The sequence below is a fragment of the Camellia sinensis genome, chromosome 13 (genome assembly GCF_055761805.1).
Source record: "Camellia sinensis isolate YWXY chromosome 13, ASM5576180v1, whole genome shotgun sequence".
NCBI classification, from domain to species: Eukaryota; Viridiplantae; Streptophyta; class Magnoliopsida; order Ericales; family Theaceae; genus Camellia; species Camellia sinensis.
In genome coordinates this window covers 31,847,469-31,919,557 of record NC_138973.1, presented here as the reverse complement: position 1 = coordinate 31,919,557, position 72,089 = coordinate 31,847,469, and the positions used below count along the sequence as shown (strand labels likewise).

Here is a 72,089-nt window from a genome sequence, read left to right as displayed (position 1 = left end):
TTGATAAGAATAAAGTTTACCGTCCTCTGAAAAATCAAGAACTTAATAGATAACTCCTCTTCTAGTTCTTCTCTAGAAGCGACCTTAAAACTCTTACAATGCTGCTTCATTGTTGTCAATAACGGAACCAAAGCAATACTTGGATCCACACCTTCACTGTAGTTTGTGGCCAAAAAGAATTCTACCACATAAACGTTGTCTTCAATATAACTACTCCGCAAGCAAATTGCAAAAGAACGTGCAAGTCCATGTTCGCGTGCGTAGTGTGCCATAGGGTACTCAGTTATGCTAAATTGAGTAACATCTTTGCAGAAGACCAAATTTTGGGACGAAATTGCTCTCCCAACAACCCCCTGCCCTTTTCGTGGGTGCTGTAAAGCACATGTAGCAAAAAAATCAGGCATGTCCCTTTCTAAAACAGGTTCTATATTTTCTTAACACAACATTGCAAAGCCTACATGAGGACCAAGTTTGAGCCAAAGGTAGATGATGAGTGCTATACACCACGTCTAGCATCTTCTTGATTTCTTCAAGAGTTTCATCCTTGACCAGATAATAGTTAACGAATATATATTTGTTAGCCCAGAGTTGTTACAATATCTATTGAACAAAACAATACAAGATTTGACATTTGAATTATAGTTTGCTACTTACTTTCTCATCATACAAATGTTCACATTTTGATCCAGTCAGACCTCGAATCTCCAGGGGACAAAAATGATACAATTGAAGTATCTATGATACAATTGAAGTATCTTGATAGATTTAAATTGAAAGATATTTGCAAGAATAAAATATTATCACTTATAAGTTAATTTTTATGACTATAGCCTTTTACATTATTAGCTAAAAATAATTAAAATAAATTATAAATTTATTCAGCACAACTTTTGATAATTTGTGGAAAAAAATTGAATATGTTTGATTAAATAAACTGTCACATTACTTTTTTTTTCTAGTAATTAAGACAAGAAATGAGACTCTTTTCGTTAAACTTATTGAAGGGTTTCAATTAAAAAGAACTATAAATTATGAAGAACTTTTTTTCTTTTTTGGGGTCAAATAAACTGAATAAATCCAATAAGTTATAATTTAAAATTACAACCAAATATTATTAGTCAACCTGTTTTAGGTAAATAAGTTGATTTATAAATAATAATACCCAAACATTGTATACAGTAAATGAAAAATCAGCATAGTTGAGTTGAGGCTATTAAACTGACCAACTTAGGTTGCACCAGGGTATTGTATAATTGTCCAAAATCAGCTTCGTTGTTTTGGACAGGTGCACCTTACCTTGGCATGGAGTATTTCAATTGGTCCAACACTTAGAGCAGAAATTTGTATTGCCTAGTAAATGGGATACTATAAACAATTAGGTAAATTCTACTCACCTCCCTTGAGAGGTGAAAAAATAAATAGTAATTCTTATATTTTTGTTATAATTACATCAATTTTTCTTACATTAATGATAAGATTAATTGAGCTAACAGTAAGACATATTTTTTGTTGGCCCATGTGCATCCTAATGAAATTATCAATTTCTCTCACGAGAGATCAGTATAATTTACTCAAATGATTAATGTCAATGATATGATATTACAATAAAAAGCTCAATACATGCATAAGAATTGTTGTCGAACTCCATGTTAAATGATTTACACAATGAAATTAATGAAAGGGTAAGATTAGAGAACCATTAAAAAGATTGGCCAATAAAATGGAACCGACTAGTAAAATTATTTGAGCTCCATCAACAAAAGAAACAAGAAAAAGAAAAAGAAACCATCATTGAAAATTAAAATTAAAAATCATCGGATAGGCATAAAATATAAATAAATAAACAAAAGTAAAGAAGAGAACGTAAAAATGGGACTGATTATTCCAATTCGGGAGTTAGGGGACAAACCTCTCAGTATAATGGAAAATCCCCAAATTTGTATTTATTTCAGTTGTCGACACGATCTCAAATACACCAATACAACACCGCCTAGAAAGTTCAAACAATGGTACAACCAGAGATGACTTAATATTGCAACTGATAGCATGATCGCGTTGCAGATACTCATTGCAGGAGTAATACTGCACATTTGGAGTAGACTCCTGTTGTTGATGGCGGAACACACGGCCAACGAGGCCAAGATGTTCCTCACTCACTCCATCCACATCAAATTCAAAATCCAAAGACATCAACCTATACGAACAAAGTCCTTCATGGGTTATGTTGTCAAAACCAAAAGGTTGGTGTCGAGTTGTAAGTAAACGCTTGCCCCCAATTTCTACGACTTTCCAAAACTGTATAAGAAGTCGGGTACCCTGGCAGAGATATACTATAAATTTAAAGTAGGATTTTATCTTATCCATTAAATCTGGAATAGGAGGAGCAATCAGGGTTCCATTGATTGTCTCTGTACGATTTTGCAAATTTCCAAGCCCAAAAAAAAAAAAAAAAAAAAAAGACAAAGTAAGAATAAGGTAAGCCACATCAAGAAAAGAAAGTGGGAATCTACTAAATCTAAATATATAAAAAAATTGTTAACATACCAACTACTTTGCACAGGTTAGAAATGCGAATGCCATACATTACCGTTTTGTTTTGGGTCACCTATTTGATATTTTCCCTATGTTTTAACACTGACCACCGGAGTTGGGATTTTCTCAGAGATAAAACTAACAAAAATTAAATTAATTTTTTTAACCAAAAACAAAAGAAAAGAAAATTAATATGTGTGTTTCGTTTGAGTTTTTTAGATTACGTTTTTTAAAAAAATAAGATTTTTGTTTTTCGTATTTTTTTTTGTTTTTAATAAATATTTTTAAAATTTTAAACATGTTTTTAGTTTTTTTAGATGCACAATAGTAAAAAATTTAAGAAAAATATTTTAAAAAATTAAAAAATACGAAAAATATATTGAATTTTTATATATTTTTTTATATTTTTGATATTTAGTGAATTTTTAAAAGATTTTTTTCATAAAAATTATACTTTTATTACACAAGCAATATGGGCTTCGAGTGCTGCAATTGTCACGAATAAGGGCAAGATTGCATTCAGACAATTCCTAGATAGACAATCCATTAATAGTATTTATTTCAGTTGTCGACACCATCTCAAATACACCAATACAGCACCGCCTAGAAAGTTCAAACAATGGTACAGCCACAGATGACTTAATATTGCAACTGATAGCACGATCGCGCTGCTCATTCTCATTGCAGGAGTAATACTGCACATATGGATTAGACTCCTGCTGTTGATGGCGGAACACACGGCCAAGGAGGCCAAGATGTTCCTCACTCACTCCATCCACTTCAAATTCAAAATCCAAAGACACCAACCTATACGAACAAAGTCCTTTATGGATTATGTTGTCAAAACCAAAAGGTTGGTGTCGAGTTGTAAGTAAACGCTTGCCCCCAATTTCTATGACTTTCCAAAACTGTATAAGAAGTCAGGTACTCTGGCAGAGATGTACTATAAATTTAAAGTAGGATTTTATCTTATCCATTAAATCTGGAATAGGAGGAGCAATCAGGGTTCCATTGATTGTCTCTGTACGATTTTACAAATTTCCAAGCCCAACAAAAAAAAATAAAAAAAATAAAAGGCAAAGTAAGAATAAGGTAAGCCACAACAAGAAAAGAAAGTGGGAATCTACTAAATCTAAATATATACAAAAATTGTTAACATACCTACTACTTAAGCACAGGTTAGAAAAGCGAATGCCATACATTACCGTTTTGTTTTGGGTCACCTATTTGATATTTTCCCTATGTTTTAACACTGACCACCGGAGTTGGGATTTTCTCAGAGATAAAACTCACAAAAATTAAATTAATTTTTTTAACCAAAAAAAGAAAAAGAAAAAGAAAAAGAAAATTAATATGTGTGTTTGGTTTGAGTTTTTTTAATTAAGTTTTTTGAAAAATAAGTTTTTTGTTTTTCATTTTTTTTTTTTTTGTTTTTAATGAATATTTTTAAAATTTTAAGCATTTTTTTAGTTTTTTAGACGCACATTAGTTAAATGTATTTAAAAAGTAAAAAATTTAAGAAAAAATATTTTAAAAAATTAATAAATATCTAAAAATACGTAAAATATATTAAATTTTTATATACTTTTTTATTATTAGTATTTAGTGAATTTTTAAAAGATTTTTTTCATAAAAATTAGGGCAAATTACAAACACCCCTCGAGGTTTGGTAAAACTACAGACTCCCCTGAGGTTTGAGAAATTACAAATTGCCCCTGAGGGTCAAATTTTCATAACAAATTAGGAAAAATTAGGGGAGAATCTGTATGAAAATAAAAACTTCAGGGGGCAATTTTTTATGAAAATATAAACCTCAGCGGGCGGGATGTAATTTCTCAAATCTCAGGCGAATCTGTATTTTCACCAAACTTCGAGGGTGTTTGTAATTTGCCCTAAAAATTATACTTTTATGTGTATTTAGGTTAGTTTTGTTTAAAAATTAAAAAAATACTTAAAATATTAAAAAAATTCAATAAAAACAAAAAAAAAAAAAAATACAAAAAAAAATAAGAAAGTATAATTTTTTAAAAAATGTTTTTGGAAAACAAAAAAACAAGCAAATGAATAGTAGTGTCTTAATAAGACACTGGTTAAATAGAGAATAACTGACCCAGCAAAAAGAAAAAAAAAGAGAGAGAATAATTGGAGTGGAAGCCCACCAGTAAGTAATAGGAACATATGGTATGAGATGAGAGAAAAAACTAACCAGAGAAGGGAGGCGGAGGAGGACGTTCGTGAGGGTCGTCTTCTCCACTCCAAAAAACCCAGCCAGAGTAAAGGCTTCCGCGCTGCCATAGCAGTTGGTTGTTCTTTACATATGATTTGAAATCGGGAGGAAAGTCAGGGATCATATCGTCAAATCGATTATCTACGTCTTTTTTTTTTTTTTTTTTTTATACTCTCTCTCTCTTTCCCAGCACCAGCAATAAAACAATAATGATAGAGACCACTAATTTTGGAGCTCTAAAAAGACCACTAATGACATGGTACTCAATAAAAAAAGAAAAAAAATACAATACCAAGTCAAAACATCAAATCATTCATGGTAGAGCCCACTGCCACATCATTAGTGATAGCACTAATTAGTGCTCTTACTCATTTTCCGCAATAAAATATAAGGAGAAGGAAACTGCACAGAGAAGTAAGTGATTCAAGAGGTACACATGGTCCAATCTAAAAAAAAAAAACTTTGCCTGGTCAAACAATAAATAAAAGGAAAATTATGTTCGAGATATATACCATATGTATTTTTTATTATGATTTTTGTATTTTTTTATTATGATTTATTGTATTATTAATTATGACATATTGTGATTTTAATTATGATATTATTTTTGCATTATAATCTTAAAATTATTTAATTATACCTCATTGGTATGTGATTATAACTTAATTTTTTTTTTTTTAATTATGACTCTTATAGTATTAAGTTATACCATTTATAATAATAAAAAATTCACAAATAACATAACTTACCTATGGTGCCATAGCAATACCTCTTATTTTTTTTTCTTTTTTTTAAAGTAAAGGTATATATATCACAATCTTTCCCAAATTGGACATATTCTTTTTAAAATTACACAAACTAAATAGAGAGTAATATTACACATACTACTAAGGTTAATTTGGGAATTGAACATTTTAATTAAAAAGTTATTAAAAAAATTAAAAAAAAATTATATAAAAAAATCAAAAATTCATTTCTATTCTCTATACTTTTTAAACGTTTTTTTTTCACAAAAATTAAAAAATTAATCTCAAACATAAAAATAATCATAATCATGAATTGTACTAGTTATTCCATGTTACATGTGGTGCCGCTTTGCTAGAATTTGTTTATGAAAATGTGTGTACCCACCTATTTGTATATTTACATGCTTGGTTCATCGACATTTTCAAGACCAGTTAGTAGCCAGCTTCAAATATGTCCTCCCACCTCCATTTTATCAATTTTTGTAGAACCCCTCCCCCCCCCCCCAAAAAAAAAAAAAAAAAAAAAAAAAATCAAAATATACATGACAAGTTCAGCAACAAATGGTTTTATCAATGGAAAATAAATCTCTCTCTCTCTCTCTATATATATATGTATACTAGCGGGTCACATACGCGATACGTATGTAATTGAGATAAATAAATATAAAAATAAATAATAAAAAAATTAATACCATAATATATATGTTGTTTAAATAGTAAAAGTATTCTTAATGAAACCCAAAATTTTTAGTTCAAATCTTATTCACGCCTTTAAATAATATTCTTTTATTTTAAGATAGAAAAATTTGCCACATGATAGAAGAAGCCACCACACTTTTGGATATTAAATCAGTGCTCACATATATAATAGTATAAATAGATAGATATATATGTACATGTGTGTATACTAGAAAGGTAGCCCATTTGTGTGTGAGCTTCGCTAACTTTTGTTGGAATTTTTTTTTGAATATTATGTGTGCTTTATTAAGTAGAAGAAATGTTAAATAAGAAAAAATATTTTAGCCTCTAGGTCTGGTGGAGGGAAGTTACATTGTAAGTTGATTTAAAATGTAAGAGTTTGATTGTCATTAAATAAATACTACAACAAAATTGAATTTTTACGACTTTCAATGCATGCCGTATAAACTCTTTCACGGCATGCACACAAATACCGTTATATAACATGCCGTAAAAAGTTGAACGTTATTTACAACGTACAGGTAAAGTTATAAAAAATAATGAATTAAATATTAACGACATACTTTGTATTTCGTATATAATTTTTTACAACATTTTTGTCATGCCATAAATCATCATACTTTCCATGACATAATTTTGCATGCCGTAGAAAGTTATTTTTAATATATTTATTGCATACGTTATATGCCGTATATAATATTTTACGACATTTTCTTACATGTCATAAATCATTATTTTTCACGACATAATTTTGTATGCTGTAAAATGTCATTTTTAATATATTTATGACATACTTTGTATGCTGTATATAATCTTTTACGACATTTTCTTACATGTCATAAATTATTACACTTTTTATGATATAATTTTATATGCCGCAAAAGGTTATAACTGAATAATTTTCATGAATAAGATAATAACTGAGAATAAAGAAAACAAAAGCAAATTGAACCTACTCTTAAACCCCATCTGAACTTGTTTTGATCCATCACAGTCCTTCCTAAACAAAGAAAATGAATATTAAAGACAATGACAAACAATTTGAGAAATGAATAATGGAGAAATGAATGGACCAAATAGTATTTGATATATACATTTACAATATTATAGTATAACGTTTTCTTGAGATTGACCCGTGTTTTACATCAACAAACTAACAAGCAGCCAACCAACCATTCCACAAAAATGATTATAAAAGAAAGGACAATATTTCAGCTATACTTTATATCGTAATCCATGCAAATTCTATTTACAATGAAGTTAATGTGAATGAGATATAAAAAATAAATAAAAAATGAAGTTGAGTGAAGAAAAATTAGTTTAACTTTTCGATCTTGGTGCCTATAAATAGAAAAAACCTCAACATCCCTGTGACACAAGCAATATGGGCTTTGAGTCATGCAATTGTCACGAATAAGGGCAAGATTGCATTCAGACAATTACTAGATAGACAATCCATTAAGTTGCAAGGAGATAAGATATGCCACCGATTGAAGGCTTAAAGGAAGTTTGCTAGACCACGACACATCAAGTAGTTAATTTAAAATATTGGGGTAAGAAACGGCTTGTAAAAGATCGATGGTGCTTCCAAAGATAATGTAGGAACAAGTTGAAAAGAAAGTAGAATGGAAAATGTTATCCTGTCCTAGCTAGCTCTAATATTTTCATTGAACCAACAATGAGAAATTTCAATCACCGCCATGAATTATGGAACCAGGTTAATTCAATTCAAATGTCATTGACAAACTGGCTTGGAACATTAAGCCAAACAATATCACCTAGACACCTGCTCAAGTCATTTCGTGCAAACAGGAAGAAATATGGCTCTCTAATAAGTGGGTACCCAAACAGAGGAGAAACCCTCATCTTCAATACATAAATGTACTAGTGGTTAATTCCCATCTAATAGTGATAGAGAACACAGTGGTGTTTTGTGCCTTGCAGTTTATTTCTCAAATCCTGTTCTCTCTTTCGTTGCACAATCCTTCCCTTATCATCATCAAGTTTCACAAAAACTTAAGCAAATCTCTAAAAAATCTACTCTAAAATGAAACATCATACAAGACAGCAAAAAGTAATAAGACCTGAAAGATATCACAGAACAATGCCAAGAAGCAAGATTGTCTTCTGTATTGAACATGAGAAATGTTGGAAGAACTGTAATTAACAAAACCCAATTGTGCTAGCTGGCAAGGCTCTGTATACATTCTCCGAAAAATGTTGGAAGAACTGTAATTAACAAAACAAATGACTAAGCACTCCAGCAAATGAAGTTTGTCATGTAAGCAAGAGGTTATATTTCCTTGCCTTAATGAGCTTATTGGTAGACGCAGACTTTATGGTTAGGGTCTCTAAACCAGGAAAAATCCAAACCAAGCCATCCACAATTGTTGAACAAGTGGTTGATAATGCACTTATTATCTCTAACTTCAAATGCTTCAGAGCAGGTAGTGGGGGGAGCAAGTTTTCACTCAATTCTCCAGGAAAAATTATGGCCTTCAAAAAGTCACATAACAAGAAAATTATAACTAATAAAAAACATATACAATATGACCCCAGAATAAAAATAAAAACAAAAAACAAATTATTCTTGCAGATTTAATATATGATATTTTTGAAACAATTCGTCACCTTGAATGGTCTTTTGGTTTGAAACGAGAAGACCCAAATATAATTGTATATGTTATAAAGAACAAAAAAAAAGAAAAGAAAAGAAAGAAGATATAGAGAGTATTTTTATAGAGAAGTTAAACAGAACAATGTAACATTTTTTAAATAAATAAAAAATTCACAAGTAGAATTTTTGAACAAAAAATCCATCCAGATTGACGTTACTGAGCTTATTTTAGAACTTGAACCACAATTTGTGATGGCTTAATTTAAAGTTTAAGCCACAATGATTAGTATTTTAGTTTGAAAGAAAAATAATTATAAGTTGTGTTTGAATTATAAATTTAGGTAAAAATTTTAAAAATAAAAGAAAATAAGTAAGCATAATGTGAATGAAATATAAGTTTAAATTTTTTTTCTCCATTTTTTTTCCTTCTTTTTGTAAATTCTTACACAAATCTATGTTCCAAATACAATTATGATCTAAACACATCGTAAAAATCACATAATTCTATATGTGAATTCTTTATATCATTGCTCTTATGGAAATTAAGGACTGTACACTTTACTTCCCAAATTATTGTGGGAGTTGATTTATTTTGAAATGAATGGCCCTAATTAAACCATATCATTAATTCTCCATAATTTGTGTTTGTATAGTCTTACCAAAAAACATAGAATGGACGAAAAAGTCTACATGGACTATCAGTAGCGGAGTCAGAAATTCAAGGCAGAAGGGGCACATATTACACATCATTGAAAAGAAGAGAAAAAATCCACAATATAAGGGAAATGGTGTAAATATGAAAAACTCAGGGGGCATGTGACCTCCTTGGCCTCAAGGACTTGAGGTTTGGAATTGAAACCTCAACCTGTTGCAAGTCTTTACAGAACTCAACACACAAGTACTCAATCAATGGGCAGCTTTTGAATTAGTTTCTTGAAAACATTGTTTCTGATCTTGGATTCACTCGGAGTCAGTTTTTTTAAACAAGGTAGGTTTATAGAACAACTGGGTTGGATGTTACAGTACTCCAAATACATTACAGTAATTGATTGAGCAACAATCACTGTATTGTCAACACAAGCGTTAAATTCAGTTAAATTCGGTTAAAGCATTAAAGTCTATCACAACAGTTAAGTTCAGATCATCCGATCGACATCACAAGCGTAAACATAATGTCAATCTTCAGCAAGGAATATCAAATTCAACATCAATTCATTCCACTAAACCACCGCAAAATCATAGAAATCTCGAATTGCAAGCAAAAATCAGCATGTAAGAACCAGAAAGCAAGAGCCAGAAAGGGAGAGAAGGTACCGTGAAAACGTTCTTCGAAGTAGACTTTGACTGAAGCGATCGCAAAGAGGACCTTTTTGTTCAATCCCAAAACGAGCAATCACAGAAGTGAAACACATTCAATAAGGGCATGAAAACCCTAGAAATCAAAATCAAAGAGAGATGAGAGAGGAGAATCGGAACACATAAATTCAAGGCTTAGAATCGAATTAATCGAATAGATATGCAAACACCGAATTAATCGAATCGTGGAAGGGGCTTAGAATCAGAATTGAACTCCAAGCTCAGAGTGGCAGCGGCTGGTGGTGGTCGATGGTGGTGCTCGTGTGCTCGTGTGAATGCAAAATCTGTGTCACTTTCATCTCAAATGCAAAGAATGTATGAAGATCTATCAGGGGATTTGAAGGTTTGGTTCGTTTCCTAGGGTTTTGGAGGTGGAGGAGGAGGAGGAGGAGTGAAGGAGAGAGAGGGTTGGGTTTTATTGGCGAGTCCGTAATCCGATTTGAATACAGCGACTAAAACATAACACTGAACCCACGCACCCAGGGTCTCTCTCTCTCTCTCAAGTAACGAAGAATCCCCAGTAATATTCCCTTCTATACTTTTTTTTTTTTTTTAATAAAATTAATTAAAAAAATAAAATTATTAATTGTTATAATAATAAAATTACTTGAATTATTATTTAAACTAAAATTTTGATATTATTAAAAACTGTTAATTAATTTTTTAATTTATTAATAAAATAGATAATTTGTTATAAAATTTTAAACATCAGGGAGTGAGATTTCTAGAATTATAGAGACAATTCATACTTTGATTTAATTTTTTTTGTCTAAATTTTTGTTAATTTTAACTGTGTATATCTTAGAAAATTGACAAGTGTTCCAAAATAATCAATTTTAATATTTAATTTGGACATAATGACCAAATTGAAACTAAACTCAAATTGTAGGGATCAAATTGTTCACTTTAAAACTATAGGAATTAAATTAAAATTTAGATCAAATTATAGAGATGAAAAGTGTAATTAACCCAAATAAATATAAATGTATATAAAAAGTTTCTCCCATAATTTTAAGTCATGCAATTTTTATTCAATTGAAGGGTTGGATTACAAATTCAATAATAGAAAATGTGATCATTTAAAGATTAATGTTAAGTTAATCAAAATTTTTATTTAATATTTAATATTTTACTCCCTACTCACATAGTGTGTGGAACTTACAAGATGTGACACTATGTGAATAGAGAGTAAATATTAAGTAAAAAAAAAAATTACTCTATAAATGATTTTTTACGTTGTCCTCAATTAGAAAACTTTAAAGTGAGAAACTTGGTTGGAAATTGTTAGTTTTTTTTTTTTTTAAATTTAAAAAAAATATCAGAGTGAAATTTTTTTTAGTAGAAGTTTTCACAACATGCTAATGTATGCCGTGTAAATGTATAATATTTTAAAACATAAAATGTATGTCGTTTTAAATGGAAATATTTGTATGCCGTGAAAATATATTTTTTTTACGGCATACTTTTGTAGTCATAAAAAAATCGGATTAAAATTTTTTTTGGTAGAAGGTTTTACGGCATGCTAATGTATGCCGTGTAAAGTTAAAATAGTTATAACATGAAATGTTTGTCGTCTTAACTGCAAATATTTTATAACATATTTTTGTAAACCATCAAAATATACATTTTTTATGGCATACTTTTGTATGCCATAAATATATGAATTAATGACTTACTTGGTGTGTATGTTGTTATTGAAAAAGTATTAACGGCTTGAAAAAAAAAATGTTGTAGATGTACTAACTACAACATGCATTCGATGCATTATACAAAAAGATTTAAGTATAAATTTATAAATTATTTTGGTATTAAAAAAATCTAGATTATAACTAGAATTTCTAGTTTATTGGAAATAAAAATAAAAATTTCTCATATCTACTAAAAATTTATAAATGTTTAAGAACATCTAGAATTTTGTTTTTCTTATTTATAATTAAAATATAATTTCTCTAGAGAATGAGATGGTTTGGGACAAAAACATGTATAGATCTAAAATGAGAGGGAGTATGCGTAAGTTTTTAAATAATTTTTTTTACTTTTTAAATTCAAATAATTTTAATATACTGAGAAGGAAAATATTTTTTAATTTTCTAAAAAAATCACTAAATTCAAAAATATATATATAATTTAATATTGTTGTCTTAAGTGCAAATATACATTTTTTACGGCATACTTTTGTATGTCATAAAAAAATCGAATTGAATTTTTTTTTTTAAAGAAGTTTTCACGACATTCATTAGCATGTCATGTAAAGTTATCATATTTTATAACATGAAATGTATGTCGTCTTAAGTGTAAATATTTTACGACATATTTTTATAAGTCGTGAAAACATATTTTTTTTACGGCATACTTTTGTCATAAATATATGAATTAACGACTTACATGGTATATATGCTGTTATTGACAAAACATTAACGGCTTGCACAAAAAAAAAATGTCGTAGAATGTACTAACTACGACATGCATTTAATGCATGCCATAAACATAATGTTGTAAATAGTTAGTTTTGTTGTAGTGAAAAGTGAAGGGATTAAAGTAAAATTATTTATAAAATCATAAAAAAAAAGAAGCAATCAGAAATTTATACAATTTTAGATATAAAATGTAGATTTAATCTTCATATTGTGGGATCACTCCATGAATGCATTTTAGTCTTAGATTTTAAAGCCTAGATAATTTTGTTTTGAGTACGTAGAGCTACTGTTTTGTGAGAATGTAAGAGTGCTAAACGTAATTTAGACTACACTGAATTCTAATGACTAGAGTAAAATTTAGTCATTTGTAGTTGTAGCCATTTGCGAGAATGTAAGAGTGCTAAACGTAATTTAGACTACACTGAATTCTAATGACTAGAATAAAATTTAGTCATTTGTAGTTGTAGCCATTTGCAAACATCACTTGTGCTGCATTTGCATATTGAATTTTTGGGATGATTTGTACAGAAAAAAGAGGAGGAAAGAGATTTGTGAAAAAAAAAATTTAACTTTCATTTCTTTTACTTTTTCTTTTTCCCCAAATTTAAGATTAAAACAATACCATGCATTAGGATTAAGAATTTTTTACATTCTAACTGACAAATTTGAATCATATTATACAATCAATTAAGTAAACAACACACAATACATAAAATTCATACAAACTTGTAACAAACATACAAGATACGAACCTTGAATTGTCTTTTAAATGTAAACTAGAGAATTCCACATGCAACTAAAATGATAGATGGATGTTAAGTAAGGATTTAAGATGGGCAATTAGAAATTGGTTGAATTGGCATTGTGACTGTATTCCTCCCTTGTGATATCGAATTGCAAATGTAATTTTGCAAGTCCTCATTGCAAGCTATTAAAATCCAGTCATTGTCCTTGTCTTGATACTTGAAGTTCTATAGGTTTAGCCTCTTTGCCAAAAGCTGTTGAAACTTTACCATTCTCCGACAACACAGGGAGTTGAAATTTAATAAAATAATCTCCAGATTTTGCCTTTATGGTCACAATACTTGTGTCTTGCACTGTTGTAAAATGCAGCTTTGTGCAAGAAGCAGTAGCCATGTCTTGCATATGAGGTGGATTAGAAATTGAAGGCAGACTAGATTCTAGGATTTGTTCCTGAACAACACCTTGGACAAGTTTATTCGAAAGCAATTGGTTATCCGTACTTCTCTTGTGAGGTGACCACTAGGTGATTTTATATTCCCTGCAAGCACGCTTCACTGTAGATCGGCTAACTGCGAAACAAAAAATTCCAAATTCTAGATAAGAAAATATACTTTGTTTACTACTACTATAAGTGTATGAATTTTCCAAAGGATCCAACTAGGAACGGATATCCCAAGTATGTAAGCTTATCGCCAAGGCTTTTGCAGCATCTTTAAGTTTCATTCCAAAACGTTGCTGGAGATCCTCCAAGCTAATTGGAATTTCGGCTTTTCTACGTAGCCTCTGGAACGAGTTAATTATGCAATTTAGTTGTACAGAAGTAACAACAACGTTGGTTTCTTCTGCGTTACTAACAACATTGTTTCCTTTGTCTATAGGATCCACTTCTGGTAATTGTTGAATGGATAAATTTAGAAACACCATCTTCTCCATTCTCCATCCTATTTGGAGATCTTGCAGTTGGGGGTATTTGATAAGAATAAAGTTTACCGTCCTCTAAAAAATCAAGAACTTCAATAGATAACTCTTCTCTTAGTTCTTCTCTAGAAGTGACCTTAAAACTCTTACAATGCTGCTTCATTGTTGTCAAAAACGAAACCAAAGCAATCCTCGGATACCCACCTTCAGTGTCTTTTGGGGGCAAAAAGAATTCTAGCACGTAAACATTGTCTTCAATATATCTACTTCGCAAGCAAATTGCAAAAGAACTTGTAACTCCAAATTTGCGTGCGTAGTGTGCCAAAGGGAACTCAGTTATGCTAAATTGAGTAACATCTTTGCAAAAGACCAAATTTTGGGATGAAACTGCTCTCCCAACAACCCCCTGCCCTTTTCGTAGGTGTTGGAAAGCACATGCATCTAAAAAACCACCTATATGGCCCTCTCTATTTTTTTAACACAGCATTGCAAAGCCTACACAAGGCCCAAGTTTGAGCCCAAGGTAGACAATGAGTGCTATACACCACTTCTAGCATCTTCTGGATTTCTTCGAGAGTTTCATACTTCTCCTGATAATATTTCATGAATACATATTTGTTAGCCCAGAGTCCTTACAATATCTAATGAACAAAACAATACAAGATTTGACATTTCAATTACAGTTTGCCACTAACTTTCTCATCACACAAATGCGTACATTTTGAAGTTGTCAGACCGAAAAACCACAGAGAACTGAAATGATATAATTGAAGAATCTTGATAGATTTAAACTGAAAGATATTTGCAAGAATCAAATATTTTCACTTATAAGTCAACTTTTATGACTATAGCCTTTTACATTATTAGCTAAAAAAAATTTAAACAAAAATATAAATTTATTTGTCACAACTTTTGATAATTTGTGGAAAAAAATTTGAATCTGTTTGATTAAATAAACTGTCACATAAATTTTTTTCTAGTAATTAAGACAAAAGAAATAAGATTCTTTTAGCTAGACTTATTAAAGGATTTCAGTTAAAAAGAACTATAAATTATGAAGATTTTTTTTTGGGGGGGGGGCAAATAAACTGAATAAATCAAATAAATTATAATTTAAAATTACAATCAAACATTATTAGTCAACCTTTTTTAAATAAATAAGTTGATTTATAAATAATAATAGGGTAAATTACAAACACACCCCGTGATGTTTACTTAAATTACAAATTACCCCCTGTGGTTCTAGAAATTACATTATGCCCCTTGAGGTTTCTAATTTCATAACAAATAGGTCCTTTTATTAATAAAATATCAAGTTAATTAACAGTTTTTAATAATGTTAAAATTTTATTTTAATTAATAATTCAGATAATTTTATTGTTGTATAGGTGAACAGTTAGAAATTTTACTTTTTCAATTAATTCTGTTAAATGAAAATTTTTGATAGGAAGGCATTTGTAATTTTCTAAACCATAAGGGACAATTCGTATTTAAAACAAATCTTAAGGGGTGCATTTGTAATTTATCCTAAATAATAATACCAAAACATTGTATATAGTACATGAAAAAATCAGCACAGTTGAGGCTATTAAAACGACCAACTTAGGTTGTACCAAAGTGTTGTACAATTGTCCAAAATCAGCTTCGTTGTTTTGGACAGGTGCACCTTACCCTGGCATAGAGTATTTCAATTGGTCCAACACTTTGGTGGAAATCTGTATTGCCTAGTAAATGGGGCTACTATAAACAATTAGGTAAATTCTACTCACCTCCCTTGAGTGGTGAAAAAATAAAATAGTAATTCTTATATTTTTGTTATAATTACATCAATTTTCCTTTCATTAATGATAAGGGTAAATTACAAATACATCCCCTGAGGTTTGCTTAAAATACGAATTGCCCTCTGTGGTTTGGAAAATTACAAGTACCTCCCTGTCAGAATTTTTTATTTAACAAAATTAATTGAAAAAGTGAAATTTCTAACTGTTCACCTATACAATAATAAAATTCTTTGAATTATTAATTGAAATAAAATTTTAACATTATTAAAAACTGTTAATTAACTTGATGATTTATTAATAAAAGGACCTATTTGTTACGAAATTAGAAACCTTAGGGGGCATAATGTAATTTCTAGAACCACAGGGGTAATTTGTAATTTAAGTAAATCACAGGAGGTGTGTTTGTAATTTACCCTAATAATAAGGTTAACTGAGCTCACAATGAGGTATATTTTGTTAGCCCTTGGGCATCATAATGAAACTATCCATTCCCCTCACGAGAGATCAATATAATTTATCCAAATGACTAATGTCAATGATATGATATCAGAATAAAAAGCTCAATACGTAAATAAGAATTGTTGTCGAACTCCATGTTAAATGATTTACACAATGAAATTAATGAAAAGGTAAGATTAACAAACCATTAAAAAGATTGGCCAGTAAAATGAAACCAGCTAGTAAAATAATTTGAGCTCCATCAACAAAAAGTAATAAGAAAAAGAAAAGAAACCATCATTGAAAATTAAAATTAACAATCATTGGTTAGGCATAAAAATAAATAAATAAACAAAAGTAAAGAAGAGAACGTAAAAATGGGACTGATTATTCCAATTAGGGAGTTAGGGGACAAACCTATAAAGGAAACTCCTACAAGTTCCAAATATTATTTCAGCTGTTGACACAATCTCAAGCATACCAATAGAGCACCGCCTAGAAGGTTCAAACAATGGTACAACCACGGAATGCATAGTATTGCAACCGGAGTTGCTGGGTAGCTCGAAAAATTGGTTTCCCCGAATGGCTCGGTTGTTGGAAACGACATCGTTTTGACACTCTTTTTTTTCCTTTTTTTTCCCCCCTCCCCTATGTGCTTCCTCTTCTTCCTTTTCCTGGGCAATTTGAAAAATTAGAGGAAGCCGAAGAAGAAGAAGAAGAAGAAGAAGAAGAACATAAAAAAATAAAACAGCCCCAAAATCTAATATGAGAAAAAGAAATCAAAATCAAAACTCAAAATCAAAATAAAAATCTAAAATCAAAACCAATTGGTTTTCCCCCCTCCCCCCGCCCCCTCTCTACTTCCTCTTCTTCCTTCCCCCTGGGCAATCTGAAAAATTTGAAGAAGAAAACGAAGAAGAAAAAGAGCTCAAAAAAATCAACCAGCCCCAAAATCTAATCTGAGAAAAAAAAATCAAAATCAAAACCTAAAATCAAAATCTAAAATAAAAACCGATTTCACCAGCAAATTCAGCAAAAAGAAGAAGAAGAAGAAGAAGAAGAAGAAGAAGAAGAAGAAAAACAGCCTAATTTTCGCAAAAAACACAGCCCTAATTTCAGCACAGAAACAGCCCAATTTCAGCACCAAAACAGCACTAATTTCAACCCCAATTTTAGCAAAAAAACTGCCCCAATTTCAGCACCAAAAAGCACCAATTTCAGCACCAAAACAACATCAAAACAACACCAAAACAATAGCAATTTGAGCAAAAACAAAACCAAAACAGCAACATTTTTGAATTTTTTTTTTGGGCTAATACGAGATGTGATTTTAAAAAAAAAATCAAACCCATTCTCCTTCTCCATCTCCGATATGGGTGGCTTTCCATTTGGTCGGCGAAGTTATCTCCAGCATCCTCTCTTCCTCTTCCTTTTCCTTCTCCTCCCTCTGTTCCTCTGTTCCTCCTTCTCACTTTCCCTCTTTCTCTCTGTTTGTTTGGGTTTGGTTCAACCTTATGAGAAGTGGAAGGGAAAGAAAGAAAAAAAAAAATCAAAACCACGTTGTTTCTGAAAATAGAGCCATTCAGGGCAACAAGTTTCGAGCTACAAAACATTTTCCATATTGCAACTGATAGCACGATTACGCTGTGGATACTCTTTGTAGGAGTAATACTTCACATTCGGAGTAGACTCTAGCTGTTGATGGTGGAACACACGGCCAAGGAGGCCAAGATGTTCCTCACTCACTCCATCCACATCAAATTCATAATCCAAAGATATCAATCTATACAAACAACGTCCTTCATCGCTTCCTGTTAAACCAAAACGTTGGTGTCGAGTTGTAAGTAAACGATTGCCCCTAATTTCTATGACTTTCCAAAACTATTTAAGAAATTGTGTACCCGGCCAGATATATATCATACATTGAAAGTAGGATTTTATGTTCTCCATAAACTCGGGAGTAGGAGGAGCAATCGGGGTTCCATCGATTATCTCTATATGATTTTGCAAATTTCCAAGAAAAAAAAAATGCAAACTAAGAATAAGGTAAGAAATAAGAAAAGAAAGTGGAATCTACTAAATCTAATTTAAGGTCTCGTTTGGCAACCTTCAATTTTTGCTAAAAAGTTAAAAGTCACTATAAATTATCACATCGCTCTCTCTATTTTTTTGCACATTTTGTCGTAAAAAGCCAAAAAAATTTCTAAAATAGCCTATTTCCAAACGAGGCATAAATCTAAATATATAAAAAAATTTGTTAACATACCTACTACTACTTAAGCAAAGGTTAGAAATGCTATATATTACTATTTTGTTTTGTGTCACCTATTATTTGATATTTTCCCTATATTTTAACACTGACAACCGGAGTTGGATTTTCTTAGAGATAAAACTAACCAAAATTAATTACGTGTTTGGAATGCACTAAAAAAAGTGTGTTTTTTTGGGCATATATATACTTATTTGGGTCACATCAATCAACATTTATTCTCTACTTTTCTACTCACTTTCTCTACTTTTTTACATATTTTTTTTTAAAAATAAACTGAATAAATCAAATAAGTTATAATTTAAAATTACAATCAAAGATTATTAGTCAACCTTTTTTAAATAAATAAGATGATTTATAAATAATAATAGGGTAAATTACAAACACACCCCATGAGGTTTACTTAAATTACAAATTACTCCCCGTGGTTCTAGCAATTACATTATGCCCCTTAAGGTTTCTAATTTCATAACAAATAGGTCCTTTTATTAATAAAATATCAAGTTAATTAACAGTTTTTAATAATGTTAAAATTTTATTTTAATTAATAATTCAGATAATTTTATTATTGTATAGGTGAACAGTTAGAAATTTTACTTTTTCAATTAATTCTGTTAAATAAAAAGTTTTGATAGTGAGGCATTTGTAATTTTCTAAACCATAAGGGACAATTCGTATTTAAAACAAATCTTAAGGGGTGTATTTGTAATTTATCCTAAATAATAATACCAAAACATTGTATATAGTAAATGAAAAAATCAGCACAGTTGAGGCTATTAAAACGACCAACTTAGGTTGCACCAAAGTGTAGTACAATTGCCCAAAAAAAGGCAAAGTAAGAATAAGGTAGGAAATAAGAAAAGAAAGTGGAATCTACTAAATCTAATTTAAGGTCTCGTTTGGCAACCTTCAGTTTTTGCTAAAAAGTTAAAAGTCACTATAAATTATCACATCACTCTCTCTATTTTTTTGCACATTTTGTTGTAAAAAGCAAAAAAATTTCTAAAATAGCCTATTTCCAAACAAGGCATAAATCTAAATATATAAAAAATTTGTTAACATACCTACTACTACTTAAGCAAAGGTTAGAAATGCTATATATTACTATTTTGTTTTGTGTCACCTATTATTTGAAATTTTCCCTATATTTTAACATTGACAACCGGTGTTGGATTTTCTTAGAGATAAAACTAACCAAAATTAATTACGTGTTTCGAATGCACTAAAAAAGTGTATTTTTTTGGGCATACATATACTTATTTGGGTCACATCAATCAACATCTCTTCTCTACTTTTCTACTCACTTTCTCTACTTTTTTTACATATTTTTTAAAAAAATAAAAGTAAAAAATGCACTTATTTAGAACATCTCAAACCACCCCTAAATTAAATTTTTTAATAAAAAAAGAAAAAGAAAATTAATAGTAAGTGTTTCAATAAGGCACTAGTTAAATAGAGAATAATTGTAGTGAAAGCCAACCAGCAAGTAATATGAGAAGAGAGAGAAACTAACCGGAGAAGGGAGGCGGAGTCAAAAAACCCAACCAATGTTATAGTCTCCGCGCTAGCAGAGCAGTTGGTGGTTCTTCACATATGATTTGAAATCGTGAGGAAAGTCACGGATCATATCATCATCCGTAAGATTTTCTGTCTAGAGGGAATGTTCATTCTCGGCCATCGATTATCTACGGCTCTCTCTCTCTCTCTCTCTCTCTCTCTCTCTTCTGTGTACTTCCCAACACCAGCGGCGAAAGTGTTCCTTTTATATGCCTAGTTGCGTCATTAAAAAAAATAAAATATACCATGATAATAATAATAGTAGTAAAATAATAAAATTAATAGTGTAAGTGGAAAATTTAGTGATGATAGAGAGCACTAGAGTTGGAGCTCTAATGCCAACTCTAATGGTAATATGTAAAAAAAATAAAAAAAATGCGACATCACAAGCTAAAATATCAAATCATAAGATAGGACCCACCTCTAGAGCTCCTCGTTTAGAGGTCTCAAAGTGGAAAATTAGTGAGACTCATTTTACATCTATTGTAATAAGGGAAATTGACTGAAAAGTCATATTAGGAAAATGGGTAGGTGGAAAATTAGTTAGACTCATTTTACATCTATTGTAACAAGGGAAATTGGCTGAAAAGTCATATTAGGTAAATGGTTGCATCAATGTATTAAAAAGTCTTACTCAGTTTTAGTTGTTATCGTAAAGTCTTATTTATTTAATGTTTTTAACGGCTTTCAAAAAAAATGTCACTAATTGTTAGTTTTTAGCAACAATTAAAAAATTTATTACAAAAAAATAACACTAATTGTTAATTTTTAGTAACAAATTTAAAAGAACGTTACTAATATTTGTGAGACTATTAATCTATACAAACACTTGTGGGATGCACAAGTCCTAATGACGTGGCAACAACTTTTGCTAACTCGCCCTTTTCTCTCTCTCTTTCTCATTCTTGATTTCAAATTTCAAAATTATTTTTGGAGTATTCTCTCTCTCCCTCTCTCTCTCTCTCTTGGTTTCAAATTTCAAAATTGTCGAACTCCATGTTAAATGATTTACACAATGAAATTAATGAAAAGGTAAGATTAAGAAACCATTAAAAAGATTGGCCAGTAAAATGGAACCAGCTAGTAAAATAATTTGAGCTCCATCAACAAAAAATAATAAAAAAAAGAAAAAGAAAAAGAAACCATCATTGAAAATTAAAATTAACAATCATGGGATAGGCACAAAAAAAAAAATAAATAAATAAATAAATAAACAAAAGTAAAGAAGAGAACGTAAAAATGGGACTAATTATTCCAATTAGGGAGTTAGGGGACAAACCTATAAAGGAAACTCCTACAAGTTCCAAATATTATTTCAGCTGTTAACACAATCTCAAGTACACCAATATTGCACCGCCTAGAAGGTTCAAACAATGGTACAGCCACAGAATGCTTAATATTGCAACCGGAGCTGCTGGGTAGCTCGAAAAACTGATTTCCCCGAATGGCTCGATTGTTGGAAACGACGTTGTTTTGACCTCTTTTCCCCCTCCCCCCCTCTCTACTTCCTCTTCTTCCTTTCCTTGGGCAATCTGAAAAATTAGGGGAAGAAGAAGAAGAAGAACCCCAAAAAATAAAACAGCCCCAAAATCTAATTTGAGAAAAAAAAAATCAAAATCAAAACTCAAAATAAAAATAAAAATCTAAAATCAAAACCAATTGGTTTTTTTCCCCCCCTCTCTGCTTCCTTTTCTTCCTTCCCCTTGGGCAATCTGAAAAATTAGAAGAAGAAGAAGAAGAAGAAGAAGAAGAAGAAGAAGAAGAAGAGCCCAAAAAAAATCAAACAGCCCAAAACTCTAATCTAAGAAAAAAAAAATCAAAATCAAAAGACAAAACCAAAATCAAAACCAATTTCCGCAGCAAATTCAGCCAAAAGAAGAAGAAGAAGAAGAAGAAGAAGAAGAAGAAAAAACAACTTAATTTCAGCAAAAAAATAACCCAAATTTCAGCACGAAAACAGCCCAATTTCAGCAAAAAAATAGCACTAATTTCAGCCCCAATTTCAGTACCAAAACAGCATCAAAACAACACCCAAACAGGAGCAATTTGAGCAAAAACAAAACCAAAACAACAACAAATTTTTTTTTTTGGAGCTAATCTGAGATGTGATTTTTTAAAGAAAAATCAAACCAATTCTCCTTCTTCGTCTCCGATATGGCCAGATTGCGGCTTTCCATTCGGTCGGCTAAGTCATCTCCGACATCCTCTCTTCCTTTTCCTTCTCCTCTCCCTCTTCCTCTCTTCCTCCTTCTCTATTTCTCTCTTTCTCTCTGTTTGTTTGGGTTTGGTTCAACCTTTGAGAGAGAAATGAGAAGTGGAAGGGAAAGAAAGAAAGAAGAAAAAAAAAAAGTATCAAAACGACGTCATTTCCGAAAATCGAGCCATTCAGGGTAACGTGTTTTGAGCTACAAAACATTTTCCATATTGCAACTGATAGCACGATCGCGCCGTGGATACTCTTTGCAGGAGTAATACTTCACATTTGGAGTAGACTCTAGCTGTTGATGGCGAAACACATGGCCAAGGAGGCCAAGATGTTCCTCACTCACTCCATCCACATCAAATTCATAATCCAAAGATATCAATCTATACAAACAAAGTCCTTCATCGATCTTCCTGTTAAAACCAAAAGGTTGGTGTCGAGTTGTAAGTAAACGATTGCCCCCAATTTCTATGACTTTCCAAAATTGTATAAGAAATTGTGTAGCCGGCCAGATATATATCATACATTGAAAGTAGGATTTTATATTCTCCATAAACTCAGGAATAAGAGGAGCAATCGGGGTTCCATCGATTATCTCTGTATGATTTTATATTCTCCACTTCTGGTAATTGTTGATCGGATAAATTTAGAAACACCATCTCTTCTCCATTCTCCATCCTGTTTGGAGATCTTGCAGTTGGGGGTATTTGATAAGAATAAAGTTTACTGTCCTCTGAAAAATCAAGAACTTCAATAGATAACTTTCTCTTTGTTCTTCTCTAGAAGCGACCTTAAAACTCTTACAATGCTGCTTTATTGTTGTCAATAATGGAACCAAAGCAATCCTCGGATCCCCACCTTCAGTGTAGTTTGGGGGCAAAAAGAATTCTAGCACGTAAACATTGTCTTCAATATATCTACTCCGCAAGCAAATTGCAAAAGAACCTGTAACTCCAAATTTGCGTGCGTAGTGTGCTAAAGGGAACTCAGTTATGCTAAATTGAGTAGTTATAGCGACCCCGGTCTTTTCCCATTTGATTATTGTATCCGGACTTAAGCTCCGTAGATTCTGTCTTTTTATAATTGTTGTTGTTGTCCCTTATCTTCTCATTTGGAGTTATAGGATGTGTTGGGCAGGTTTGTTTCAGGTTAGTTGGGTTTAGAAACCAAGTGTTGCTGTCCAGAATTTTGGATCTTCGCTTGAGCGAGGAGTTGGTCGCTCGAGCGAGATGTTGTTGTTTGGTTATTCGCTCGAGCCGTGGTTTGGTAGCTCGAGCGAGAGTGTGCGTCTGATTTGGACCTGTAGCTTTGCATTCTTGGCTCGAGCGAGCTTTTCTTCGCTCGAGCGAGTTAGTTCGTTCTTCGCTCGAGCGATAGTTTCTTCGCTCGAGCGTGTGTCTGGTTGCAGACCTGAGGGTTTGAGTTCTTCGCTCGAGCGAGCTTTTGGGTTGTTGGCTCGAGCAAGGTTTCCTTGGCTCGAGCGTAGCTTTTCTATGTCTGGTCGCTCGAGCGACAAAGTCTTCGCTCGAGCGAGCCTGTCCAGTTTATATACGCAGCAGCGGGTTTTGATCAGTCTTTTTCATCTTCTTTTGATTCTAAACCCTAGGTCCGACTTCTCTCTCTCCCTACTCACCTTCTCTCTTAGATTTGATCCACTTAGGGAGTGTTTCTACCCTAGATCCTTCATCAAAAAGATAGAGTGAGTCAAGGGCTTCCATTTAATCTGATTAGTTGGCGATTTGGAGCACTTTGGTATTTGGGTATCATCTCTGTCTTCTCCATTTGGGTTGTTTTCTTCGAGGTAGGGATTTCCTACTCCATTTTATAGGTTTTGTTCTAAGTTTTGGTATTTTGATATGTTGGGGATACTTTGGTAAATTTTGGGAAAAACCCTAGTTGTATTATTAAATTAATTTGCATAATTAATTCATGGAATTGGGAAAAGATGGTTAAATTCATGGAATTGGGGAACTCATTGATTAAATGGCGTAGTTGGATAATCTGATCATTTGTCTATTGAATTGTTGGCATAGTTATTTTCAGTCTAGAAATAACTGTTTTGGGCTATCGGTGAAGGATAGTCGTACTTGTTGTAGACACTGCATGTGGATTAGGGATAACTGAAACTAATCACATTGGTTGAGTCATTCATTTTGACTGCTGAATTAATACAGATATTATGTGTATTGATTGTGTGTTATATGTTATGTGTTTACATACATTGTTTTGTGTGGGAGGAGATAGGGGATGTACTCCACGGTTTAGGGGAAGATAGGGGATGGACCTCTAAACCGGATTTTGTTTGGGAGGAGATAGGGGATGGACTCCATTAGCATCACTTTTATGTGTGCTTATTTATATAGAAGTGTTTTATTGATACAGCACTAAAATGTGTATCAATCTGGAAGTATGAAGTGTTTTGATTTGAGCTTGAGTCTCATTGGTTTGTTGATATTGGAAGAATGTGAATATGATACATATAATTCACTGTTGTAAGTTTGGCCAGGTTCTGAGCCATGTTGATAAAGTTGGAAAGTAAAATGTATCTTAGACAATAGTGTCATGAGGCTGTAAAATGAAGTAATTGATTATCCTGGTTAACCATCTGTTGAATGCTATTGCTTTATTCATTGCTTATATGTGGTTTAGTATATTTCTACTGGGCTGTGGCTCACCCTTTATGGGAACATCATTTTTAGGTCCAGGTGATAAGCTACCTCCCAGGATTTAGCTTGGAAGGATTTGGATTTTGAAGACCATTTTTAGTTGTTTGTTTTTATTTGATAAATAATCAAGCCTAGGGCTTTGTTTGTATTTGAGTTAGAACTCTTATTTTGTATCCAAGTGTTAGCTTGGAAAGATGTAAGCCCATAGGGCATTTATTTTGATGTTCATGTAATGTTTATTTAGTAACACTCTGATGAATAAATTGTTTTCTTTAAGTAATGCATGTTGGTGTTATATATATAATGGGTTTATTTTGAGGGCGTTACAGTAACATATTTGCAAAAGACCAAATTTTGGGATGAAACTGCTCTCCCAACAACCCCTTGCCCTTTTCGTTGGTGTTGTAAAGCACATGCATCTAAAAAATCACCCATATGGCCCTCTCTATTTTTTCTTAACACAGCATTGCAAAGCCTACACGAGGCCCAAGTCTGAGCCCAAGGTAGACAATGAATGCTATACACCACTTCTAGCATCTTCTGGATTTCTTCGAGAGTTTCATACTTCTCCTGATAATATTCGATGAATACATATTTGTTAGCCCAGAGTCCTTACAATATCTAATGAACAAAACAATACAAGATTTGACATTTCAATTACAGTTTGCCACTAACTTTCTCATCACATAAATGTGTACATTTTGAAGTTGTCAAACCGAAAAACTACAGAGAACTAAAATGATATAATTGAAGAATCTTGATAGATTTAAACTGAAAGATATTTGCAAGAATAAAATATTTTCACTTATAAGTCAACTTTTATGACTATAGCCTTTTACATTATTAGCTAAAAAAAATAAATTTAAACAAAATTATAAATTTATTTGTCACAACTTTTGATAATTTGTGGAAAAAAATTTGAATCTGTTTGATTAAATAAACTGTCACATAACTTTTTTTTTTCTTTCTAGTAATTAAGACAAAAGAAATAAGATTCTTTTAGCCAGAGTTATTAAGGGATTTCAGTTAAAAAGAACTATAAATTTTAATTTTTTTTTTGGGGGAGGGGTCAAATAAACTGAATAAATCAAACAAGTTATAATTTAAAATTACAATCAAAGATTATTAGTCAACCTTTTTTTAAATAAATAAGTTGATTTATAAATAATAATAGGGTAAATTACAAACACACCCTGTGAGGTTTACTTAAATTATAAATTACCCCCCGTGGTTCTAGAAATTACATTATGCCCCTTAAGGTTTCTAATTTTATAACAAATAAGTCTTTTTATTAATAAAATATCAAGTTAATTAACAGTTTTAAATAATGTTAAAATTTTACTTTAATTAATAATTCAGACAATTTTAATATTGTATAGGTGAACAGTTAGAAATTTTACTTTTTCAATTAATTCTATTAAATAAAAAGTTTTGATAGGGAGGCATTTGTAATTTTCTAAACCATATGGGACAATTCGTATTTTAAACAAATCTTAAGGGGTGTATTTGTAATTTATCCTAAATAATAATACCAAAACATTGTATATAGTACATGAAAAAATCAGCACAGTTGAGGCTATTAAAACGACCAACTTAGATTGCACCAAAGTGTTGTACAATTGTCCAAAATCAGCTTCGTTGTTTTGGACAGGTGCACCTTACCCTGGCATGGAGTATTTCAATTGGTCCAACACTTTGGTGGAAATCTGTATTGCCTAGTAAATGGGGCTACTATAAACAATTAGGTAAATTCTACTCACCTCCCTTGAGAGGTGAAAAAATAAAATAGTAATTCTTAAATTTTTGTTATAATTACATCAATTTTCCTTTCATTAATGATAAGGGTAAATTACAAATACACCCCCTGAGGTTTGCTTAAAATATGAATTGCCCTCTGTGGTTTGGAAAATTACAAATACCTCACTGTCAGAATTTTTTACTTAACAGAATTAATTGAAAAAGTGAAATTTCTAACTGTTTACCTATATAATAATAAAATTCTCTGAATTATTAATTGAAATAAAATTTTAACATTATTAAAAACTGTTAATTAACTTGATGATTTATTAATAAAAGGACTTATTTGTTATGAAATTAGAAAAATTAGGAAAATTAGAGGAAGAAGAAGAAGAAGAAGAAGAAGAAGAAGAACCCAAAAAAATAAAATAGGCCCAAAATCTAATCTGAGAAAAAAAAAATCAAAATCAAAACTCAAAATCAAAATAAAAATCTAAAATCAAAACCAATTGGATTTTTTTTTCGCCCCCTCTCTGCTTCCTCTTCTTCCTTCCCCCTGGGCAGAAGAAGAAGAGGAAGGAGAAGAAGAGCCCAAAAAAATCAACCAGCCCCAAAATCTAATCTAAGAAAAAAAAATCAAAATCTAAAATAAAAACCAATTTCACCAGCAAATTCAGCAAAAAAAAAAAAAAAAAAAAAAAAAAAAAAAAAAAACAAAGAAGAAGAAGAAGAAGAAGAACAAAAACAGCCTAATTTCAGCAAAAAAAAACAGCCCTAATTTCAGCACAGAAACAGCCTAGTTTTAGCACCAAAACAGCACTATTTTCTGCCCCAATTTGAGCACAAAAACTGCCCTAATTTCAGCACCAAAAAGCACCAATTTCAGCACCAAAACAGCATCAAAACAACACCAAAACAGTAGCAATTTGAGCAAAAACAAAACCAAAATAGCAACATTTTTTTTTTGGAGCGGCTTTCCATTTGGTCGGCGAAGTTATCTCCGGCATCCTCTCTTCCGCTTCCTTTTCCTCCCCCTCTTCCTCTCTTCCTCCTCTATTTCTCTCTTTTTCTCTGTTTGTTTGGGTTTGGTTCAACCTTTGAGAGAGAAATGAGAAGTGGAAGGGAAAGAAAGAAAAAAAAAAAAAAAATCAAAACCACGCTGTTTCTGAAAATCGAGCCATCTAGGGCAACGAGTTGCGAGCTACAAAACAATTTCCATATTGCAACTGATAGCACGACCGCGCCGTGGATTCTCTTTGCAGGAGTAATACTTCACATTTGGAGTAGGCTCCAGCTGTTGATGGCGGAACACACGGCCAAGGAGGCCAAGATGTTCGTCACTCACTCCATCCACATCAAATTCATAATCCAAAGATATCAATCTATAGAATCAAAGTCTTTCATCGATCTTCCTGTTAAAACCAAAAGGTTGGTGTCGAGTTGTAAGTAAACGATTGCCCCCAATTTCTATGACTTTCCAAAACTGTATAAGAAATTGTGTAGCCGGCCAGATATATATCATACATTTAAAGTAGGATTTTATATTCTCTATAAACTCGGGAATAGGAGGAGCAATCGGGGTTCCATCGATTATCTCTGCATGATTTTGCAAATTTCCAAGCAAAAAAAAAAAAAAAAAAAATGCAAAGTAAGAATAAGGTAAGAAATAAGAAAAGAAAGTGGAATCTACTAAATCTAATTTAAGGTCTCGTTTGGCAACCTTTAGTTTTTTTCTAAAAAGTTAAAAAGTTACTATAAATTATTATATCACTCTCTCTATTTTTTTGCACATTTTGTCGTAAAAAGCCAAAAAATTTCTAAAATAGCCTATTTCCAAATGAGGCATAAATCTAAATATATAAAAAAATTGTTAACTTACCTACTACTACTTAAGCACATGTTAGAAATGCTATATATTACCATTTTTGTTTTGTGTCACCTATTATTTGATATTTTCCCTATATTTTAACCCTGACAACCGGAGTTGGATTTTCTTAGAGATAAAACTAACCAAAATTAATTAGGTGTTTGGAATGCACTAAAAAAGTGTATTTTTTTGGGCATACATATACTTATTTGAGTCACATCAATCAATATCTCTTCTCTACTTTTCTACTCACTTTCTCTACTTTTTTACATATTTAAAAAAAAAATAAAAGTCAAGAAGTGCACTTATTTAGAACATTTCAAACCACCCCTAAATTAAATTTTTTAATAAAAAAAGAAAAAGAAAAATAAAATTAATAGTAAGTGTTTCAATAAGGCATTGGTTAAATAGAGAATAATTGGAGTGAAAGCCAACCAGTAAGTAATATGAGAAGAGAGAGAAACTAACCGGAGAAGGGAGACGGAGTCAAAGAAACCCATCCAAAGTTATAGTCTCCGCGCTAGCAGAGCAGTTTGTGGTTCTTCACATATGATTTGAAATCGTGAGGAAAGTCATGGATTATATCATCATCCGTAAGATTTTCTGTCTAGAGGGAATGTTCATTCTCAGCCATCGATTATCTATGACTCTCTCTCTCTCTGTCTCTCTCTCTCTTCTGTGTACTTCCCAACACCAGTGGCGAAAGTGTTCCTTTTATATGCCTAGTTGCCTCATTAAAAAATTAAATATACTATGATAATAATAATAGTAGTAAAATAATAAAATTAAAAGTGTAAGTGGAAAATTGAGTGATGATAGAGAGCACTAGAGTTGGAGCTCTAATGCCAACTCTAATGGTAATACGTAAAAAAAATAAAAAAAATGCGACATCACAAGCTAAAATATCAAATCATAAGACATGACCCACCTCTAGAGCTCCTCATTTAGAGGTCTCAAACATTTTTGGTGGAAAAGTAGAAAATTAGTGAGACTCGTTTTATATCTATTGTAGTAAGGGAAATTGACTGAAAAGTCATATTAGGAAAATGGGTAGGTGGAAAATTAGTCAGACTCATTTTACATCTATTGTAACAAGGGAAATTGGCTGAAAAGTCATATTAGGTAAATGGTTGCATCAATGTATTAAAAAGTCTTACTCAGTTTTAATTGTTATCATAAAGTCTTATTTTTTTAATGTTTTTAGCGGCTTTCAAAAAAAATGTCACTAATTGTTAGTTTTTAGCAACAATTAAAAAATTTATTACAAAAAAATATCACTAATCGTTAATTTTTAGTAACAAATTTAAAAGAACGTTACTAATATTTGTGAGACTATTAATCTATTCAAACACTTGTGGGATGCACAAGTCCTAATGACGTGGCAATAACTTTTGCTAACTCGCCCTTTTCTCTCTCTTTCTCATTCTTGATTTCAAATTTCAAAATTATTTTCGGAGTATTCTCTCTCTCTCTCTCTCTCTCTCGATTTCAAATTTCAAAATTGTCGAACTCCATGTTAAATGATTTACACAATGAAATTAATGAAAAGGTAAGATTAAGAAACCATTAAAAAGATTGGCCAGTAAAATGGAACCAGCTAGTAAAATAATTTGAGCTCCATCAACAAAAAATAATAAGAAAAAGAAAAAGAAACCATCATTGAAAATTAAAATTAACAATCATGGGATGGGCATAAAAAAAAAATAAATAAACAAAAGTAAAGAAGAGAACGTAAAAATGGGACAAATTATTCCGATTAGGGAGTTAGGGGACAAACCCATAAAGGAAACTCCTACAAGTTCCAAATATTATTTCAGCTGTTGACACAATCTCAAGTACACCAATACAGCACCGCCTAGAAGGTTCAAACAATGGTACAGCCACGGAATGCTTAATATTGCAACCGGAGCTGTTGGGTAGCTCGAAAAACTGATTTCCCCGAATGGCTCGATTGCTGGAAACGACGTTGTTTTGACCTCTTTTCCCCCTCCCCCTCCCTCTCTGCTTCCTCTTCTTCCTTTTCGTCAGCAATCTCAAAAATTAGAGGAAGAAGAAAAAGAAGAAGAAGAAGAAGAAGAAGAAGAAGAAGAACCCCCAAAAATAAAACAGCCCCAAAATCTACTCTGAGAAAAAAAAAATCAAAAATCAAAACTCAAAAGCAAAATAAAAATCTAAAACGAAAACCAATTGGTTTTTTCCCCCCCTTTCTGCTTCCTCTTCTTCCTTTCCCTTGGGCAATCTGAAAAATTAGAAGAAGAAGAAGAAGAAGAAGAAGAAGAAGAAGAAGAAGAAGAGCCCAAAAAAATCAAACAGCCCCAAAATCTATTCTATGAAAACCAAAACCAAAATCAAAACCCAAAACCAAAATCAAAACCAATTCCAGCAGCAAATTCAGCAAAAAAAGAAGAAGAAGAAGAAGAAAAAGAAGAAGAACAACCTAAATTCAGTGAAAAAACAGTCCTAATTTCAGCACAGAAAAAGCCCAATTTCAGCACCAAAACAGCACTAATTTTAGCCCCAATTTCAGCACAAAAACTGCCCCAATTTCAGCACCAAAACAGCATCAACACAACACCAAAACAGTAGCAATTTGAGCAAAAACAAAACCAAAAACAGCAACATTTTTTTTGGGAGCTAATCTGAGATGTGATTTTTTAAAGAAAAATCAAACCAATTCTCCTTCTCCGTCTCCGAAATAGCCAGATCGCGGCTTTCCATTTGGTCGGCGAAGTCATCTCCGGCATCCTCTCTTCCTCTTCCTTCTCCTCCCCCTCTTCCTCTCTTCCTCCTCTATTTCTCTCTTTCTCTCAGTTTTTTTGGGTTTGGTTCAACCTTTGAGAGAGAAATGAGAAGTGGAAGGGAAAGAAAGAAAGAAAGAAAGAAAAAAAAAATCGAAACGACGTTGTTTCTGAAAATCGAGCCATTTAGGGCAACGAGTTGTGAGCTACAAAACAATTTCCATATTGCAACTGATAGCACGATCGCGCCGTGGATCCTCTTTGTAGGAGTAATACTTCACATTTGAAGTAGACTCCAGCTGTTGATGGCGGAACACACGGCCAAGGAGGCCAAGATGTTCGTCACTCACTCCATCCACATCAAATTCATAATCCAAAGATATCAATCTATACAATCAAAGTCCTTCATCGATCTTCCTGTTAAAACCAAAAGGTTGGTGTCGAGTTGTAAGTAAACGACTGCCCCCAATTTCTATGACTTTCCAAAACTGTATAAGAAATTGTGTAGCCGGCCAGATATATTTCATACATTTAAAGTAGGATTTTATATTCTCCATAAACTTGGGAATAGGAGGAGCAATCGGGGTTTCATCGATTATCTCTGTATGATTTTGCAAACTTCCAAGCAAAAAAAAAAAAAAAAAAAAAAGGCAAAGTAAGAATAAGGTAGGAAATAAGAAAAGAAAGTGGAATCTACTAAATCTAATTTAAGGTCTCGTTTGGCAACCTTCAGTTTTATCTAAAAAGTTAAAAAGTCACTATAAATTATGACATCACTTTCTCTATTTTTTTGCACATTTTGTCGTAAAAAGCCAAAAAATTTCTAAAATAGCCTAATTGCAAATGAGGCATAAATCTAAATATATAAAAAAAATTGTTAACTTACCTACTACTACTTAAGCACAGGTTAGAAATGCTATATATTACGATTTTGTTTTGTGTCACCTATTATTTGATATTTTCCCTATATTTTAACACTGATAACCGGAGTTGGGATTTTCTCAGAGATAAAACTAACCAAAATTAATTAGGTGTTTGGAATGCACTAAAAAAGTGTATTTTTTTGGGCATACATATACTTATTTGGGTCACATCAAGCAACATCTTTTCTCTACTTTTCTACTCACTTTCTCTACTTTTTTACATACTTTTTTTTTAAAAAATAAAGTAAAAAATGCACTTATTTAGAACATCTCAAACCACCCCTAAATTAAATTTTTTAATAAAAACAGAAAAAGAAAATTAATAGTAAGTGTTTCAATAAGACACTGGTTAAATAAAGAATAATTGGAGTGAAAGCCAACCAGTAAGTAATATGAGATGAGAGAGAAACTAACCGGAGAAGGGAGGCGGAGTCAAAGAAACCCAGCCAATGTTATAGTCTTCGCGCTAGCAGAGCAGTTGGTGGTTTTTCACATATGATTTGAAATCGTGAGGAAAGTCACAGATCATATCATCATCCGTAAGATTTTCTGTTTAGAGGGAATGTTCATTCTCGGCCATCGATTATCTACGACTCTCTCTCTCTCTCTCTCTCTCTCTCTCTCTCTTTCTCTTCTGTGTACTTCCCAACACCAGCGGCGAAAGTGTTCCTTTTATATGCCTAGTTGCGTCATTAAAAAAAAAAAATACTATGATAATAATAATAGTAGTAAAATAATAAAATTAAAAGTGTAAGTGGAAAATTTAGTGATGATAGAGAGCACTAGAGTTGGAGCTCTAATGCTAACTCTAGTGGTAATACCTAAAAAAAATAAAAATGAATAAAAAAAATGCGACATCACAAGCTAAAATATCAAATCATAAGGTGGGGCCCACCTCTAGAGCTCCTCATTTAGAGGTTTCAAACATTTTTGGTGGAAAAGTGGAAAATTAGTGAGACTCATTTTACATCTATTGTAATAAGGGAAATTGACTGAAAAGTCATATTTGGAAAATGGGTAGGTGGAAAATTAGTCAGACTCATTTTACATCTATCGTAATAAGGGAAATTGACTGAAAAGTCATATTAGGTAAATGGTTGCATCAATGTATTAAAAAGTCTTACTCAGTTTTAATTGTTATCCTAAAGTCTTATTTTTTAATGTTTTTAACGGCTTTAAAAAAAAATGTCACTAATTGTTAGTTTTTAGCAGCAATTAAAAAATTTATTACAAAAAAACATTACTAATTGTTAATTTTTATGAACAAATTTAAAGGAACGTTGCTAATATTTGTGAGACTTTTAATCTATACAAACACTTGTGGGATACATAGGTTCCAATAAATGTTTCGGAGCAGAGCTCCTTTAATGACGTGGCAACAACTTTTTCTAACTCGCCCTTGCTCTAGATCTCCTCTAATGACATGGCAACAGCTTTTGCTAACTCGCCCTTTTCTCTCTCTTTCTCATTCTTGATTTCAAATTTCAAAATTATTTTCGGAGTATTCTATCTCTCTCTCTGTCTCTCTCTCTCTCTCTCTCTCTCTCTGTGTCCTTGACCTCTCAGTCCTCGACGAGCACAGGTCTATTTCAACCCCGCCAACGATCAACTCCTCTTTGTCTCCCTCTATCCTCACTACCGATGATTGACTCTCTCGCTTCTCGCTTCTCCTCAGTCCTGCCGAACGGTGGAGGACTCTTTGTGTTCTCTCGACTCTTTCTCCAACCAAGCCGATCGAGTCTCTATCTTCTGTTGCCGACCGAGTCTTTATTTCGACGAGCAACCCAAACCAATGACTCCAACCTAGAGGTATATAAATGACAAATTGATTTAGGGCTTGTATGTATGTATTTGTATATATATAACAATATAACTTACAAATTGATTTAGGCATTGTAATATACTATCTGTGTATATATAATTTACAAATTGATTTAGGGCTTGTATGTATGTTTCTGTGTATATATGACTTACAAATAGATTTAGGGCTTCTAATGTAGTGTTTGTGTATATATAAAGAGCGTTTTACCTGGGTTATTTATTCTTTTTAGTTTGGAGCACAGGATAAAGATCATTTGTTGCTATTTCGTTTGGGTTTATTCATTTTTTCTCAAAGCAAAACTATTGATAAACCATGATTTTGCTTCAATCAATCTTACTTAATTAATATGCTTGACAATCTACTTTGTTCAATCAACCCCAATTCACATTTGAACAAATTAAAACAATACTGCTAGTTACATGAAGTTTGGTGCTCTATTGTTTTGAAGCCCTATCATTTTTTTAATATTACAAAAGAAAAAAATCAATTGTTGTAAGTAAATTAACTTGGATTGTTGCTACTATAACTGGTTTTACAGGAATTGTATAAGTATGTAACTTATATTTTGTTGCAAATTCATAGAAGTAAGAAAATTGGTTAACTAATTGATAGGGGAGACTTGTACACTGGTTTGTTTTTTGTTTTTTGTTTTTTTTTTTGAGAATATATGCCCCTGTTTTTTGACAAGTTGATAAGTACTTGACAGATTTTTTCTTCTTTTGAAACACAAATGCTTGATCATGTTATGTTGTGGTGCTTACTTTTCTTTGTTGGCTTGTGCATAACTTTAACTGGGTGACTGGGTAGATTGTGTAAATTATTACAATTTGGCTTTATATTTTTGCAAATGTCAACTTCAAGGGTTAACGGCAGTATCTCAGATCAATTAACATATTGCAACAAAAATTGTCCTAAATGTCATAAAAAAGCAATAATTTGAATTTATGAGACACAACGAAACAAAAACAAATTATTTTATTGTTGTCATGATTGATGCAGTTTTATTGGATGGTTCTTGCCTACAAATTCACAATGTAGAGGTGAAGGAGAAATGCAAATGGAAAATATGCCAACTGTCACTGACTAGCTACGATTTATGAGCGAACAACTTCGATTTCAAAGTGAACAACTTCAATTTCAGAGCGTGAAGATGCTTAAATTGGAAACAAACATAAATTGAAGTTGGTGTCGTATCTATGGGTTCTTCATCTTGCTTGTAATTGGTGTTGTATCAGTTATGAAGATGTAATAATATATATACAAGTGAGAAGTAGAAGTAGAAGTAATGTATTGCTCTTTGTTTATGCATGTCAACTTTCTAAAGCAACAAATGTGACTCACTGTTTTGTAAGAATGTTGTTATTTAGAGCAACTATTGTAACTGTACATCTGAAAACTAAGCAAAATGCATACAAAACTGTAGAAGGTTCAACATTGAACTTGAAAGATTAAATTTTAGTAAACAAAACTGTAGAAGTTGATGATCACAAAATGCTGCCCTATTGATGTTAAAAGCACCCATTTTCTAAACAATTGCAGGACTTCATTAACACAACAAAAAATCATATCAATAAACCAACCTAAAATTATAGTCCTGAACACAACACAAAAATCATATCAATAAACCAACCTAAAATCATAGTCCTAAACACAACCATAGTCCTGAACACAACACAAAAATCATATCAATAAACCAACCTAATATCATAGTCCTAAACACAACCATAGTCCCGAACACAACCTAAAATCATATCAATAAACCAAGATAGATGATATCCGTACCAAATCAACCATAGTCCTAAACACAAACTAAATTATCCATACTAAGAGAGATGCTACATTATCCAAAATGAACCAAATTATCCAAAAAAAACATAAAGTAAATAATCCAAAACAAAATAAACACCAAGTTCAATCACATAAATGCATTAAAATTACAAGTTTCCAACTAACGAAAACGAGAGTCATTTCGGTCCATTTGTACATTCAAGTCAATAAAAGAAGACAGTACGGCTCCATAAATTTGATGCGTAGCACTCATGGATTGTTGACTTCTCATAATGTCAATAATTTCGGTGTGCCTCCAACAGAGTCCGATGGGGTAATACATGTGCCGACTCTCTAACTTTGAGTTAGAGCAGTCATGAAACTTTGTCTTATCATAATGTCCATACTTCCCGGTGTGCCACTAATATAATCTGGTGGGTGAGAGATGTGACTCTAATAGCATTTACCATCTATCCCTATTCAATAAAAATAATATGTAAATAACAGTTTAATAAACATTATTGAAGAATAAAATAAATTGATCATGTAAATTCATATTATGTACGTGTATCGGCATATACATACTATTTTGCATGCCAACTATATAAGGATAAAGCTCTCTACGTGCACTAGGTTGAGGTTGAGATTGAGCTTGAGCTCCAAGCACCTTAGTACCTTATATTAATCAAGATTAATGAATGATTCAAATTTATGACATGCTTACAATTAAATATAAGTCGAATAGAGAGAAATGATAGCAAAACGGATGGATATGTGTGAATACCAAACAATTTACCTTTGATTTGTTATGTTTTGTTTTGGTTGTCTTCAACCGATTGACTATTTGATCTACTTTGGTGACCTTTCGTTTGGTAACTGGACGACCTCTTCGGCGAGCAACCAAAGGACTAAGCAACTTCGTATTACCGATTGCTTTTCTATTAATGCTGCTAATCAGGGATGATGGTACATTACTAGTAATAGGTTGTACATTACTAGTAGAAGGTGCTACATTACTTCTACCACCCTCATTATCATTCATCACTCTTTCCTTGATTTCATCCAACCCACGGTCGATAAGTTTGATTTTTCCTTCAGAGTTTCCAGCAACTTGTACAATGGCAATCAGTTTTCTATTCATCTTATCATAGACCTTTGCATTGAAATCATTCCCAAAGCCAGTGTATGTGGTTTTGATGCATGTGTACCCTCTATCCAAATCTTTTCTCCATTGTGATAGAATGTATTTATTTGGAACCTCATTTATGCATCTTGCAATGAGCACAACGAGTGAGTAAGCACACATGATGCCCCTAAATTGAAACAACCGACACATACATTGAACATCAAATTCAGTCGAATTATAATAGATAGCAAAGTCCACATGCTTCATCTTCCCCAAAACTACCATAGCTTCCTTGACAAAATATGTACAAATTGAACCCTCCTCTTTCACAAGAAACGACTGACAACAAACTAGTCTCTTCAACTCTGCTTACACTTCTTTGAATTTTGCATTGGTGTAGGCATTCTGATATTACTTCTCAAAACCATACATAGTTAGGTAATCAAACACTTTGTGTCGAGACTTAAAGTCAGCTTTCTTCTCTTTCTCTACCTTACTTCTCAAGGCATTGTCATATTGTTAAACAAATTGCTTTAATGCAGTCTTTGGGTTGACATATTGTAGACACCCTATTTTTGATCGCCCTTACGACTTGGACGTGACTGATTGCGCACCTGATGATGAAGTTGTATATGCTCGTCAAGTGCTCGGAGTCCTCAGTAGAATGCCACAACTTTGAGCCTTCAAACCCTACACACCTCTTGCCTTGTTTTGGACCACAACCATAGTTCTTCAAGCCTAAAAAACCTTGGGATCTGCCGGCCACCACTGTTGGCTGTCGGCCACTGATCTTGGCTGCTGACCACAAGTGTGTTTTGGCAGATATTTTTGCCAGCTGTGCCAACTGTTGTCGCAGATGTATGCACTTGCTTACATGTGTATATAGTACTATTTTTGAGGGAGTTTGATACTTTTCTATATATAGGAGACCTCCCCTTCTATTTTTGAGGGTTGAAAATTTTGGAGCAAAATTTTCTCTCTCTCTCTCTTGCAAATTCTCAAGCTTTTGCAAGATTTTGCCTATACACTTTAAACCAAACCTTGTGATCTTTGAGCTGAGGTATTTTTGAGCCTACTTTGAGCTCTTGAGGGTGTGTAAGTGTTGATTTGTTGCTTGGAAAGTGTTCTCCTCTTCAAGAGGATGAACTAGGATTTTGTGGCTTGCAGGCCACCACTTCTGGCCTGCAGTCCACCACTTCTGGCCTGCTGGTCACTTTTGTCAAATTGAGCAGTGCCCGTTTGAAACAGAACAAAGCTGCTTTTGAGATGAAAAACAATGCAAGTGTTCTAACTGTGCAATAGAGGCTTCCTGGCAGCAGAACAGTGGCTTTTTCGGGTGGAAATCTACGCGCATGTATGAGCACTCCTCGCTTCCCGGGGCTGTTTAGTTTAATTACTTAGTTTAGTTGTTTCTTTAAAGTTTGTAAAGTATCGTAATTAATTAGTTATAGCTATTTAATTTTGTCTTGTAAATAATTAGTTAGCTAGACTTGTTATTTAATTTGTTGTTGTAATAATTAATTCGCTAGTTTAGTTAATTTATTTCATTTGGATTTGTAATAGTTAGTTAATTAGCTAGTTAATTAGTTTAGCTAGTTAGTTCATTCGGACCCTCCTACGCAAGGGCAAGCAATTGTAATAATGTGTATGTCTTTCAACCCCACGTCTTTCTCCCTTTTATTTAACTGCTTATGATGGTTAGTTTAGGGCATCATGTTTTGTTTAGCATCTCTTATGCCTTGCATCCACTTGTATTGCATGCATTGAGTTCGGTTCATTATTCCAATAATGCATTGTTAGTTTAAATGCTTCTTTGAATATGTGCTTAGACCGCATGCTATCAAATTGATTCATATACCATGTTAAGTAGCCGACCTTAGTAATTGCATATTGCATGTGTTGCATTAGTCATATTGCATAGTTAGGATCATGCATTATTCTAACTTTATCATCTTTTTGGCTTGGAGTACTAGGTGAGCTTTTACTTGCTTTGGCATATTGCATTGCATATTAGTGTTGCCATATCAAAGCATGTTCACCATGAGGCTAAGTGCTTAATTGATAAATTGCTTGAATGCCTGTGGATGAAGGCTAATTGCTTGAATTGGAATAATTTGAGGAATGTGCATATGCAATTACTTTTTCAAGTGGTACATATTTGAAACATATTTTCAAACAAACATGAATCAAATGTTCCAATTTTTGAAAATTAGTCTATATTTGTGTGTGCATCACATAGTAAGTTAGTCTAATAACCGGAACAAGAGCATATTATGTAAATAAGATACACATCATGATTAGTAGATGTCGATCTTTGGGGTGCTCAATTCATGACCTTCCTCTCTCGTACCTACGTTCCTGAGCTGAGACAATCTTGGTGATGATGGACACATGGCCTTTGGCACGAGTCATGGGTTTCTTAGATTTTCCAAAAATATTTAGGTGGCGACTCTGTATCTGGCAAAGCAGTCTATTTTTGGCATTTTTGATTCAAAATCGATTTTCCAAAAAATTTGCTAGGTTTGGACTCTTTGGTGTTTATCTATTTCACATTGCACTTGTGAGATTAGATTCATAACTGCCAGAGTCCAAATTGTAGGGCTAATCGTCTTCCGAAAGGAGCACGTAAAGTCGAGCTACATATATCCATCAAAAAAGGCATTCATGCTCTCACTTCGTTGTGTAGTTGACATGCCAGCCCAAAAAATGTCTTTGACATAGACAGGAACCCATCAATGTCGTTCATCATATAATACCCCCAACCACTTATTCTCATAAAGATTGAATTCTACAATCATCTCATTCCATTTGGTTGTAAATTCATCTTTTGTGAAAGTGTCATGCACTGCATTTTACAAAGCCAACTTCATGGATTCATATTGGAAATATCCTTTCAATTTCTCCGAAATTTTCTTTATTATAGGCCATAAACACCATCAATGTCGAGTATTTAGAAAGACAATTTCTATAGCATTTTGCATAGCTTTGCACTGATCAATTATTATAGCTTTTGGAGGATGATCTGACATGCAATTTAACCATGATTTGAATAGCCAAACAAATGTATCAGTGGCTTCACCAGATAACAACCCACAACCAAGAAAAATCAATTGTCCATGGTGGTTAACTCCTACAAACGGAGCAAATGGCATACCATATTTGTTAGTGAGATAAGTTTTGTCAAAGGAAACAACATCTCCAAATTCTTCATAAACCACCCGACTCATTGCATACGCCCAAAACAAGTTTCTAATGCGAAAGTCAGTGTCAACATCAATCATATAATAGAAACTTGAATTTTGTGCTTGCATCCTCAAAAAGCATTTTTAAAGTGCATCGAAATCTCCTTCTCTAAGCCTTAATCTTCTAGCTCTGTTAATGTAATTCCTTGCATCTCGCTCATCAAATGTTAATTACTCATAACCCCCAGCTTCAACAACCATTGAGTGATAATTCTTAGACACCCCAATCCCTGCTTGATCATTAATTTCTAATATTCTCTTCACAGGAGTACGAATTTTCTTATTCATTGCAAAATGACTTGAGTCGGTGGGAATCAAGTCATGATTATGCTCTCATGGTTAACCGTGGTTAACATAAATCTCCAATCCTTTTGTAGGCTCGCTCGTACCCTTGCTTTGCAACCAATTTTTGTGGACAAAGATGGCTTTAGAGGGTTTATTTCTAATTTTTTGGTTCTCTTCCCTGATCGAGAACATTCAATCCCAAAGTATCTTAATTCCCCATCATTGCCAAAAACTTATGTTCTATAAGCTATAGAAAATCCAACATGTTTAGCATATTTGGCATAAAATGTGTATACTTCTTGCTTTGAGCTAAAACACATACCCCTCTTAGGTTCCTCAACTTCTTCACTTTCTTTTAATAAAGGATTCTCATCACTATTTAAATCAATCTCCATTTCTGTTCATTCAAAATTGAAACTGAAATCAAATGATTTAAATTCAATTACAGTCTACATATCAAAATATTCATCAATATTACAACTGCAAACTATAGTTTGTAACATTCATCATCATCTAAATATCAAAATATTCATGAATATTACAGTCTAAATATTTATTCACCATGTAGGTTATATCATTTTTTTTTTTTTGTTTTGAAAAAGATATCAGCTACAATGCAAATCTAGTCCAAACTACAGTCCAAATTATAGTTCAATATTCATCAACCAATTACAGTCCATATGATATCTCTGTTTCTTCATCTACAAAACAAGCCTAAATATTCATATTTTAGTTTAATTCATTCACCATCTAGGTTGTATCATTCTTTTTCTGTTTTTCTTTTTGGAGTAAAAAGCAATTTTTTTTTGTCTCTTTCAGTAAATAAATCGAACTACTCAGGTTCAGGTAAACAAGTTTCATAATTTATACACAATAAACCATTTTTCTAAAAACATAATACAATTTGATTACAATTTCCAAACAAAAAACAGAATAAGTTTCAACATAATTAATCGTAACAATTGAAACACTGCTGAGCAAATCGATTAACCAGAGCTTAATTAGCATCATTCTCAAAATCCTATTATATATATATATATAAGTATAGAGAGAGAGAGAGAGAGAGAGAGAGAAAGAAGGACAAAAAATAGAGGGGAGAGAAACTGACCTGGAGGAACATGGAAGTCCAAGTCGGACGAAGACGCTGGACAGTGGAGGAGGGGGAAGACATCGGACAGTAGAGGAGAGGGATGGCGAAGGACATATCTACAAATGCCAAAGAGCGAGAGAGAGTAGACGGAGAGGGAGGAAAAGCGAAGATGTCGATCGCTGAAGGAGACAGAAGACATTGGACGGTGGAGGAGGGAGAAGAAGCCGAACGGTAGAGGAGAGAGATCTAGAGCTGGAATAGAGCTTGAAATTGGAACATCAATCTAGATATAACTGTTTTACATTTGAGCGGGAAGATGTGCCGATTGTTCTATTTTTTATTTTATTTTTTTTACACAGTGTGTGAAACACACGCACTATATATACAAATGGTTTTCAAATTCCCTTGCTGGCTGCTAGCTGTTTAGAGCTGCTTGTTTAGAGCTCTGAATCACTATTGATAATAATAATAGTAGTAGTAAAATAATAAAATTAAAAGTGTAGGTGAAAAATTAGTGAGACTCATTTTACATCTATTGTAATATGGAAAATTGACTAAAAAGTCATATTAGGAAGATGGGTGCATCAATAAGTCTTTTTTACATTTTAGTGTATTAAAAAGTCTTACTCAGTTTTAATTGTTATCGTAAAGTCATATTTTTTAAAGTTTTTAACGGCTTTCAAAAAATATGTCACTAATTGTTAGTTTTTAGCAACAATTAAAAAATTCATCACAAAAAATTATCACTAATTGTCAATTTTTAGTGACAAATTTAAAAGAACATTACTAATATTTGTGAAACTTTTAATCGATACAAACACTTGTGGGATGCATAGGTCCCTATAACATATAATTACCCCTGTTAATAATGGTTATGCATATGCCAAATTATGTTACAAATAAAAAGTAAAATAAAAAAATTACTTGTTTGGTTTAGTCTTCAAATCAAATTTTGAGAGTTTAAAATCTAAAATTTGTTTGTTTTACAATTTTTTTCAAAATTGCTGTGAATTATTTTTTTCTATCTTCTCTCTCCTTCTCTCACTTCTACATATCAATCAATCATTTTTTTTTCTTTATCCTCTCTCATTCTTTCACATCTTACGTATCAATCAATTATTTTTTCTCTCACACATATCTATTTAACTATAAAAAATTACAAATCATCCCAAACTGCAAAACTCTAATTACAAAACTATTTTTAAAATATACAACCAATTAATTTTTAAATATTAAAAACTTATCTTTCAAAATTGATTTCAAACCCAAACCAAACGGACACTAGAAGTGTAACATTTTTGGAAAGTTAGATTTTAGTCAAAAAAATTGCTACAAATTATTCAATTACTCTATTTTTACTTTTTTATATATTTTTTCGTAAACTTAAAAAATTACTTATAAAGTTAATTCTAACCAAGCCCATGGATAGGATTGTCTTTAGTCTTGCTGGACCCATGGGATTCATTATAGGGTCCGTTTTAACGATTTGAACCATTCATTTTATTGGATCATATGCATAAATCATTCATTAAAAGAAAATTAGATTGATTTGATAATTAGAGCCATATTATGGGCTATTTTGGGAAAATGGTTAAAAGCCATCTTTCAGCTTTTAACCAATTTTGGGTTACATCATCTCTCACAACTTTTACATATTTTTCAGAAAAAAGCCAAAAAAAATTGAAAAAACCAATTTTTAACCATCTTACCAAAACAACCCTATTTCGTTATCTCTGTCTTCAAAAAAATAAAAATAGATATAATTTTAAAAATAGACTTTTTACGTTTTTAAAGACAAGTTTAATAAAATCATATATCCATTGTAATTGAATTTCTTATAAATAATTTATGTATAAGATTGATAAAATAAATAATTCAAATTATCAAAATATGATCCATGATTGCGCTCCGTGACAAGGGTTTACATCTCCCCATTTGTATTACGTACATGCATATGGATTTCATTTTTTTTTTTTTGGGATGGGGTTTTATATCTTATTCATAGGTAGATCTATTCAATATTGAAAATAATATTATGGCCTTTGCTAAATGAATTAATTTTTTTATTTACTTTTTTTTTTAATTGGCCTTATGAGCAGATTTTTTCCCCTAAACGTTTAGGTAATTGAAAGATTTTTATTTTATTTTATTTTTTATTTTTGTTGTTGTTGTTGTATGTTTTTGAATAACAATTTTTTAGCCTTCATAATTGGTGTTTGTCCCTATCTAAAAATACAAAAATGTTTGGGAGCTCTAAACTATGAGCTCTAAAGGAGCTTTAGGGGGTGGGCCCCACTCATTAATGTGATGTTTTGGCCTTAGTTTTTTTTTTTTTTTTTTTTGAATTTCCACCTCATTAGTGCTCAATTAGAGCTCCCAAATTAGAGGGATGAATCATTGATGTTTATAGTTATCAAATATGCTTAATTAATTTTTCAATAATGTTTGAGAGCTTTAATACAACTCTAATGATGTGGAAGTACCCAAGTGAAGGTGGGACCCACACTTTTCTCTCTCTCTACTCTCTCTTTCTTCCACCTCACTAGAGCTCTATTTAGAGCTCTTAAATTAGAACTATGTATCATTACTCAACTATAAATACTATCACTTAAAAATTTAAGTGGTTCTAAAAATGTAGGTTAAAAAAAAGGGAAATTTTTTTAAGGTCTCTAATAATAGTAATTTAGAGGATAAAGGACACCAAAAAAAGGGGTGATGCATCAGGTCCCTCAACTATATGGTGCACATTTTTAATTATTTCATGGACCAAAATACCTTTCACAAATCAACACAGAAACTAAACTGGATTCCGACGACTGAATTCCATTCCAAACATCCAACCATCTTCACGAGCAAGAGAACAGTAGAATTAGGGTTTCAATATCATCTTCACCATCGACATTAGAGTTTCATTATCTTCTGCAAAAATCTTTCCTATTCCTTCCTCACAAATATCTCTGACCCCGTTTTCACTGTTCATCGTCATTTTAGTTCATCTTCGTCACCATAGCGATTCCGGGTTTTACCCCTTGTTGTACAGTAATCCGGACTTGGTTCCATGGAGTTGGTTGTTGTATATCTTGTTGTCATCCTTTAATTCCATATGTTTGAGTTTTGGGATGTGTTGGGAGTATTTCGAACATGTAGGTTGAGTTTTAGTCTCAAGTGTTGTTGCCTAGAGTTTTGGTGTTACGCTCGAGCAAGTCATTCTGTGCTCGAGCGGAGTTTGCTTTTTGGTTGTCTGCTCGAGCGGGTCTTTCTGCGCTCGAACGGGGTTTACACACTCCCAGTATTTCGTGCCTCTGCAAAACTTCTGCAGGTGTGTTTTTCACGCTCGAGTGGGTTTCTTTCCTCGAGCGGGTCGCGCTCGAGCGGGTATGTTGGCACTCGAGCGGGTAATACTTTGTCTGTGAAAGTTCTGGGAGGGGGAAATCTACGCTTGAGCGGACTGGTTTTCGCGCTCAAGCGGATGCATTTTATTCTTGTGTCTTGGAGCTCGAGCGGGCCTTCTTGCGCTCGAGCGTGTCCAGATTTTTGTGCTTGACGCTCGAGCGTTCTATTCTCCGCTCGAGCGGGAATGTCGTATATCAGTTGGCAGCTGGGCATTTTGAAATCACTTTTTACATTCTCTCTCTCTCTCTCTTACTTTCTAAAAACACTTTTGAGAGCTTCTCTCTCTAGGATCTCCCTTCTCTCTAGGGTTTGATCTAGTTAGAGTGTCTCCCCATCCTTTGGCCTTTGTAAAAAGTGTGTTGATCGTCGAGGGCTTCGTTTTGATCCGTGGATCTTGGAGTTTGGAGCACTTTGAGTTTGGTCCCCTTCTCCATTTGAGCTCTAACTTCGAGGTAGGGATATCTTACTCCATCTTATGAGCTTTGTCTTTAAGTTTTGGTGTTTCGATATGTTGGGGGTTGTTGGGTAATTTTGAGAAAGTTTGGGGTCATTGTGTAATTTTCAAAAGAGGGGTTTTCAATGTTTAAAACCTTTATGTATGTAATACATTGGAAAATGGATTTGGTGTTGGATTATTGATGAAAATGGAACCTTAGGGTTGTTTTGCTAATTATGGGAAATGCCCTAATTACATTGATAAATTAATTTGTGAAATTAATTTTGAGAAATGAGAAATTGAACTGAAAATGTTGAAATTGGGAATGTGTGGGATTAAAGGGTGTAGTTGGATCATTCATCACTCACCTAGTTGAAACGTTGATATTTTATCCATTTGGTGCATTTATTTTCTGTTTAGAAATAACTGCTTTGGGCTGCCCGTGGAGGATAGTCTTGATTGTTGTAGACAATGCATGATGATTAGGCAAACTAAAACTAATCGATTGAGTATGCTATCAAATATAGCGGTTGGAATAATACATTAACTTTATGTATTGATTGATTATGTATATGACCTACGTTTATATACATTGTGTGTGTGCGGGAGGAGATAGGGGATGTACTCCACGGTTTAGGGGAAGATAGGGGATGGACCTCTAAACCGGATTTTGTTTGACATTGATACAACACTAAAATGCGTATCAAGTGTGGATTATGGAAGTGTTTAAATTGATTTGATATAGTTCTAAAATGTATATCGTTATCAATTGTGAAGTATTGAAGTATTTCTATGTTATATTGATACAGCACCAAAATGTGTATCCTTCGTGAAGTATAGAAGTGGTTTATGTGTCATTGATACAGCACCAAAATGTGTATCCATCATGAATTTCAAAAGCGTTTTAACGATGAGTCATAATCTCATTAGGTTATTTGGCTAGGTTCTGAGCCTTGTTTTTCAAACTCAAAGTTGGAAAAAAAGTGGGAAATGAAATGTAACATGGATTTGAATGTCATGAAACTGTAATGTGTTATAAGTGGGAATATAAGTGTGGACCATCTATCGAATGCTGTTATTTTAGTCATTGTTTATAGTTGGTTTAGTATATTTCTACTGGGCTGTGGCTCACCCTATATGGGACATCATTTTCAGGTACAGGTAGCATGCCACCTCCAAGGACATAGCTTGGGAGGCTAGAGGCGGACAGACTTTTTGGGTGTTTTGCTTTCCTTTGATGTATTACATGTAAATTCAAGCCAAGGGTTTAATATATACATGAGTTAGTACTCATTTCCTGTAACCAAGTGTTGGCTTGGAAAGTTGTAAGCCCATAGGGCGTTTACTTTTGTTGTCAACATGTAATACTTTTGTAAGAACTTCAAGATGTAATACTTTTGTAAGAACTACTCTGATAAATAGAAAGATGTTTATTTCTCCTATATTGTTGCATGTCAAGAATGATGGGTTTTTATGTATTATTTTGAGGGCGTTACAACTTGGTATCAGAGCGTACCGGGTTTGAATACTTTGGGTACGTGGGAAGTGATTAGTATCACAATGGGTTTGTCTCGCTTGTTAGAGACTTTTGTGTAATGTTATATGCTTATGTGATAACATGCTTATGTGACTACTTGGGTATGGGATTTAGTTTCTAGGATGTTGATTGGAGCCTTGGGTTTTTGTGAGTCTTGTTGGAAAAGCACTTGATCAATGCTGTTTCTAGCCGGAACTCTAGTAACGCCTCGGGACTATCATTACTCGGAAATGAAATTCGTAAGTGCTTATGTGTTTATGTGCTTACGTGGAGTGAATTACAGTTGTCCATGTATTAGGACGCGAGTGTTTAGTTTTGGCACATTTATGAATGTGCTAATGTTCTTCGTTACCTTTATTAGGATGTCAGGACGAGGAAGAGGTGGTAGATGTGTCAGACGTGGTAGGCAAGATATGCCTTTACCGGATGATGTTCCGGCACAGCAGGAGGGGGTTGGCCAGGCCAATGTGGTCGAGCCAGCAGGTCAGGAGGCTATGGGGGCTTTAGCCCGAGGGATAGCCGATGCTTTGAGGGAGTCTATGGTATTCTCAGAGCTGAGAATCCAGTTCAAGCTCCAGTGCAGGCCCAGGTTGTTGAGGCAGGGCCTTCCTTCTTGAAGAGGGAGTTCTTCCGATCTAACCTGGACGAGTTTATTGGGGATCCAAAGGAGCCACTTAAGGCTGACGAGTGGTTAGAGCAGATGAGTAAGACGTTCGAGATGCTTGGCATCGAGCACGGAGCATTGAAAGTGACCTTGGCATCCTTCCAGCTTAAAGGGGGTGCGGGTCAGTGGTGGAAATATGTGAGGGGCCGTATTGCTGGCACGTGGGAGGCTTTTGTGGAGGCTTTTCAAGAGAAGTATTTATCTCCAGTAGTCAGGGAGAAGTTGAGAGACCAATTCTGCCAACTTTTGCAGTTGAGTTCTTCAGTGACCGAGTATGAGGCTGCTTTTACTAGCTTGTCCAGGTTCGCACCTGAACTTGTGGCGTCCGAAGAATGCCGCTGTATCGAATTTGAGAAGAGGTTGAGGCGTGGCCTCAAAATGAGAGTCGGGGGTTCTATGATCCGAGACTATGGGCGCTTGGTTGATGCTGCGGCCCATATGGAGATCATAATGCAGGAGGAAGAGGGACAGAAAGGCTCCAAGAGGAGCCAGGATGGTCAGGGTGATGGCAGGAGATAGAGGGGTTGTCACGACCCCATCCCGCCCCTAGTAGAATGGTGCCATGATGGCCAGTAATCCGAGATTACCGAAGGCCGACTTTCGAAATTCACACACAGTCAGAGTGAATACATAGGGCTTACAAGTGCGGAAGCAATAAATTTAAACTTAAGTAGTCCATAAGAGCTGTGCGTACATCAATGAAATGCCAAACATCTTTACAAGGTCTTACAACTTGGATACAGTAAGGAAATGAAATACAAAATACATTTTGACCAAAAGGCTTCTCAAGCCGACATATACAAAACACAATGAAACATAAGCTAAGAAGCATGATCTTCAAGATGCTACAAAAATATGAATCCAAGGCACATCGGCAATACATCCAAAAACATATCGTCAACACATCTAGGCCTCATCACCTTCTTGCTCATCACCTACATATATATAGAGAGGGTGAGCTTGGATGCTCAGTGAATGGTACAAATAATAAAGGGTTGCATGTATGATATTCGAGTTCTTTAACCAAGCAATACATAACCATAGCTTATAACAAACATGAGACCAATTAAGTTCATCTAACAAATCTATCAAGCTTCCTCAATCAAAGTCTTTCAAGGCTTCCGGGTTTCAAGCGGTGACATTAAAAAATGTTGTGCTACAAATGCTTATAGTCCCCTAGCATGTACGGACTTTCAAGATTGTGCTACAAATGCTTATAGTCCCCTAGCACGTACGGACTTTCAAGATTGTGCTACAAATGCTTATAGTCCCCTAGCACCTACGGACTTTCAAGATTGTGCTACAAATGCTTATAGTCCCCTAGCACGTACGGACTTTCAAGATTGTCATCAAACAAGATAATACTTGATACAAAGACTAGGGATAATCATTCATGCTTGATCAAATACTTCTCAAAACAAGGCAAAGCTTTATCAAAACTTTATAACATAGCTTTATTAAAAATACCACTCACCTAGTTTCTCAACGTCGGGGTCAAGCGGGAGTCCAAGTCCTACAAACACATGGCAAGGTCTATTGAATGCACTGACAAACAAGCTTTACATGAATGCAAATGATCTCGGCATTCCTTCAAAACTAAGTTAAACCCAAACAAAACACTGTTTCTCATCTCGGGAGAACATGCTAGGTACCAACCAGGCTATTGCCGAGGTCCCACACCTCCTTGCCGAGGTGTGGTCCCGGTGGTTACCCTCAAAGAAATGAAGTCGGGAAAATCTGGGTTTCCCTCTGCTGAAGAACATGAAACACATGAATGCTCAATCTTAACTTGTCATTACGAAATCTGGAATTCCATGCTATGAATTTAAAAACATGGACCTGGGTACCCATACCCAAAGATCTTATGAAAATAAACACAAAAACGTGACTCTCAATGCAAACTTCCGGATCAAAACAAGACTTTTTCCTCAAGAACACATGAACACTATTTTCTCTTTCTAAAACCAGCTTTAAATCACTGCATGACGTGCAGAGCAGGTTCGATCGTGCAATGCAGCTAGATAAACATAAAGAACAACAAAAGTGAATCAAGAATCTAACCTCAATACACGAATCTAACGGTTTGATCTCTAGGAATCAAGCTCAAAGATCTACTTTCTTACTCTAAGACCTCTTCTTCTTCCTAGAGCTTCTCTCTCTAAAAGGCAAAGATATGATACCAAATGATGGGTTCTCTCTCCCGATTTTGGGTTTAACCTTCCGCTAAGACACGTGGCAGCGACTGGTTGGGTTCCTTCAAAAAGGTAGCTGACAGACCAGACAAAAGCATGGCGAAAGAGTGTTTAACAAGTAAAGCGGCATGGGCACTCTGGCAAGATGCTGACATCGGGTGAAATCATCGGCTCCGGTAGGTAAGGTATCTATGACCTCGGCTAGAACGGACAACACTTGGCCTAGCTGTGCCACACCTCGGCCTAGATGTGCCACACCTCGGTCTAGGTTGCACCAGTCCGGAACAAGATCACTTGGGTTCAAGAATCACATCTCGGCCTAGATGATGCACTTCTCGACCTTGATGATACACCTCGGCCTAGAAAATGACATCTCGACCAATATGATAGGATGGAAGTAGAGGTAAACCAAAGTGGTTCCAAGATGGTTTTAGCTTTAAGGTGACCTCGGCTAGACTCACCAGGAGGAACAAGACTTAACAAGTAAACTCATATAAGCACAAACCAAGACAAGAATCTTATTCTAGATAAAACAAGTTGAGAAAATTCACTAATGCAAGCTTATCAAAACAAGATTATACAAATGCTCATGCTCGAGGCTAAGGTGGGGAAATGAGGGTCACTACAGGGGTGCTAACCCTCAGCAGTCTCAAGGTGGTGTTGCTAGATCGACCTTTCCAGTGCCGAGTGCAGGCTCGGGGAGAGGCAATCAGGGAGAGTTCACCTGTTACAAGTATGGTCAGCTGGGCCACAAGGTTTCGGTTTGCCCACAGAGGGGAGGAGGTCAGAGAGCTGCTTCATCTTCAGCTAGACCGTAGAGCCAGAGTTAGGGCAGGGGCCAGTCCTTGTCTTGTTATCAGTGTGGTCAGCCTGGGCACCTGAAGAGGTTTTGCCCACAGTTGAGTGCCACTTCGGGCGCGCCTGGTTCTAGACAGACGCAAAGTTATCAGCCAGCTCAGTCTGTGCAGGCCTCGAGGGCCAATCCGGGGGCTTCGTCGTCCCATTCTGTGCAGCAGTCGTATGCTCCGAGGGGTGAGCAGGTGGATCAGGGGCCTACTGGGCGCGTGTATGCTGTTACCGTGCAGGATCTTATACCTGCTCCATCAGTTGCGAGAGGTACCTTCTTGTTTTGCAACGCGGTCGCTAGTGTATTGATTGATACGGGTGCATCTCATTCCTTTGTATCTGCTGTATTTGTATTTGTTTTGGAATTGGAGTTGGCACAGTTAGCATCTCCTATATGTGTTGTATCACCTGTTGGGGGTGAATCGATTTTGAAACAAGGTTGTAGAGGTTGTGATATAGAGGTCGCCGATCGTAGACTTCCGTTTCCTTTTGTAGGTATGCCCATGACGGGTTTTGATGTTATTTTGGGTATGGACTGGTTATTGTCATACCGGGCTGTTAGTGATTGCTATCGCCAGAGGGTCACAGTATGTACCTTGAGCGGGGATTGTTTCCATTTCTTAGGGGATCGGGTTGGTAGTGTGCTGTCACCGGTGTATGATCCGCGAGGGCGGAGTGAGCTTAGTGGTCTTCTTGCTAGCTTTATGAGTAGTGAGTGTGATGAGACCCAGACTGCATTGCCAAGAGTGGTTTGTGAGTATTCGGATGTTTTTCCCGAGGATCTCGTTAGTTTGCCACCTCACCGAGAGATCGAGTTCTCTATTGATTTAGTGCCCGGCACGGCGCCGATTTCTATGGCACCTTATCATTTTGCCCCAGCCGAGTTGAATGAGTTAGAGATTCAGCTCCAGGAATTGCTAGATAAGGGCTTCATCCGCCCTAGTGTTTCGCCGTGGGGAGCACCGGCCCTCTTTGCTAAAAAGAAAGATGGTGCCTTGAGGCTTTGTATCGACTACCGGAAGTTGAATCGGGCTACGGTCAAGAATAAGTATCCTATGCCTCGTATAGATGACCTGTTTGACCAGTTGAAGGGTTCCCGTTGTTTCTCTAAGATAGACTTAAGATCGGGTTACCACCGGTTGAGGGTCAGGGAGGAGGATGTTTCGAAAACGGCATTCCGTACGTGGTATGGCCACTATGAGTTTCTGGTGATGCCATTTGGGCTCACCAATGCACCGGCAGTCTTTATGGACTTGATGAACCGGATCTTTCGGAAATTCTTAGATCGCTTGTGGTTGTTTTCGTGGACGACATTCTGATTTACTCGCCTTTTGAGGAGGAGCACGAGGAACACTTGAGAGTGGTGCTTGAATTGCTTGGAGCCCATAGGCTGTATGCCAAGTTTGGGAAGTGTGAGTTCTGGCTAGGGGAAGTCAAGTTCTTAGGCCATGTGGTATCCGGGGAAGGGGTGTCTGCTGATACATCCAAGATTGAGGCAGTGCAAGATTGGGCACAGCCTAAGAGTGTTTTTGAGATCCGCAGTTTTCTAGGATTAGCTGGGTATTACTGCCGGTTTGTGAAGGATTTCACTGGGCTAGCTTCGCCGTTGACTAGGTTGACGCGGAAAGGGGTCAAGTTTGTGTGAAGTGAGACTTGCGAAAAGTCGTTCCAAGAGTTGAAGGTTAGATTGACCACAGCTCCGGTCTTGATTATTCCGGATAGAGGGTTGGGTTATGTGGTTTATTGTGATGCCTCACAAGAGGGTTTGGGTTGTGTGTTGATGCAAGAGGGGAAAGTGGTAGCTTATGGCTCACATCAGTTGAAAATACACGAGAAGAATTACCCTACACATGACCTAGAGTTAGCAGCAGTGATCTTTGCCTTGAAAATTTGGAGGCACTACCTTTATGGTGAGAGGTTCGAGGTGTTCTCGGACCATAAGAGTTTGAAGTACTTGTTCACACAGAGGGACTTGAATTTGAGCCAGAGAAGGTGGATGGAGTTCATTGAGGACTACGATTTTTAGTTGCACTATCACCCGGGAAAGGCCAATGTTGTGGCCGATGCCCTTAGTAGGAAATCCATTAGTGATGTAGCTTGTATAGCCATCCGGGAATGGGAGATGTTGGGGGCACTTGGGGAGTTCGATTTGCTTCTGGGAGAATCCGTTGAGGCTGCGGCCTTGTTTTCTGTTGTTGTGCAGCCTACACTTGTGACTTGAGTGTTAGAGGCACAGAGAGGTGACCTTGAGGTAGAATCCCTCTGAGAGAAGATCTCCAGTGGGAAGGTTGAGAAGGGTTTGACGGTGTATCCCGACCTGAGTGTGAGATACCAAGACCGTTTGTTTGTGCCAGAGTCTTGCCGAGAGGAGGTACTTTGAGTGTTTCATCATTCACGCCTTGCGGTGTATCCGGGAGGCACTAAGATGTATCGGGATTTGGGTTGCCAGTTTTGGTGGCGGGGTATGAAGAAGGATGTGGCAGTGTTTGTGTCTAAGTGCCTTACTTGTCAGCAAGTGAAGGCCGAGCATTAGAGGCCAACGGGTTTGTTACAACCCTTGCCTATTGCCGAGTGGAAGTGGGAGCATGTCACTATGGACTTCGTTGTAGGTCTTTCGAGGACTCAGCGGGATAGTGATGCTATTTGGGTGGTTGTAGACCGGTTGATTAAGTCGGCGCACTTTATCCCTATGCACGTGAAAGATTCGGTAGACCATCTTGCCGACTTGTATATTCGGGACATAGTGAGGTTGCACGGGGTCCCAGTGACGATCGTCTCAGATAGAGACCCTCGTTTTACTGCTAGGTTGTGGCAGAGTTTGCAGAGTGCCTTGGGCACTAAGTTAACCTTTAGTACGGCTTATCATCCTTAGACTGACGGGCAGTCCGAGCGTATTATTCAGATCCTTGAGGATATGCTTCGAGGTTATGTCCTTGACTTTAGTGGGATATGGGAGAGGCACTTGCCCTTGGTGGAGTTTGCCTACAACAACAGCTTTCAGTCGAGTATCGGTATGGCACTGTTTGAGGCCTTACATGGCCGACCGTGTAGGTCTCCAGTTTGTTGGGCCGAGGTGGGTGATGCACCTTTGTTGGGCCCAGAGTTGGTGAGGGAAACGACGGAGAAAGTTAAGCTTATCCGTAGGAGGCTTGTTGCAGCCCAGAGTCCCCAAAAGAGTTATGCTGACCGTAGGAGGAGGCCTTTGGCTTTTGAGACTGGTGATCATGTTTTTCTGAAAATATCACCTAGGCGAGGTCTGATGAGATTTGGGAAGAGTGGGAAGTTATCCCCTCGGTTTATCGGTCCCTTTGAGATCCTTGAGAGGATTAAGGAGGTTGCTTATCGTTTGACTTTGCCACCGCAGTTGTCTGGGGTGCATGACGTATTTCATGTTAGTATGCTTCAGAAGTACGAGCCGGATCCATCGCACGTGTTGGATTGGACTGACTTAGAGGTAGATGAGGATGCCTCGTATGAGGAGAGACCGGTCCGGGTCTTGGATAGGCGGGATCAAGTCTTGCGAGGCAAGACCATACCCTTAGTAAAGGTTTTGTGGAAACATCACGGAGTGGAGGAAGCCACTTGGGAACGTGAGGCAGATGTCCGTGAGAATTATCCGGACTTGTTTGTTGATGTATAATCATGTATTGAGATTTTGTAATATTGTTGAACTTTAAGAGCATTATATATTTCTTAAGTTGTAAAACATGGTATATGTTTTGGTTTATGGAATTATGTTTTGGAACTTGCCTTAAAATGGAAGTTTAAAATTGTGGAAATATATCATGAATATTGAATATGATATAGAATTGTGAAATGTGGTATTGAAATTTGTGAAATTTCAAGGAATGCATAACAATAATGCATGTTGTGGAAAATGTTGTAAATTGCCTCTTGTAAAGAGATGAGATGACCGGTAATGGGTCGAGTTGTTAAATTTCGCATTGTAATAATGTTGGGAATTGAGAAAATCTTGTTTTTGAAAAACTTGTATTTAATTTCGTGGACGAAATTCTTTAAGCGGGGGAGGTTATAGCGATTCCGGGTTTTACCCCTTGTTGTACAGTGATCCGGACTTGGTTTCGTGGAGTTGGTTGTTGTATACCTTGTTGTCATCCTTTAATTCCGTATGTTTGAGTTTTGGGATGTGTTGGGCGTATTTCGAACAGGTAGGTTGAGTTTTAGTCTCAAGTGTTGTTGCCCAGAGTTTTGGTGTTACGCTCGAGCGAGTCATTCTGCGCTCGAGCGGAGTTTGCTTTTTGGTTGTCCGCTCGAGCGGGTCTTCTTGCGCTCGAGCGGGGTTTACACACTCCCAGTATTTCGTGCCTCTGCAAAACTTCTGCAGGTGTGTTTTTCACGCTCGAGCGGGTTTCTTTACGCTCGAGCGGGTCGTGCTCGAGCAGGTATGTTGGCGCTCGAGCGGGTAGTACTCTGTCTGTGAAAGTTCTGGGAGGGGGAAATCTACGCTCGAGCGGACTGGTTTTCGCATTCGAGCGGATGTATTTTATTCTTGTGTCTTGGAGCTCGAGCGGGCCTTCTTGCGCTCGAGCGTGTCCAGATTTTTGTGCTTGACGCTCGAGCGTTCTATTCTCTGCTCGACCGGGAATGTCGTATATCAGTTGGCAGCTGGGCGTTTTGAAATCACTTTTTACATTCTCTCTCTCTCTCTCTTACTTTCTAAAAACATTTTTGAGAGCTTCTCTCTCTAGGATCTCCCTTCTCTCTAGGGTTTGATCTAGTTAGAGTGTCTCCCCATCCTTCGGCCTTTGTAAAAAGTGTGTTGATCGTCGAGGGCTTCGTTTTGATCCGTGGATCTTGGAGTTTGGAGCACTTTGAGTTTGGTCCCCTTCTCCATTTGAGCTCTAACTTCGAGGTAGGGATATCTTACTCCATCTTATGAGCTTCGTCTTTAAGTTTTGGTGTTTCGATATGTTGGGGGTTGTTGGGTAATTTTGAGAAAGTTTGGGGTCATTGTGTAATTTTCAAAAGAGGGGTTTTCAATGTTTAAAACCTTTATGTATGTAATACATTGGAAAATGGATTTGGTGTTGGATTATTGATGAAAATGGAACCTTAGGGTTGTTTTGCTAATTATGGGAAATGCCCTAATTACATTGATAAATTAATTTGTGAAATTAATTTTGAGAAATGAGAAATTGAACTGAAAATGTTAAAATTGGGAATGTGTGGGATTAAAGGGTGTAGTTGGATCATTCATCACTCACCTAGTTGAAACGTTGATATTTTATCCATTTGGTGCATTTATTTTCTGTTTAGAAATAACTGCTTTGGGCTGCCCGTGGAGGATAGTCTTGATTGTTGTAGACAATGCATGATGATTAGGCAAACTAAAACTAATCGATTGAGTATGCTATCAAATATAGCGGTTGGAATAATACATTAACTTTATGTATTGATTGATTATGTATATGACCTACGTTTATATACATTGTGTGTGTGCGGGAGGAGATAGGGGATGTACTCCACGGTTTAGGGGAAGATAGGGGATGGACCTCTAAACCGGATTTTGTTTGACATTGATACAGCACTAAAATGTGTATCAAGTGCCGATTATGGAAGTGTTTAAATTGATTTGATATAGTTCTAAAATGTATATCGTTATCAATTATGAAGTATTGAAGTATTTCTATGTTATATTGATACAGCACCAAAATGTGTATCCTTCGTGAAGTATAGAAGTGGTTTATGTGTCATTGATACAGTACCAAAATGTGTATCCATCATGAATTTCAAAAGCGTTTTAATGATGAGTCATAATCTCATTAGGTTATTTGGCTAGGTTCTAAGCCTTGTTTTTCAAACTCAAAGTTGGAAAAAAAGTGGGAAATGAAATGTAACATGGATTTGAATGTCATGAAACTGTAATGTGTTATAAGTGGGAATATAAGTGTGGACCATCTATCGAATGCTGTTATTTTAGTCATTGTTTATAGTTGGTTTAGTATATTTCTACTGGGCTGTGGCTCACCCTATATGGGACATCATTTTCAGGTACATGTAACATGCCACCTCCATGGACATAGCTTGGGAGGCTAGAGGCGGACAGACTTTTTGGGTGTTTTGCTTTCCTTTGATGTATTACATGTAAATTCAAGCCAAGGGTTTAATATGTACATGAGTTAGTACTCATTTCCTGTAACCAAGTGTTGGCTTGGAAAGTTGTAAGCCCATAGGGCGTTTACTTTTGTTGTCAACATGTAACACTTTTGTAAGAACTACTCTGATAAATAGAAAGATGTTTATTTCTCCTATATTGTTGCATGTCAAGAATGATGGGTTTTTATGTATTATTTTGAGGGCGTTACAGTCACATTGCATCTTCATCTCAGGGCATATCAGTTCGTAATTAGCGTTTCATCCTAACTCCGGTAAGTTTTTCTACAATCCAACGAGTTTTTCTCTAGAAACACAATCAATGGCATTTTATATTAACCTTCCATTAATTAGGGTTTCAATTTTGTAATAAAAAGCTACATGAATTTGAAAAAAATTATTTCTCTGTGTTTTGAACTTATTCTTGAACATGTTTGTGTGATTTTATTTGTAAATTTCTCTGGCATTTGAATTTCTCTGGTATTTTCTTGATGTATGTTTCTTATTTAAATTTTCTCTGGCATGTTTATTTTGAAAAAAGTTATTTCTCTGTGTTTTGATCTTATTCTTGAACATGTTTGTGTGATTTTGTCTGTAAATTTCTCTACTCTGTAAATTTCTCTGGAATGTCTATTTTTTTCTGGAATGTGTAATTTTCTCAGGCATTTTCATTTTCTGTGCCTGCTAAATTTATGTTTCTTTTTGGAATTTTCTCTGGCTATATTTTGCATCTATATGTAATATTACTCTCTTGTTTGTGTCTAAGTTTCTCTGACATTTATAATTTTCTTTAGCCACATCACTTTTCTCCCTTGTGTGTCTCTATCATGTTTAATTTTCTCTAGTTGTGTATGTAAATTTCTTTGGCATTTTAATATTATGGACTGGAAATTTTCTCTAGAATGTGTAATTTTCTCTGGCATTTTCATTTTCTATGCTTGCTACGTTTATGTTTATTTCTTGAATTCTCTGGCTACATTTTACATCTATATGTAATTTGTAGCAATTTTTGAAAATTTCTCTGTCATATTTATGTTGCTTTGGTTATTTTTTCTGGGAATGAAAATTAGCTATGTCCACATATATTCTACACGAAAACACCTATTATTCTCTTGTCAATATCTAAGTTTCTCTGGAATTTATAATTTTCTCTGGCCACATTAGTTTTCTCCCTTGTGTCTTTCTGCCATGTTCAATTTTCTCTGGTATTTTTATTTTGTTCAATTCTTGGTTTCAATGTTGTGTAATTTTCTGTGGCATGTTTACGTTGCTTTGTTTATTTTATCTTTCTAATTGTGGAATGGAAATTTTCTCTGGCTTGCCATGTTTACTTTTCTCTGTCATATTCATTTTCTGTGTTTGCTAAATATATATGTTTCTTTTTTTAATTTTCTCTACCTATATTTTACTTCTATATGTAATTTTAACAATTATTGAAAATTTCTCTGGCATGTTTATGTTGCTTTGTTGATTTTCTCTGGGAATGGAAATTTTTTACGGCTAGATGTATTCCACAGGAAAACAATTAGTACTCTGACATTTAATTTTTAGTGTCTAATTTTCTCTGACATTTATAATTTTCCATGGCCATCTTAGTTTTCTCCCTTATGTGTAATTTTCTCTGACATGTCCAATTTTCTCTAGCATGTTCAATTTTCTCTGGTGTTTAATGTTGACATCTTTATGTTTTCATCATTGTCTAAAAATGGCAAAATGTAAAAGCAGCAAAACACCAGAAACACCGATCAAGAAACAGAAACTCTCTCAGTCTTCTTATGATCTAAGATCAAAAAGCAGCAAAACACCTCAAACTCCTTGCCAAAACACACAAGTCCAAGATGATGAAGCAACTAGCATCAAGATGAATACCCTAACTTCAAAAGACTCAAGCTCAAGGGGGAAAAAACCTGTTAAACTCCAAAGAAAGAGAGCTCATTACAGCATTCAATACCGATCCAACCTCTCATCTGTTGTCTCCTTTTTTCAAACACTTAAATTCAATTCAAACCAACTTAAAGAGCTTCAAAAGACCCCATTCTAGCATTTGATCCAAGCTCCAACCACTGGAAGGATGGATCCAAGGAAATCTGATGATGATGTAGTTGCAATAATCCAACGTTATAATGAAAAAATAAAAGGATTCACAGTTGGTAAAAAGAACTTGACCTTTACAACCAATGACATGACCTTGATTTTTAGTTTGCAAGGAGGTAAAGGAGCCATGTCATTAAGACACTCTAAAAATCCAAAATCTGCATTCCTAAGGAGAAGATTCCCAAAAGACACAAGACTCACTGGTCCTGTTCTTAAAAATGCCTTGGTTAAAGCAATGAAAGGCAAGCAACCAACTGACTTCAAAGATGTAGCAATCATTGTTACCTTGTACTTGTGTCTCACCCTATTTTTTTGCAACAAATGAGAATTCAACAGGGTGGGTTTTTATAAAGTACGTGGAACCTCTTGAATCAATGAAGCAGTATGATTGGCCAGAAGCAATCACATCAACATTGATCGATTCTATCACAGCGTTGCACAAAACTCCAGAAAAAGTTACGGGTTGTGTCATTGCATTGCTAGTAAGTATAATTTTCATTCAAATTTATTGTTATGATACTTATAGATTTGTGTATTTAGCAAAATTTAATTACTTTAATTTCAATCACAGTATTGGCTATGTGAACATGCGAATATCATTGACTCGGAAGACAGTAACACAACTGACTTCCCAAGATGTGCCAAGTGGAGCCTGCAAAGCTTGACCAAATAGTTGTAGAAGACACCAGTTCACTCTCTTGCACTTCGACAGGTTAGATTTCTATCGTCACTGAAATCTCAGTGAAATTTCAAAATTTCTCTGACCACCGGTTTGTTTCCCTCCTTGTGCCTTGATTGATTGAGATCAATTTTCTTTGAAATTTCAATTTATGTTTCTTCTTTGATTACCACTGGTTTATTTCTACCATTGTAATGAATTTTCTCTGCAATTCAAATGTCTTTGATCACAATTGTAACACATTAACTTATATGCCTTGATTGATTTTCTCTAATATCTGAATTATGTTGGTTGTTTCATAATTTTCTCTGGCCCATAAAATTATTTCCCCTTGTGTGTAATTTTCTCTGGCCCATAACTTATGTGCCTTGACTAATTGAGATCAATTTTCTCTAAAATTTCAATCTATGTTGTTTCTTTGATTAACACTGTTTATTTCTGCCCTTGTAATGAATTTTCTCTGGAATCCAAATTTCTCTGACCACAATTATAGTGACATTATTTTATCTACCTTGATTGATTTTCTCTGATATCTAAATTATGTTGCTTGTTTCATAATTTTCTCTGGCCCAAAAAATTAATTTTCCTTGTGTGTAATTTTCTTTAGCCCATAAAATTTTCTCTGAAATTTGTATCACATTAGTATGATTTAGATGAATTTTATCTGGCCCATAACTTATGTGCCTTGACTGATTGAGATCAATTTTCTTTGAAATTTCAATTTATATTGCTTTTTGATTACCACTATTTATTTCTGCCCTTGTAATGAATTTTCTTTGGATTCCAAATTTCTCTGACACAATTATAGTAACATTAACTTATATGCCCTGATTGATTTTCTTTGATATCTAAATTATGTTGCTTGTTTCATAATTTTCTCTGCCTCATAAAATTATCTCATTGTCTGTAATTTTCTCTGGCCCATTAAATTTTCTATGAAGTTTGTTTCCCATTTGTATGATTCAGATGAATTTTATTTGCCTTATTTGAATTTTTTCTCTCAGTGAATTTTGCAACATTTCTTTTATAAAAGAGCCTCCTGTTACAAATAGATAATAAGGAGCTAGTTAAAAACCCATCAGAGGAGTTTTGTCTTGGTAAAAAGAAGAAGAAAGAATCAAAAAAGGCAATTGTCAAATTCAAGGAGACATTAGAAAATTTATCTGAAGAAGAAGGAGGGAATGAAGGTGGAAAAGGCAACACAGAAGAACAAGAAGCTAGCAATGGAGAAGAAGATCAAGCAAGCAGTGCAGAAGCGGAAGCCAGAGAAAAAAGTGAAGAAGTAGAAGTAGAAGGCAAAGAAGAAAATGAACAGAAAGAAGAAGATAATGAAGAAGAAGATGAAGGCAGTGAATTTAAAGAGGAAGAAGAAAACAATGAGGAAAGTGATGAAAAAGAACATAATGAGTCGATGGACTAACATCATGATAGCATTTGTGGCTCAACAATGCATCAACCTCAAGAATCTGAGAAATCAAAAGATGCTCAAATTGCTGATCTACATCAAAGACTAAAGGCACTTTGTAATTCCAAAATAGAAGAAGAGAGAAATTTGAATGAATTACTTGTAGAAAAGGACATTGCAATAAGAACCTTGACATCACATAACTCAGAACTTCAAGAAAGATACAACACAAACCAAATGAAACTAAGGATGTTGAAGGTTCAATAACAAGATGATACAAAAACAATTCAGCAGTTAAGGTATTCAATTTCAGAGCTTGAAACTGAAAATGCTAGATTGCTTGAACAAATTCAAGGACTATCCGTCCAACTAGCAACACAACCTTACCGAACACCAACACAAGTTCAACCCCAAGGTCAATGAAAATCTTGAGCCACAAAAAGTTATGTCCTTGTGTCAACATAACTCAGAGAAATTTCTATTGATTACAATTTTCTCTGTCAATAATAATTTTCTCTAGAAGTTAAATTTCTCTGACCATATTAGTTTCTGTTGCTTATTTCTATTGATTTTTGCTGCTTATTTGATTTTCTCTGTCTATTTGCTTATTTGATTTTTGGGGCTTGTTTGATTTTCACTGTGTATAGTTGGAATAGAAGTGGAACCACAACCAACAACCCAACAAGAACAAGTGCCACACAAAGAACAACCAAAACAAAAGACAGAAGTTTATGGTAACTGGAAAATGTTGAATCAAATAAATTTACATATTGAAATATGATCTGTTACTTCAGAGAAATTTAACTTTTATTATATTTTCACTGTCTACAGTGAAAAAAGATCCTACATCAATAATAAAGAATTTAAAGGCAAAAAGAAAGGAAAGGAAAGCAGCAAGATCCAGAATTTCAATATCCCAAAGTTGCGAAGGTGACTAGAGGTTCAAAGAAAGCTGCAAAGAAAACAGAGCAAACCACCAAAGACAAAGAAGTACTTGATGCTGATGAGTACATCTTGCCTCAACTAACAAGCATAAGAAAATCTTGGGTTTTTCCACAAACTCTACCGGTTTCAAAATTGGTAAAAGAACATGTAAAAGACATCTTACAACACATATCAAATGTGTCTGGACTCGAGTAAGTACAACAAACAAAATAGAAGATAACAAACAACAATTTACTAACTTATATTGCATTAACAACTATTAAATTCATTCTTTGTCATCTTGTAGGGCTTTAATCTGGACAAGTGAGTTCAACCTCATTACCTTTGCAGATATTGGAAACCTAATAAAGGAAAAAGAAATTGCCAACAATGTAAGTTTTTCATCAAATTTTCTCTACAATGTTCCATCAACCTTTATAAACCAATGTTACAATTATAAATGACAGGTCATTGATGGCTATGGAGAAATACTATTTGTTGACCAAAGGAGAAAAGGACAACAACCAACTTCATTTTTTTTTTCATATGCATGAGCTTAGTATGTTACTACTCTTTTATTCGATTTTCTTTGGAATTTACTTGCTACTTTCTCTTGTTAAGATACTTCTTGAAATTAGGTGTGTCACTAGTCTAATTTTCTCTAACTAGTTGCGTGCATTTAAAATTTCTTTGTGTGTATATTTCTTAAATTCCTGTCATTTCAACTTTCTCATAACCATTTTTGATTTTCTCTGACCACAAAACTTCATCAAGATGACGAAAAATCAAATTTTTCGAGTCTAATTATTTGACAAGCATCTTGAAACAGCATGAAGGAACTACAGGTTCCTCAATTTCCCAATAAATACCAGCAGCAATGAGAAGTCAACAGATGGAAATCATTGGACCTTACTAGTCTTGGACAAACAAGACAATTTATGGAGGTTATACAACTCACTAAGGCCAAGGAGGGATGATGCACAAGACAAATATATCAAAGATGCAAAACAATTGGTAACGAATGCAAATTTCTCTGATCCATGATAATGTTTATGTGATGATAATTTTCATAGAATCTTATTGATTTATGTGTAAATTTCTCTATTATTTAAAAATTATTTTTTTGCAGCAAGATTATGCGGAGAATTTTTTGAAAGCTTGCCTTGAAAGAGAGGCACAATCACAACCCTATTTCAAATTGACAGACTCACAAAATAAAAATTATGACTTTGAATATGTCAACAATGTTCCACAACAAGACAGTGATTCGTAAGTTTCATACAACATCTATAAATAAGATAATCTAATTTGAATATTTTTTAAAACTAACTATACCTATCATTTGTATGCAGTATGGATTGTGGCCTTTTTGTATGCTACATAATGAGACAATATAGCAACCATGAACCTATCAGCTGTAAATTGTTGACAAAAGATGTAAGGTTGATGAGGACAGAAATCATAGAGAGATTTGTGACCGAAGTTGGCTGGTCATGGATAGAACCAATTCAAATACCACCAGAAGAAGAACCAAAAGTATAATAGTGAAAGCACACTAGTGAAAGGAAGACAATGCACACAATGTAATTAGGAATAACCCTTCAATTTGTTTTTTCATACATTGAAGGAATGATGATGTTTGACATATATGTATATATCTTTTTTTAACTAATGCAAATTTCATAGCTATCAATGGTTAAATATATATATATTTTTTATAATGCATGCTAAGTTGTGATTGTCAACACAATCTACATAGAGAAAATTGTCTGCAGAACTTTCTCTGGTATGATGTTAACAGAAATTCACAGAGAAATTTAACTCATATCGTGCCAAAAGGGTGCCTATATGATCATGTAATCTGTAATGCTATGTGTTGGTACAAAACAATCATTAAATTCAAAAAAACAAAGTGCACAGTAATTTTCTCTGCTATTGACAAATTTCTCTGGATGAATTTGAAGCTTCAAAACACAATGCACAGAGAATTTTCTCTGCTAGTTGCAAATTTCTTTGGATGAATTTGACTGGTATTATAAACACACTGCCTATAGTATGTTTCAACAAACACAATGCACACCGTAATTTTTTTTGCTATTGGAAAATTTCTCTGGATGAATTTGACCTCATAAAACACAATGCACATTTCAACAAACACAATGCCCATAGTAAATTTCTCTTTTATTGGCAAATTTCTCTGGATGAATTTGACTGGTATGAAGTTACCAGAAATTCATAGAGAAATTTTACTCGTATCGTGCCAAGAGGGTGCTTATATGATCATGTAATCTGTAATGCACTGTGTTGGTACAAAACAATCATTAAATTCAAAAAACACAATGGACACTATAATTTTCTCTGCTATTGGCAAATTTCTCTAGATGAATTTCACCTCACAAAACACAATGCACAGAGAATTTTCTCTACTAGTGGAAAATTTCTCTAGATGAATTTGACTGGTATTATAAACACACTGCCTATAGTATGTATCAAAAAACACAATGCACACTGTAATTTTCTCTGCTATTGGCAAATTTCTCTGGATGAATTTGACCTCACAAAACATATTGCACATTTCAACAAAAATAATGCCCATAGTAAATTTCTCTGCTTTTGGCAAATTTCTCTGGATAAATTTGACTGGTATAATAAAGGCACTCCCAAAGTATGCTTCTAAAAACACAATACAAAAAGTAATTTTCACTGCTATTGGAAAATTTCTCCGAATGAATTTGATTGGTATTATTATATACACACTGTCCAAAAAATACATTTTACAAAACAAAATACACAAGGTAATCATCAAATGTATTATTCAATCAATAAAATGTATTATCCTCAACTATTTAACAAAGGTTCCTTGCATGTTCTTTTATTACGGCAACCAATACTCTCACATCGACTACACTTAATCACCCTTTTAAACTCTCTAGTAGAAGCAATTCTGTTCTTCTTTGGCTTGCCAGCTGGTCTCTTACTCAATAGAGGTAAAATCATAGCATCATCAATGCTACACACAGGTTTTTCAACAGTTGGAACCGGGCCAATCGAAAACGAGTATGCTTGACGTTACATATCAGCATGAAAAAATGGTTCAACAAATGAATTCAAATTCTTTCCCCTCCTAAAAATTGCAGCAATAGCATGTTGACATGGATACCCATTTATTTCCCATTTTCGACATGAACAAGTTCTCAACCCAAGATTAATCATAACTGAAGGAAAACAATGCACTTCAAAGACATTATCAGATAATAAACTCACATTCCATGTCCTCCCATCCATGAAAGCCTTCTCCAATACACTATCCATACGAGGACAGAGAATGTTATTCTATTTACTAGAGAGCAGCCTCCTATCAAACCTCATATTTATGATTTGCAACCGTATCATGTCCACCAAATTTGTTATTGGCAAGTGCCGAGCTTCTCGTATTCATGAATTGAATGACTTAGCAACATTTGAATATATCTCACCATAATGTTTCCTCTTAAAATATGCATCATTTCAATTTTCATATGGTAAACTTCTCAAGAAAATACTCACAATGTCTCCTCATTCACTTTTTAATTCATTTAACTTGAAATGGAATGATGCCTTTATTGGCGCATATGCACATTCTGAAAACTTGGACACAATCGTCTCCCTAACCAAATTTGTGTTTCCACATGACAACCTACCCCTCAAATTTCTCTTTAGATGTTCAAGACAAAATCCATGAAAGAAATTAGGGAAAAACCTAGTAATTCCTTCCACAATACCACAATGTCGATCTGATATGGAACTTATCACCCTCTCCGATCCCAATACTTCACATAAATGTTCAAGGAACCAACACCAATTGTCTTTATTCTCAACATCAATAACAACAAAAGCTATAGGAAAAAAACCTACAAAACAAATAGGAACAAGCATATTAGATATACACATGCAGAGAAAATTAGAACAATAAATAACCAGAGAAATTTCACACTGCCAACATCCAAAGAAACTTCACACAGTGGCCAAATCCAGAGGAAATTCACACAATGGCAACCTCCAGAGAAAATTCACTTAGTGATCAACTCTAGAGAAAATTCACACATTGGTAACACCCAGGGAAAATTCACTTAGTGACCAACTACAGAGAAAATTCACACAATGACAATATTCAGAGAAAATTCATTTAGTAACCAACTACAGATAAAATTCACACAATGACAACATCCAGAGAAAATTCATACACTAACCAAAATCCAAAGAAAATTCACACAGTGGCCACAACTAGAGAAAATTCAAAGTGTTAGAGAAAAATCACATTCACTCAATTCCCATATGTATAGAAAATTTACATACTTAGATAAAATTAGATATATTTACAATTACCTTCATTCCCATCTTTTCCCGTCGCAGCAAACATAACTCCTTTGTGTCGTCATTTCAAAAATGGTTCACCAAGAAACAACAATGACCGATAATATTTGAAACCAGCAATGCATGCATGAAAAGCCACAAACACTCTTTTGAAACGCTTGTTATCCTCAAAATTTAACTCAAAATGTAACGCCCTCAAAAAAAAAAAAAAAAAACATAAAACCAATCACTTTATACATGTAATGATATAAGAGAAACTAGCACATTTCCATTCATCAGAATAATTCTTACAACAGTATTACATGTTAACAACAAAAGCAAATGCCCTAAGGGCTTACAGCTTCCCAAGTCAACACTTGGTTACAAAAAGGAAGAGTACTAACTCTATACAAAATAAGCCCTTGGCTTGATATACATGTAATACAAACAAAAGAATTAAAAAGAGTCTTCGACTCCCATAATCATCCAAGCTATGTCCTTGGAGGTGGCATGCTACATGTACCTGAAAATAATGTCCCATATAGGGTGAGCCAACGCCCAGTAGAGATATGCTAAACACAATATGAGCATTAACTAAGACATTAGCAATTGATAAATGTTGACTCACATAAACCAATTCATAAACCATTTTCATTACATGACCACGGTGTACATGTTATCTTTTCACCTTCCATTTCTTATCCCATTTCCAATTCATAACCATGGCTCAGAACCTGGCCAATCACTTTAAATGCGACAATAACTTATATTAAATATCTCCCCACTTTACAATAGATAAGCCTACAAGCTGTATCAATCACCTCAACAGATAAGCATACGAGCTATATTAATAATTCAACAGATAAGCATACGAGCTATATCAACACATCAATAGATAAGCATATGAGCTGTATCAACACTTCCAACACTTCTATAGATAAGCATATGAGCTATATCAACACATCATTAGACAAGCATATGAGCTGTGTCTACGGAGTCCATCCTCTATCTCCTCCCACATACACATCCGGTTTAGAGGTCTATCTCCTATCTTCCCCTAAACCGTAGAGTCCATCCCCTATCTCCTCCCACACACACAATGTATAAACACATAGGTCATATACATCAACAATCAATACATGAAATTAATGTATTATTCCAACAACTATATTCGATGGCACATTCAACAGATTAGTTTTCGTTTGCCTAATCATCATGCATTGTCTACAACAATCAAACTACCCTCCACCGATAGCCCAAAGCAATTATTTCTAAACAGATAATAAAAGCTCCAACAGATAAATATCAATGTTTTCAAAAGTGAGTGATTAATAAATCTAACTCCACCATTCTACCATATAATGAGCCAATTTCATTATTTCCAACTCAATTCCATAAGTCCACAATCTTTCCCAAATTAATTATACCAATTAATTTATACAACAGATTAGGGTTTTCTACCCCATTTCCCAATATTGACCCAAAGGTGTAAATATCGACAACCAACAACAATAACCTCATTTTGAAACCCAATATATATTTTCAAGAATCAAAATGACAAAACCCCCATTTAACATTTTGAAACCCTAAGTCCCAAAATTTCCCAACTTCAACACTTTATCAAAACAACCAAAAATCTATGTCAAAGACCATAAGAGTGAGTAGGAATCCCTACCTCGAATTCGGAGCCCAAGGGAAGAAGATGAAGAAACTCAACGTGCTCCGAAACTCAATATTCACGGATCAAAACGTAGCCCTTGACGATCAACACAACTTTAACAAAGGCCGAAGGAAAGGGGGGCACTATAACTAGATCAAACCCTAGAGAGAAGGGAGTTTCTAGAGAGAGAGGCTCTCAAATGGCTTTTTCGAAAAAGTAAGAGAGAGAAAGAATGAGAAAAAGTGATTTAAAAATGCCCCACAACCAACTGATATACGACATTCCCGTTCGAGCGGAAAACACAACGCTCGAGCGTCAAGAACAAAAACTAGGTCCGCTCGAGCGCCAAGACACAAGAATAAAGTACATCCGCTCGAGCAAGAAAACCAGTCCGCTCGAGCGCAAATTTCCTTCTTCTAGAACTTTCACCAAGACAGTACTACCCACTCGAGCGCCAACAAACCCGCTCGAGCGCGACCCGCTCGAGCGCGGGAAATCCGCTCGAGCATAGAAATCACACCTGTAAAAGTTTTGCAGGGACACGAAATACGGGGAGTGTGCAATCTTCGCTCGAGCGCCAGAATACCCGCTCAAGCGTACAACCAAAAACCAAACTCCGCTCGAGCACAGAATGACCCGCTCGAGCGTAACACCAAAAACCTGGGCAATAACACTAGAGACCAAAACTCATCCTACCTGTTCGAAACATGCCCAACACATCCTAAAACTCAAATAAATGAATTTAAAGGACGACAACAAGATAGATACAACAACCAATTTCACGGAATGGAGTCCGGAATACAACAGAACAGTAAAGGGACAACCGGGATTGCTATACAAAATGACAACCTGGATTGTTTTTCAATGCCTCATCAAAATACCACCGTAATTGAAAGAATGACAAACAAGAATCCCCATATGTACTACATTTTGCTTTTTTAACCCCTAACCAACCACAGTTATAACTGATTGAGACCCCATACTTGTCTTTCATTTCTTTGACAACATCCACTGGACGAGTTAAAGGTTTTGCACTTATCTCTTCAAGTATCAACACAAAAACTAAGTTGGAAGTCATCCTAGCATGTTTACTAGTACGAACTGCTACACTACACGTATGTTCATTGTTCAAAGTTCTTATGTAAAAGAACCCATTTGTTTTTTCAACAAAAGCATGTACACGCCCCATACATCCCCTTGATTCCTTATATACACGTTTTGCCGTAACCCTTAGCCTCTCATTTTTAACATACATAAATTGAAAACCAACCTCAATAGCATACTTGCATAAAATAGTACGGAACTCAACCACACCACCCTCAAACTTTTGTCCAACACTTGTAATATTATTTTGCCAACCAACTGACAATAACACATTTTCTTGGTGAGAACAAAACTTAGAGAGCGAATTCCTTTCAATATCCACCAGCCTATCACATTTACCATGCACAACATCTACCCAATTTGACCCCACTTCATCCTCTTGATCAGAAGTACTACACCTAATAACTGAAACATCAACTATATCAACATCACGTGCATAAACAACCCTTAACATATTCAAAAAATTAATATTATTTCGAATCATACAATTCAGATGGCCCACAACAGAATATGAAATACACATTGTCTCAGGTTTCAAATTCTCCCATGTTTTACACAAAAGGCCAACCAATTTCTCAAAATTCAATTCACTTGAAACATTAATGACAATAGTATCATTCCCATATTTGCACAGCAACAACACTGCACTGTCCATCGAAACTGAAAGAAAAAATAAGAAAAATAATTTGTTCAATATAAACACTTCACAAAAACAACATAAAAGTCCAGAGAAATTTCTAATAATTATAATTTTCTCTGGATTATAATAACAAGTTTATAATTTTCTCTAGACTCGAATAAAAGTCTAGAGACATTTACAAACTTATATTCACCTTCAAGATAACAAAAACAAAATCACAGAAAACTTAATGAATCTAGAGAGAATCACAGAGAAATTTACTGCTAACTATTAAACACAATCATATACAAAAATCACACAAAAGATCTGTTATGAAATTATAAGCTTCTCTGTGATTTTCACTGAACTACAAGCATACAATTTTCTCTGTGTGATTGTGCAATATTGCACTCATATCAAAATCCAGAGAAATTTACAAACTTATATACACCTTCAAGAAAACAAAAAACACTGCACTGTCTATCTAAACTGAAAGAAAAAACACAAAAAATAACTTTTGCTTAGAGAAACAAAAACTTATATTCACTTTGAACTACAAACTTATAATTTTCTATGCACTACAAACTAAAAGTGAATAACAAACTTATAATTTTCTCTGAACTACAAATAAAAGTCTAGAGAAATTTAAGAACTTATATTCACTTTCAAGATCACAAAAACAAAAACGCATTAACATCAAATTGACAAAAATGCTAACTATTCCACACAAACGTAGAGAAACTTATAGAGAAGATTTGTTATGCTCACAAAACATTCAATTGAGAAAAATAAGAAATAAAAAATAACAAACTTATAATAACATGTCTATAACAAATTATAATTTTCTCTGTGATTTTCACTGGACTACAAACTTACAATTTTCTCTGTGATTTTCACTTAATTACAAACTTAAAATTTTTTCTGAGATTCTATCTGCATTAGAAACTTCTAATAATATGTCCATATGAACTTATAATTTTCTCTGTGATTTTCATTGGATTATAATAATAAACTTACAATTTTCTCTGGACTATGCCAACAAAAGTGCAGAAAAAACAGAGAACAAAACTTAGAGAACAAAAAATGATAAGAAATTTACACTTATCTTTGGTTTAAAGAAATTTCTCTAGTTTGAAAAAATAGAGAACAAAACTTATCATTGATAAGCATGTTGATGAAAAATAGAGCATAAAAATGAACTCTAAACATCAAAATCAACTCCACTGTCAACTCTCTTTGAAATTGATGAAAAAACAGAGAATAGAAAATGAACTCCAAAAATCAAAATCAACTCTATCAAGCTGGCCTCTCTCTAAAATTGATCAATAACAGAGAATGAAAAATCAACTCCGAAAATCATAAATAACTTCATTGAGCTAGTCTCTCTTTTAAATTGATCAAAACTGAAAACAAAAACCTAATGCAAAAATACACTCGAAAAACTAATATGAAATCGGAATCCTTACATAAAATTCAAAACAAAAATCGAAATCCATGTAGAATCTCTATCGAAAACATACCTGATTCAACTCCACTAAAAACCTACACAATCAACACATTGTAACACCTACACGATCGTAGCAATCTCTATCATCAAGTCCACTGCAACAATTGCAAAATCCCTACGAAATCTCCACCGCGAAGTCAGTTTCCAAAATCTCCACCGTGAAGTCAGCAATAGAATATTCAGTTTGCCAAAATCCAAACAAACTTATGTTATAAAGAAGGGTAAATTAGGTATTTTATAACGTAAAATAAGGTTGAGGGACCTTAGCTATCAAAACATATTATTGTGGACCTCTCCTCCTATCAAAAGTTGGGCAGGGATCTTAGACCAATTTTCCTTAAAAAAAAATCAGGGACAAAAAAATTATTTAATTCTAATTGAATTTATAAATACTTATACATTAGTATCAACATACACTATTATAACCTTACTGCCATTACCATCCACAATCATTACCATCATTGTGTTGGAGATTTCCTAATAGTTTCAAAACTTTATTTTTTATTTTATTATTATTATTATTATTATTTGTATTTATTTATTTATTTATTTCTTTTAATAGTTTTATTTGTTTGAATTTTTAAACATGTATTTGTTTTCAAAATAAATGGGTGTGTCTGTTCCCAACAGACATCAAGGAGACTATTTAAAAGAGGACTCTTACTCAGGAAAAAAACAACGTATTCTGATTTCTTTCTCTTTCTCGTCTTTGTTGTATTCTCTATATTTCTGGGCAACTGATACAGACTTGGCAAATCCATCTGGTGCAACTGTGCATTGTGTCAGATTTCTGTGAATTCTTGGGTTGTATCTTGG

General features: G+C 34.3%; 1 protein-coding gene, 1 long non-coding RNA gene and 2 pseudogenes across 4 annotated transcripts in view; 1 reads left to right on the top strand and 3 right to left on the bottom strand.

Moving 5' to 3' along the window:
* The window catches only part of LOC114264174 (protein NLP6-like), a 5,754-nt pseudogene extending 1,015 nt beyond the window's left edge, over positions 1 to 4,739 (bottom strand). The window contains exon 1 of the transcript XR_014348618.1: positions 1 to 4,739. This exon is cut by the window's left edge and continues 283 nt beyond it. The product of XR_014348618.1 is annotated as a protein NLP6-like (transcript).
* Positions 1 to 4,869, bottom strand: part of LOC114304338 (urea-proton symporter DUR3-like) — an 11,579-nt pseudogene extending 6,710 nt beyond the window's left edge. The window contains exon 1 of the transcript XR_014348617.1: positions 4,739 to 4,869. The product of XR_014348617.1 is annotated as an urea-proton symporter DUR3-like (transcript). The remainder of the gene's footprint in view (positions 1 to 4,738) is intronic.
* A 28,957-nt stretch (positions 4,870 to 33,826) lies between these two features.
* Positions 33,827 to 35,629, top strand: LOC145806566 (uncharacterized). The gene is made up of 2 exons (XR_014349892.1): positions 33,827 to 34,244; positions 35,257 to 35,629. It is a non-coding gene; the product is annotated as an uncharacterized LOC145806566 (long non-coding RNA).
* Positions 35,630 to 35,901: 272 nt separating this feature from the next.
* On the bottom strand, positions 35,902 to 37,435 carry LOC145805281 (protein FAR1-RELATED SEQUENCE 6-like). Its single transcript, XM_082900393.1, has 2 exons — positions 36,821 to 37,435; positions 35,902 to 35,919 (listed from the first exon to the last, which is right to left on the bottom strand). The coding sequence occupies exons 1-2, from the start codon at positions 37,433 to 37,435 to the stop codon at positions 35,902 to 35,904; spliced, it is 633 nt and encodes a 210-aa protein (XP_082756519.1).
* Positions 37,436 to 72,089: the final 34,654 nt, after the last annotated feature.

Bases quoted from the DNA above. Each gene is read 5' to 3' on its own strand.
- LOC145805281 (XM_082900393.1), bottom strand. From the start codon at position 37,435: ATGGTAGTTTTGGGGAAGATGAAGCATGTGGACTTTGCTATCTATTAT.